Here is a 72089-nt window from a genome sequence, read left to right as displayed (position 1 = left end):
TAATCCGGATTATTGTCTGATCTTTGTAAGGCAATGAGCCTTCCCTTAAGGTTGTAGCCTTTTTGGGTTTCTTGTTTTGAGCAGTGATATCTAGGCAGTGTGCCTGAATGCATGCGCATTCCCCATTGTAATATTTTCACATACTATTGTATAGTATCATCTTATTGTGGGTAGGTTCCCACCGTAGTTTTTCCCTTAACCAAGTTTTCCATGTCAAAATCTTGGTGTTATGTGTGTTGTTATTATTATGCTTATCTGTGTTCTTGCTCCAATTTATCAGATATGAAGTTATGTTTAAATTGTTAGATCCGGTGAAAACTAATTCAACCCCCTCTTAGTTTTCCTTCATTGCTGTTGCAAACAATTGGTATCAGAGCTAGATCATGCGGAAGAAGCTTGACCGCTTGAGGTGATCTAGGATGGCAACCCATGTTTTCAAGAAAGAGAGTTTGAGATTTGATGGAAGCAATTACACTGTATGGAAGGACCAGATGGAGTGTCATTTGAAGTGTCTTGGAGATGACTATTGGAAGATTACAAAGAATACCTACAATGTTCCTCAGAATGGTCCAGTTACTGCAAATGAGATCAAGGATGTTGAATATAACATAAGAGCTAAAGAAGCATTGATGAGTTCCTTGAACGATTCAAAGATGACTAATGTGATCGGATTGCAAACTGCACATGATATCTGGGAAATGTTAGAGACCTTGTATGAAGGTGATAAACATGCCAAAGTTGTTAAAATGCAGAGTTTGAAAGGAAAGTATGAGATGTTGAAGATGGGAGAAGATGAGAACATATCATCATTTATGGCTAAAGTGAATGAACTTGTCACGAACATAAGATGTGCTGGTGGAACTCTTGAAGAAGATGAGATTGTTGTTAAAGTGTTGAGATCTTTGCCTCCTACTTACAAATATAATTTTTTTTTTATTGATGAGATCCGGATTGTGACCACTGTGACAAGAGACATGCTAGTTGGTAAAGTTGTTGCTTTTGAGTTGAGTGAATTTGGACAATCTCATGATAAATCTGAGACTGCATTTAAAGCCTCTATATCCGGGAAGCAGAAATATAATCCTGGAGAAAGTTCATATAGGGTTTCCAGATATGAAAGAGAAATGAGAGAGATGGAAGAAAAAGAAAGAGAATTGGAAGAGATCGAAGCACTTTATTTCTTGGAGATTGCTTAAGGGAGCCAATAATTATGATGGGAAGTTACCTTTGAAATGTTATTATGTTGTTAATGTAAGCATGATAAATTTGATAAGGATGATAGATATGAGAGGCATGACAAGTATGATAAGTCCTATAAGCCTAACCGGAAGTATAAATATCAAAATAAAAGTTATTATGTTATTAATGAAGGTGTGACAAATGAAGAGTCTGAGAATGGGAATTCAAAAGATGAATTTGTATTTATTGCTATCAAGGAAGATAATCTGGTACTGGTGGATTCTACAAGTTGCATTGTTGAGGAGAAAGATTTGGTTGCTAAAATTAAAGAGAAAGATGAATGGGTAATTGACAGTGGTTGTTCACATCATATGGCAGATAATAAAAGTAAATTTGTGAATATGGAGAAGTGTGATGGCGGTATAGTAAGAATTGGAGATGATAAAGCTTGTGTAATTCATGATAGAGGTTCTATTTATTTTTATGGTAAGCATAATACTGATGATGTCTTATATGTTGAGGGTTTGAAGCATAATATTTTGAGTGTTGGATAGATGGTTGATAAGGGATATGATTTGCAATTCAAGAATGGTAAATGCAATATTTTGAATGCCTCTGGTATAGAAATTGCATCAGGAACTAAGACTAAAGGTAATATTTATCATTTGAATGCTGGTGAGAAAAATTATTTGATTTCGCAAATAGATAAAAGTTGGTTGTGGCATAGAAGGATGAGTCGTGTTAATTTTGACTACATGATTAAGATAAGTTCTACTCAAGTTGTAAGAGATTTGCCTAAGATTGCGAAAAAAAATTATCCGGTATGTAAAGAATGTCAGTTGGGAAAGAAAACAAGAATTTTATTCAAGAGTAAGTAGTATGCATCTAATGGATTATTAGATCTTGTGCATACTCATTTGTGTGGTCCTACAAGAGTGAGAAGCTTGCAGGGTGACAAATATTTCATGTTGCTGATTGATGACTATTCTAGAATGATGTGGGTTACCTTTCCAAGGGATAAATTAGAAGCACTAGAGAAATTCAAGCTATTCAAAGCTAAGGTGGAGACAAAGATAGGATTGAAGCTTAAATGCCTGATATCTGATAGAGGAGGAGAATTCACATCCAGTGATTTTGATTCATTTTGTGAAAATCATGGAATTAGAAGACAATTATCTGCTCCTAGAACCCCTCAGCAGAATGGAGTTGTTGAAAGAAACAATAGAACTATTTTGGATGTTGCTAGGACTATGTTGATTGAAGGAGATGTTCTGAAGACCTTTTGGAGAGAAGCTATTAGCACTGTTGTATACACATTCAATCAGGTGCATATAAAAGGTGATTCTGGAAGACTCCTTATGAGTTATGGTTTGGTCATGTTCCTACAGTTAAATATCTTAGAATTTTTGGAAACAAATGTTATATTAAAAGAGATGAGGATATAGGAAAGTTTGATGAAAGATGTGATGAAGGAATCTTCTTGGGTTATTCTACTAAGAGCAAGGCTTACTGGTGTTACAATAAGAGGTTGATAAATATAGTGGAAAGTGCAAATGTGAAGGTTGATGAATGTCATGGAAAGCAGATCAGAGCACACAGATATGAGTTTGATGATTAGGATGCTATTTCAAAGCAAGTGCATACCGAGAACCTAAAACAGGATGATCTAGTAGAGACAATTAATCCAGATATTGTTGTTGTCGGTAAAGAAGTTCTAGAACCTGAGAATCAGAATACTCATAAGACTCTAAGGTATGTAAGATTAAATCATTCAAAAAATCAGATTATTGGTGATAAAAATAAAGGTATGGTGAAAGCTTCTAGATTTGAATATGTGTGCTTATTTGTTATCACCATAAGCACACACAATCAAATCTAGAAGTTTTCACCATATAAATATGGATTGTGGAAACTTAATGTCTAGAAAAATAAAGGTGTGATGACTGGGAGAAGGATTGCTGCTGAAGAGATATGTTTAATTTCCAAGATTGAACCTCAAGACATTGCTAAAGATTGTAAAGATGAGAGTTGGATAAAAGCTATGGAAGAAGAGTTGGATCAAATTGAGAATAACAATACATAAGAACTTGTTCTGAGACCTAAAGACAAGAATGTGATTGGTACAAAATGGGTATTGAGAAACAAATTGAATGAAGCCAGTGAAGTGGTTAGAAACAAAGCAAGACTAGTATGTAAGGGATATTCATAGATGGAAGGTATTGATTATGAGGAGGCTTTTTTTCCAGTAGCTAGAATTGAAGTTATTAGATTACTTCTTGCATATGCTTCTTATAACAATTTCAAGGTATATCAAATGGATGTGAAGTCAACCTTTTTGAATGGTGATTTGGAAGAGGAAGTCTACATTGAGAAACCAAATGGATCTTCATTATCAGATGAAGTAGACATGGTATGCAGATTGAAGAAAGCATTGTATGGACTTAAACAAGCCCCTAGAGCTTGGTATGCTAGATTGGACAGGTACTTGGTGAATGATGCAGGAGCACGTAGGAGGCTCATGAAGGTCAATCTCTTTTTCTTTTGTATTTTTTTCATGTTTTTATGATGTAATAAGGTCATGTGGACCATCTCATAATGTTTGATCATGATGTAAGGCCTTGATGCCTTTTTTGTGCATTATAACCTATCAGGACCTAGTTGGTCAATTATGGTCAAACGTCATCCAAATGTGGAAATGGGGTGAAACCTTTAGAAATCATGTTTTGAGGCATATATGGCCTAGATGTAATGGTTGTAGGATGTTTTGGAAGGTTTTGTGTACCCATGTAAAAGTTGTAAACAATTGCATGAGCAACTTTGCAACTTTTGTTATCAAGTTGCAAACATTTTGTGCAAATTTGTAAACCAACGCCTATTTGGTTCAAAAGGTGGTTATAGCCAGTTGGTCAGTTGTATATGGGCCTATATAAGCCCCTTCCAAACTAAGGCAATGTTTTTGAAGCATTTTTTAAGAATTGGCAATACAAACATCTCTGTTTTCCTTGGATTTTGTTGCAAACATGTGTAACAGTCCTTTGATTCTCTTTTGTACGGATTGATGCAGGCACAATATGAACTTGGACTGTTAGAGTATTGAGTTAAATTCCTTCTACAAGTGATTTGAACTTTTTTTTTTGCATTTTGGAGGGAGATTCATTCATTTCTCTCCTACTGGGTCAACAAACCCTCTTAAACCTGGGGTTTTGGACAAATGTGGCTATAACTTGACATTCCCTAAACTAAAAATCAAATATATTGGGGAAATGTCAAGTATACAAGTGTATTATAGGATTTTGGAGGTTTCAAAGATGTTTGTGAAGAATGGAGGAAGAACCAGGCAATTTTAACCTGGCATCCTCATGCGACAAGTTATGTAATTGACTGAGTTTTGTGATTTGGGCAGAATTTTAAGTGTTTGGACCCCAAATGTTGGTGGATTTGGTGGTTTGGAAATTTTTTTAAGGTGTTACAATTGGTGTCTTGGTTGTTTGATCAATCTAAAGGGTAGTTGCTTTGTAAAAGTGACTTAATTAGGGCTCTAGGGCTAGTAGGGCAACATTACTCCTTATAGGAAGTCCAAGACATCAAGGGTTGAATTTGTGATATGTTTTTAAACTTGTTAAATGATGTCATTTCATGTAAAAAATTTGTATTCACTCCTTTTTTTATTGGGTGTATTGGGACTGCCTACCGTGGAAGGGTTATTATGCTTAATTGATGCCTAAGTTGTGGTAAACCTTATCAAGAAGGTTGTGGTCAAATCAAAACTTATTTGGGGTCTGCAAAGGTTATACTAAGAATATTCAAAGGTCTCCTAATCAATTCCTGTTATTCCTCATACTATGTCCAAGTATGACTAATGGGTGTGTGTTGAAGCCTTGGAGGGTTAAGGCTTAGAATTGTATGATGAGTTGTCCATCATACCTTGAATGTTTCCACTGATGTTCAGAGTCCTGTGTAGGGTCTGAGATTGTTGTGAGTCTGATTTAAAATTAGCCCTATTAGTTTGGGGTTGTGTTCAAGAAGTTGCCTTGTCAAACTCAATCCTTCATAGGGCTCTGAATCAGTGAAGTTGGGATTTTGTAAAGGTACTGTTGATAGTAATTTATGCTTTAGGGTTGAAAATGATAACATTTTTATTTTTGAATTTTTTGTTGATGACATTATTTTTGAAGGAGATGATGATTTGAGTATGAGGTTTGTTGATGATATGCAAAAAGAGTTTGAGATGTCTATGATAGATGATATGAAATTATTTTTAGGATTGCAGATTACATAAACCAATAAAGGCATTTTCATATGTCAATATAAGTATGTGAAGGAATTTTTAAAGAAGTTTTGGCTAGATGACTCCAAACCTGTTGGAACTCCTTGTTGGCAATTGACACTCAATTGGTTGGTTTCACTATGTTGTCATTGATGGCAACATGATATTTTGTTTTGGCTTCATGTTTTGGTTTAGTTGTGTACCGACAAGCACTTCATAGACACTACACTGACAACATTGGTGGATAGAAGGATTTATTTGGTTACCGACAATGCAGGCCAACATGGTTTAGAAAAAGGTTATTGATATTGGAGGCCGACACCTCTTGGATCTGACATCGACAATTGTTTTTGATATTCATGTATTTATGTTATCTAGCCGACATGTAATTTGATATTGTAATAATATTTGTAAGCCGACATAAGGCATGATAAGTTGTATAGGGTATATAGGTCAGTTTGATTAGATCATTTTGATATCATCATGGTAATGAAAATATAATGGAGATATGGATGTGATATGATGTGAAATATATCAGAGAGATCATGTATGTGAGGATATTTTGGTAAGGGTTATTTTGGTAAAGGGTTTAAGGTTTCAGACTGGAACATACAGAGCTTAACCCAAACTGTATTTTGGCATAGAAGATGCTATCTGTTGCAGTTCAACACTTCTCCAGATTGTAGTCTGATGTTATATGTAGTCAGTGAGGCTCCTTTTGTGATTGAGCAGTGTGCTCTAGGTTGTAAGCTTTCTTGCAAGTGTATGACCCTTATATTTTGTAATATATCTTCATATGGCTAGAGGATTGATATTGTGGGTCACAAATCTCACCGTGGTTTTTCTTCTTTGAGGTTTTCCACGTATAATTATGTGTGTTATGGTTCTCATTTTTGTGATTGGCTTATTGGTTTCTTTACTTCTTTCAATTATGTATGTATCAGTATACCGGTCGGTGTATGCATGTTTTAATAAGGTTAAAATTGCACTTTTCATTATAACACTGATTCACCCCCCCCTCTTAGTGTTATTGGATTCCAACAATTGGTATCAGAGCCTTGTACCTCAGAGGAAGTTTAACAGCTTGAGGGAGATCCTGAATTTGGAATCCATGGACATGGGTTTGGAGAAGCAACTTGAGATGACACTTGAAGATTATGATGTTGAAAGATTGAAGAACTTAAAGCTACAAGATGAATTGAATTCTGCAAAGGAATTCATTCTTGTCCTATAGGAGAGGCTATCATCTGTTCAAGCTAGGAGGAAGGAACTTTTACAAAATCAGGATGATGAAGAGAAAGATGCACTTAAGGAACAATGTCAAAAATTGAGTCAAGAGAACATAGTTATAAGAAATGAAATGCAAGTTATAACTATGAGAATGTCTAAAGAAATTGAGGACCGAAAGAAAAAAGAAGAAAATCTTGCTATATCCCTAAAGAACAAATTTGAAGAATGTGGTAGGTTGGTTCATGAGAATGATATGTTGAGAGATGATTTAGTACAATCCTAGAGTAATGAACAAAAGCTTGAGAGATAAATGATAATTTTGAGAGAAGATCTAACTACTACAAGTGAGTATAAAGAAAAAATTCAAGATTAGTTCAGCACAACTAGATGAGTTGCTAAAGAGACAAAGGCAGATTGGAGATCCCAGTGGACTTGGATTTGAGCAAGGACAGAATTCCGGTATTGCTAATGAAGATCAAAACCATAAGGCACCGACAAGCCAATTTAATGCTTATAAATTTAATGGTAGATGTTTTGTTTGTAATAGATTTGGTCACATGGCTAGGCAATGCAGAAACAGAGCAGATAACAACCCTGATTTTGCTCCCGGTAAATGTTCTAAATGCAATAAGTATGGTCATAAGACAGAAGATTGCAGAATGAATGTTAAATGCTATGCATATGGAAAAATTGGACATATGGCTAATCAATGCAGGTCAAGCAATTATATCGGTTTTAGTAAAGCAATTCAAAAGAATAATGTTACATGTTATGCATGTAATGAGGTTGGACATATTGCTAAATTCTGTAGAAGTAGAAATCCATTGGTTCGTAATGAAGGATCAAATGAGAAAGGGAAAAAAAAGTTCAATGAAATCCGGCAAGATCATATTCAGAGATGGGTTAGGAAGACTGAAGAACAATCAGGAGATGGAAATGCACTAGTTACTTATCTGGCAAAGGAGGTTGCTCCTGCACCGGTAGGTAGATCAATCGATAACTAAGGCAGATGCCTTAGGGGTAGGCAAAATTCATGAAGATACTGCATATACCCCGAGAAGAGGTTCTAGAAGATGTTCCAGACATTGGAGATGCTTATCCAACATGGAGGTGTTATGTTTGAGATCCGGTATCTTTCAGCGGCAATCATTGATGTCAATGGAAGATTAGCATTTTTCTTGGAGGTTAAAAGGTCGAATTCACTTCATTATTGATCACCTTGCATTTAGAGAAATTTAGTGTGATTAAGAGCGACTAAGAGTGATCAAAGGCATTTCAAAGCAATCAGATTTCTTCTTGAGAGATTTCACCAACAACTGGAAGAGTTTGTTAAGGGTTTTCACCGGAAGCGATCAAAAGGTATTTATCTTTAAACATGGAAGTGGGATCATCATCTATTCCTATCTTTGTTGTAAATACGACTGTAATAGAAGTCAAGGACCGACCTAGGCCAATTTTCAAGCTATATCCACATGTGCCTACCCTGGAAGATTCAGTTGGAGCATTTTCTCGTGTTCCAGAGGGAGTTGTCTATGTCGAAGATGTTAGGGCATACATACATTGTCACATTGAGGATTTGGGGACATCTGATATAAACAGCATGTACATGAATGATCTTATGGGAGATTCTGGAAAGGTCAAACCAACATATAAGCACATTGAAGACTTAGGGTTTATCGACATTTTGGACATTCCAAAATTCAAAGATTAAATCATAAGGTATGTTTTAAGTAGAGTACATGGTGAGTTTATCTGGTTAGATAGACCTTACAAGATTACCAAGGAAGCCATCAGGGCAATCACTGGTTTACCACAGATTGGGCAACATCCATATAAGAAGGTTTCAAATGATTATGTCAACAAAATCACCGACGCGACATCTGATAGAAGATCTATGAGAATAAGCACTAATACCAACACAAACATTAGATTCGGTAGCATGATCATCGGTTATAAGGTAAATCAGTCAAACCGACTGAATTTTGTTTCCAGTTCCTACATTTTCACAACTTCAAAATGATGAGAGAAAATGAGAAATTGGATCTATGCGGTTGGATGTTAGATGAATTGTTAATAAACCTAGGAAAGATTAAAGGTGAAAAGAATGGGACTTTCCGGTATGGCAACTTAATTGTCTGCTTAATGTTATTTTTCATGAATGACACTCCCGGTTTTGGGAAGAGGCAATGGGCATTTCATATCCTGGTAGGGAGACAATTGAAATAGTCAATTGCTAATTTATGCAGTCAAATAGATGATAAAGTATGGGGATATTTTAAGGGATTCCAGAATATGAAATCTAGGGAAGGGGTTCCTAAGCATATTTTAAAAAAATATTCAACTGACATATGCGTCATGGTGAAGAAGGATGAAACACTTATGGAAGAGGTTAATCCCTAGAAGATTTGGATTGAGGAAATGGGCTATGAAGTTGATGCACTGATCCTTGAGGCTTATGCAAAAATGTTGATTGATGCACCTATTGATGAGGCACAGAAGCCCTGTGGTACTACAAAACATAAAACACAAGAGGTTGAGATAGAGCTCAACCAGAAGAAGAGAGAGAATCAGGAAGGAAAGGCTAGCAAATTTGTTGAGAAGGTGTCACAAGACATCAAAGCATTAATTGATGTTGTCCCAGAGAAAGGAAGGAAGAGGAAGGATCCAAAAGTACACATCGAGCCTGTTATAACATAGTCTGAATTTGAGGATGCCACACCCCTAACATTCAAAAGGGTTGTAAGGAAGAAAATAGAGGAAACAAAGGTAGAGGATAAAAGCAACCGGTTAGGAAGGTTACATTCAAGTTACCGACACAGAAGCAAGCACCAAAAGTAACCACTTCAGTTCCATCTGGTACTGCAAGAAGGAAGAAGGAAAATGACATTGACATGGCTATTCAAACCAGTAATGTAACCATCATTCTACCAAAAACTTGTGCAAAGTTAGTAGATGAAATCACTAAGGATGGCATGTTAAAGAATGTATCATTTTAGTATGTTCGTTTAGATAATATTGAACAAAGAGAGATAGAGGAGGCAGTTTTGTTATATTTAGATATTTATAAGAAAGCCTTGATAGAAATTGAAAACCAAATACCGACAGAACTGTATGATATGTTAGATGCTAGGAGGCTATCAGCAATATAGGAAGACAAACACATAAAAATTCAAGAATTGTTATCTATTTGTGTTTCTATTACTCCAGAGGAAATGGATAAGACACTTAAGGTTCCAGATAGAAAAGTCTTTAACAACAAACATAGAATAACTAGTCCTATGCTAGGCAGGGTAAATGAGATAATAAAGGAGACCCAAAAGGAATGGGTTAAGTTCTTAGGAGAGAACAGAGGTTTCTTTACATCATCAGAATCAAAGATAGACACTACAAACACCCCAGTTAAAGGGAAAGGAAAGGGTATTATGGTTACTTCACCCTCAAATTTGAATAACATTAAGATAGTGGAAATTAAGCCCCCAATAGATAAAAGTGTATAGTCAAATATTGAGACACTGGCTAATACAGAGAGTGAAAAGGTTGATAATGTACAGGATACTAATGTTGAGGATAACAATCCTTCATATGCAAATGCCAGGTTGAGGTTACAATTCCTACAAGGGAACCGACAGTTACAGAGACTGCACCAAGTGGCGAAGCCACCAGTACAGGTGAAGAAGCTATAAAGGATAAATCATCAGAGGAGAAGAAAGGAGAATCTGACAGGGAACTGGTAGTGGGTCCATCATTGTTGTCAATTGACACCTCATGGGTTGTAAAGAAAAACATAACCGAGACGAGTCCTACTAAACTCATGATGATGGTTGCACAAAAAATGTTGAAGGAGGGATCTACGGATAAAGGGATTATTGATCAGTCTATCACTGTTTTACATAGACTAGTCCCAGATTGCAAGTTTGATAGTGAAGCAAGACCATCTGGCAAGCTTAAGACAATTACTGAGTATATTTCAAAGGATTTTCAATCCTTGCAACAAACTTCAAATAGGCAAGCACTAGAGAGATTCACTCAGGCTAAAAGAGCTGCATTTGATCAGGTGATTGAATCTAAGAAGAAGAAGATTGATGAAAAATTCAAACTGATAGATAATTATTTGAAGCAGTGTACAAATATTTATAGAGTATGTTGTAACACAAATATACTTACATTTAATGTGGATAAGAAGATCAAGGAATTTCAGGAGAAAATTGCAAGTATCGCTAATTCTTTTGATGGATTGACTTCATTGACTACATCCATTGATGGTCAAATTTTGGTTTTGGAAGCCCAAATTTGTATTCTTGAGAAATAAAAAGACAAAATCATAAGAAGAGCCAGAAGTCTTAGAGGCTTGGTGAGTCCCCAGTTGGATTTACTCATTGTACATAAGAAGGAATGTATGGATATGGTTGGAAAGCCCACACTAGCAGAGATAAGTGAGAAAGAGTCATTTGCACATATACTAAATGGACTTGTATCTATTTCCGGCACTTTCAAATCTGGTTGGGATACTTATCTTGAGCTATTGGAGAAGGCATATCCATAAATTTTCAAATTTGTTAAGCTTTGGTAAGATATTTTTGGGATATTCACTATACAGTTTTGGATCTTTGACATTCTTTTGAAATTTTGATGGCATTGATGTCAAAGGGGGAGTGACATAGATGTGAAAAAGAAAAGAGGAGTTGTATACATTTGTAAAGTTCTGATGCCAATAGCTAACAAGATGAGAGGGGGGGGGGGGGGTGAATCATGCAAACTTAATCTTCCATAAAATCAACAGATTCAACCTCGGTAACTTATACTTTCAGCAATATAACCAAAAACTGCTAAACATGCTAACTCATAAACACATAATCATCATAACACATATAACACCAGATTTAACATGGAAACCCAAATAGGGAAAAACCACTGTGGGATTTTGGACCCACTAAGAAATATACTCTTCTAGAGTATGCTCGGTTAAAAGCAAATCTTGTTAAAGATTACAAACACATTGCTAGATGTGACCCGGTTAAGGGATTTCCCTCAGATCTGTTAGGATCTTCACTTTGTTAGAAGTGACCTTGTCAAAGGATTTCAAACACTCATTTAGAATGTTACCTTGCTAGAGGGTTTACAAATAAGACTGTTAAGTCCACTCGATTAAGAGATTTTCTGTCACTTACAAAATAACAGTAATAAAAATATATCTGCAACTTCACATCTAAAATGCTAAAGCAGATTCTATTTGCTCAAAACAATCTTGTCATAGGACTTATCTTGTCCCTCTGCTGGCCTCCCTACTCCGTTATTCAAACAGGTCTTCAAGCTTCTGTGCTCGGTAATCACTATGTAGCATCCCTGTGCTTACACTTGCCCACATGCATTGTTCATCAATAATTCCTTATTTATAAACAATTCGCTAACCACTTAATCTCCTTGATCACTTTTCCCATGATCAATGTTAGCCATTAGATCTTCAATCTTGACTAGATTCAATGTATGCTTCGATCTGAAAAATGTTTTACCTCACCTTGGAACTTGCATACCATTCTTGGAACTTGTGCTAGGTTATTGCAGTTCGAAATGTGCTGTAGATCTTCCCCCTGATTTTCCATTGCCGTAGATCCTTAACAAACTTCATGCGCAACATATCAATCATTTATTTATCTCCAGCTCATTAGCATCCTTCATTAAATAATGCTTTTATCCATCCAATGCGATCTGCCATAACTCGGTTGCAACTCGGTAAATACTAAACTTTACTCGGTAGACATTCTGCCTTCATTAACTGATATCGATAACCTTAGGGTTTACCGACTAGGTTCTTTGCTCGGTGACAAAGTATAGTATTAACCTTACAATCAAACAACATATGTAGGATATCAAAACAATCTAAACATCATGATTTCATCATTGTCTAACTTGGTAATAGTTGCCCATTGAATAACTTATTTCTCCCCTTATTCGTCACATTCTTTATGTGTCTTTTACCCACATCTTAATTCTCTTCAATTCATACTTCTCAAGATATGGCAACATCATACTGAATCAGGAAATAAATTTCTTGACATCGATGATAAAATAATGTTATAAAGATAGTTATCATCCTTTTTCAGTTATATCACTAATCTCCAACAACCTTCTCAATATCCTTATTGAATATCAACAATCTCCTTCTATTGAAATGCCAACAATTATGGGGAGACATGGAGTATTTTGCATTGATGAATATTTAGCTCAAGGGGAGAAGGTAGGATGAAACCGACAGATGAAACCTTGACCATTTTTCACATAAGTGTTGCCATCAATACCAAAGGGGGAGATTGTTGGCAATTGACACTCAATTGGTTGGTTTCACTATGTTTTCATTGATGGCAACATGATATTTTGTTCCGACTTCATGTTTTAGTTCAGTTGTGTACTAGCAAGCACTTCACAGACACTACACTGGCACCAGCACCGACAGATAGAAGGATTTCTTTGGTTACTGGCAATGCAGGCCGACATGGTTTAGAAAAAGGTTATCGGTATTGGAGGCTGACATCTCTTGGATTTGACATCGACAGTTGTTTTTGATATGCATGTATTTATGTTATCTAGCCGAGATGTAATTTGATATTGTAATAATCTTTGTAAGCCGACATAAGGCATGATAAGTTGTACAGGGTATATAGGTTAGTTTGATTAGATCATTTTGATATCATCATGGTAATTAAAATATAATGGAGATGTGGATGTGATATGATGCGAAATATATCAGAGACTATGTATGTGAGGATATTTTTGTAAGGGTTATTTTGGTAAAGGGTTTAGGGTTTCAGACCAGAATAGATAGAGTTTAACCCGAACTATATTTTGGCATAGAAGATGCTATCTATTGCAGTTCAACACTTCTCCAAATTGTTGTTTGGATTTATATGTAGTCAGTGATGCTCCTTTTGTGATTGAGCAGTGTGCTCTAGGCTGTAAGCCTTCTTGCAAGCGTAGGCCCCTTATATTTTGTAATATCTCTTCATATGGCCAGTTGATTGATATTGTGGGTCACAAATCCCACCGTGGTTTTTCCTCTTTGAGGTTTTCCACGTATAATTTTGTGTGTTATGGTTCTCATTTTTGTGATTGGCTTATTGGTTTCTTTACTTCTTTCAATTATGTATGTATCAGTATACCGATTGGTGTATGCATGTTTTAATAAGGTTAAAATTGGAATTCCTAGTATGTATCAATGTTGGAGTGTTATTGGATTCCAACACTCCTATGGTGATTGGATGCAAGTTGTCTAATAATGATGAATCTCTAAAAGTTAATCGGACTTTGTATAGATCTATGGTTGGTGGACTGCTATACTTAACTTACACTAGACCAAATATTATGCATGTTGTTTCTCTTTGTGCAAGATTTCAAGTTGATCCTAAAGAAAGTCATGTTAGTGTTGTGAAGAGGATTTTTAGACACTTGAAGGGGATAGTTGACTATGGTTTGTGATATTCGAAGAATGATGATTTCATGTTATGTTCTTATACTGATTTTGATTGGGCATGTGATGTTGATGACCGAAAGAGCACTACTGGTGGAACATTCTTTTTGGGAAAGAAGGTTTCTTTGGCAAGTAAGAAGCAAGATGTTATTTTTGTATCTACTGCAGAATTTGAATACATTGGTGCTGCTAGCAATTGTACTCGGGTAGTTTGGATGAAGCAGATGTTGAAGGACATCAAAGTTGTTTATGATGAGCCTACTGTTATGTATTGTGATAACTGAAGTATTATTAATATTTCCAAGAATACAATACTACATTCTAAAACAAAGCATATGTCAATCAAGTATCATTTCTTGAGGGAGAAAGTTAGTGAGGAAGAAATCAAATTGGAGTATGTATCTACAAAGGATCATATTGCATATATTTTTACCAAGCCTTTGCCTGTAGATACATTTGTATATCAGAGAGATAAGTTAGGGGTCTTTGCCCCTACTAATGAGAACTAGATGCATTGAGATGCATCAATCCAGTGGACTTCATAGTCTTATCTTCTTATCCAGATTGATGAGTAGGTGCTGCTACTCAAAAGGAGTAGTTAGTGTATGGTTCAGATGTTCAGATTTGTGAGTTTATAATAAGGGGAGAGATTGTCCTTCTTATAGGGAGAGATGCATGATCTTTGGCATTGTTGTCAAAAGGGGAGAGAAGCATGTGAAAGACTACCTTATCTTGGAATCTTTGTGTGCATGATCTCAGGGGGAGATTGCTAGTGTTGAATTCTTTCTTTACATTGATTGTTTTTCACATCCATATGTTGCCATCAATGCCAAAGGGGGATATTTTTGGATATTGCTACTGCTAGGATATGTTGTTGTCATTGATGTCAACATATTCATGTGTTCCGATATTGCAGAGAATTGGTTTGGTTGTTTCAGTTGGTATGTTGCAGATGTACTTGTGCGGATTTGTGATTTCGGTAATGAAGTATATCTAGTTGATTCAATGTTGGTTTCATAATGCTATGTTGTGATTTGATCAAGTTATGGATTTCAGTATGAGGACTGGTTTTTCAGTGTTCAGTGTTCAGTGTTGCAATGTTTTGTTATTTGATTCGTTGTGCTCCAAAATAATTATATCTTGAGTTGTGGATTTGAGAGAGTGTTTGGGATGTTCATGTGTATCTTCAATTTAGATGGTTCGTGATTTGGTGCTCCACAAGTTATCTTTCTAGTCCCAGTTGCTATTATTGGAATGTTCTTGAATCTTGGTGTGTTGATCGATGAAGATTTGACTAAGTGGTGTTGGTGCAACTATTGCAGATGGTTTTAATGTGCTTGTTGGTGTTTCCTAATCATTTCCTATTTGTTTTGCTGGTCCGCATTGATCATTGTGTGCGTTATTGAGGATCTTATGGGTCTGGTGATTTTCTTCGTGTTATGCAACATTTTTGGTGGTGTAGTGTGTTGCGGATGATCTTGGCGAGATTTATGGTGATGTTGCATGTTTGGGGATTTTATTTGGGTCCATGCTATGCTTTCATGGCATTGTATTGGTTTGGTGGTTGATCTATGTATTGTGTGATATAATTTTGTGATTAGGTCTTAAGGGTTGAGTCAACCTTGTAGTCAAGGTTGATGATTTGTATAAATAGGTGTCATATTCATGTAATTTGGTGATCAGTGTCATGTCTATATTATCAGAGAGTGGTGTATGTACGAACAAGCAAATTAATCTCTTAGTGTGAAGTGTAGAGAAGAGAGTGTTGCAGGATAGATAAATGTGCTTAACTGGAACTGCCATCGGGCATTTGGAGATGTTATTCTTTCAATTCATGTAATCTGGATTGTTGTCTGATCTTTGTAAGGCAGTGAGCCTTCCCTTAAGGTTGTAGCCTTTCTAGGTTTCTTATTTTGAGTGGTGAGCTCTAGGAAGTGTGCCTAAATGCATGTGCATTCTCCATTGTAATATTTTCACATACTACACTAGAGTATCATCTTATTGTGGGTAGGTTCCCACCATGGTTTTTTCCTTAACTAGGTTTTCCACATCAAAATCTTGGTATTATTTGTGTTGTTGTTATTATGCTTATATTTGTTCTTGCTGCAATTGAGCAGATATGAAGTTGTGTTTAAATTCTTAGGATCCGATGAAAATTGATTCATCACCCCCCCCTCTCAGTTCCTTCATTGTTGTTGCCAACTCTCTCTCTCTCTCTCTCTCTCTCTCTCTCTCTCCATATCTCTCTCTCTCTCACTCATACACACACACTCCATGTTTCTCCATTTTTGTCTCTATATCTATCTCTCATCCTATCTATACCTCTTTCTCTATTTTATTTGTCTCTTTCATCTTCTTTGTTTCTCAATATTTACCCCTCTATCTCTATCTCCCTATCTCTCCCTCCCCCTCTCTTATTCACTCCATTCCTTCTCTATAACTATATCTCCCAATTTTCCTCTTTATCTCCCTCCCTCTCTTCTCTCTTTCTATCCATATCTCCCTACTTTTCCTCTCTCTCTCTCTCTCTCTCTCTCTCTCTCTCTCTCTCTCTCTCCCTCTCTCTCCCCATATCTATTAGTCTCTCTCTACTTTTATTTGTTTGTTTGTTCCTCTATTTCTCTGTCTCTTCCCCCCCTTTCTCTACCTCTCCCTATTCTTAGGCCTCTATATATAATTATCTTAGTCTCTATTTATATCTTTCCATATTTCTTCTTCCATCTCTCCCTCTATATCTATCTCTTTATCTCTCAATCTCTATCTTCCTCTCTATATATATCTCTCTTTCTCTCTACATCTCTCTATATAACATATACATATACATATACATATATACATATATGTGTGTGTGTGTCTGTGTGTACACATATATGTATGTATATGTACATATGTATATACATACATATGCATACATATATATACATATACATACATATATATGTATATATATACATATGTATACATATACATATACATATACATATACATATACATATACATATACATATATACATATATACATATACATATATACATAAGTATATATATACACACACACATATATATACACATATACATATACATACATACATACATACATATATATACATACATATACATACATATACAAATATATATATACATACACACACACATCCATATCTTCCATCTCTATCTATCCCTCTCTCCTCTCTCTTTATCTCTCTCATCTCCATCTCCATCTCCATCTCCATCTCTATCCCCTATCTCTATCTCTGAAGTTCCACCTCTCTCTATTCCCACTTCTATCTCTCCATCTGTATATCCTTATCTCTTCCTCTCTCTCCCTATTACAAACATAAAATGGCCCTAGTGGTGTGTGCAGGAAAAGTGGGTCAATGAAACTTAAAATGTGAAAAATATGTTCAAAGGGACTTGTCCACACACCCACATGACTTCTTGGTGCAAGTTATAGAGTCGTGAAGAATGACTCAACTTCCCAAGGTAGGTTCCATGGTTCTCTATCTCACAAGGTCCCTCAAGACAATGCCTTTGCTCTCAGATCACTGAGCAAAGTGACTTAGGGATGATGAATGCGAGAACGAGGGATGCTTTAGATTGATTTTAACATGAAATGCATCCTATCTATGCATGATTTTACAAATGAATTAAACTAGATTATAAGATGACAAGGTTAGTAGCAATACTATCCTAACATGATATACTAGTTAATGATTTAAGCTAATGATAAAGGAAATACTCTAAAATGTTTATTAGATTAATTCCTATTACAAAGAGAAGCTAGATGTATTGATAAATTTGAGCATAAATGAGATACTAAAAGCCTGGATGATCTTTGAAATGGAGAAATGAGAGCTCTATTTATAGGGAAAATAGGGCAATGGAAGGTCAAGATTGAAGGAGTTAATCAAGGGTCAGGATTGAAAGTTATCAATCCATGTTTACAATTTTCGCCAATAAAATGGTGACAATTGTCAACATAAGACTGCTTGAGATGAGATGTAAGAAGCATTAAATGCTTGAGAAGACCTCATTGTTACCTTAGAAGGTAAGGGTTAAGGTTAGGTTAGGTTTATCCAATGGAAAAAGTTTTTACCCAAGGGGTAAACTCTTGTGCAAAGGTTAAAGGTGATAACCATGGTTAAAGCAATGAATGCTTGATGAGACCCCTGGGTTAGATGAGCGTTAAGTTAGGCAAAAAGTCTCTAACCATGCCACTAAGGGTTAGTTAACCATTAATGGTTTGAAGACTTTGGGGACAAATTTGTAAGAGTCCTTCCAAATTTGGGGGTATTCAACAAGTTAGCTTGTTGAAGGTATAAAGGCTTTAATGCCTTTTGAAGTACTCCAAATTTGAGAAGTGACCTCCTCAAATTTAGGGAAAGGGGATAATTGATGGGTTTGGGTTAATTGATTAGGATTAGATGGATTCTAGAAGAGTTTAGGAAGGGGATTAGGATGCAAGTGGGAGATGTAGGAAAATGCAAGTGGATGAGGGATAATAGGATTAATTAAAATAAATTGCTTTATTTCAATTTGGTTGCAAGTTGGGAAATTAAATAAATTAGATTTATTTAATTGGGGTAAACTATTTAATTAAATGTAAATTTAATTAAAAAGTAGGGAGAAGGGATTTAATTAAATAAAATGATTTATTCAATTAAATGACATAAAGGACTTAAGTGAATTTAAATAAATAAATTGAATAATTTATTTAATTAAATAGAAGAATGTGGGTGATTTAATTAAATTAGATTTAACTAAATAGATGAATGAGAATAAAATGAACATTAAATATTCATTTAGGAATATGGTCATTTTTATATGCCTACAAGTGGTAATGAAGTCTGATTATCTTCTTGATTCAAAGGTTTTATTTCAATTATTTTTGGGATGTATAGTTGATTTGAATAATTTACTTATCCATTGAGACCATTTCTGCACAAACAACATTATTTGCTAAATGGCCTACCAATTGACATTATGTATTCTACAAATGTATGCAAAAAATAGACCAAATTTTTTCCTATTTGACATTCCACACCTCTTTGGCATACCCATTGCACACCAAGGTGCATTTGCTAGTTTTAAGATATAATTCAACTAAGTTTATTTCTATAAAATATTTCCATTAGTATTATTTTATAATTTAAAAGTTTTTTTTTTTTGATAAAAGTGGCAAAGGTACTAAATAATTATATTATCAATAATACAGATTTAAATAAATAACTAACAAAATTAGTTATTCGTATGATTTTGAGAAATTTGATTTTAGTTTATCAATTTAATATAATCTACAACTATTATATTATTTTTATTTCATAATATTTGATATAAATTAACTTTATTATATGACTAGATAATTATATTATGTTTTAATTTAGTGATATTTGATATAAATTATATAAATGTTTATTAAAAAATTGTTTTTAAAATTAATTATAAATTATAAAACTAAAATATCTATATATTCTTTAAAATATATTTAAAAATTATAATAAAAATGATATTTAATAAAATAAAAAATACAATTAATTATTTAACATATGGATAGGATGCAAAATATCGGTCAATAAAACTACAATAAAAATGATATTTATATGGATAAGATGCAAAATATCAATCAATAAAATTACAATAAAAATGATATTTATATGGATAGGATGCAAAATATTAGTGAATAAAAATTTACAAATATAATTTTTAAGGTATGATTACTTTAAATTCATTTGAAGGGTTTGCTTGATACTTGTTTGTAAGGTACAAAATGCATATTATATTAAGGCTTAGTAATTTTTTTTGGTGATGCTTATCCTTTATTTTAAGAAAAAATATATATAAATATTATTTTAGATTAAGTTGACTTTATACATTTATTTGATGTTAATGGTCGTAAATGAGAGTCACACTTTTTTATTGACTTATTGTATTTGACTTGTGAATGTTTAGATTAAGTTGACTTTATACATTTATTTGACATTACTAGTTGTAAATGAGAGTCGCGCTTTTTTATTGACTTATTGTATTTGACTTGTGAAAGTTTTAAGATGAAAGACACATGAATGTCTTTAATAAAAAAGAGCATTGAAATAAAATTTATATTGATATTATAAAGTCATGGCAAGCTATTTTTATCATTTGTGTAAGTAAAGCGAATTGTGAAAGAAGATTTTTAAAGTGGGACACTTAAAGGTAGAAATGAATACATTATAAGAAAGATATCTCTCAATAATTCTAACGAATATGATCTATATAGAGATAGACAAAGTCAAGAAGAGTTCTTGACTTTTAATATTTTTATGTTTATTATTAAACACTATATATTTTTTATTTAAGTAACAAATGATAACTTATTGAAAATTTTATTACTTATTACAAGATTTATGAGTCATTTAAAGAGGTAATTAAACTAAGTTTATTTTCATAAAAATATTCTTAGCATTTTTGTATAAATGTTATCATACAACTTGCAAATGTTTGTCATGTTATTTATTTATTTAGTACACATTTAAATAAGTAAATAAATTATTCACATTTTTACGACAAATTACATTAAGTTTGTATGACTATATGATCATATTATATTTTTAATAATAACTAATATAAATAATTTTAATGTATGATTACAATAATATATGTTAATCTACATTTTCAAGATCTCCTTTGACTTCTTACCTTGTTTTTATTATTGAGCCTCTCTGGATGCCTAACCCCTAGAGGTTGTGACTATTGTGGCTAATTTCTCCCTCTTGAGTTTCTCTAGTTCTTATTCTTATTAGGCCTAAGGTTCTTACTTCTATTCCACTGTGAACCACAACTTTTGACATGCTAGCTCATATTACTTCATCTCAAATATTCATCTTTAGTATTCTCCTACTCATTTGATGATCCACTCTTGGACAACAGATGTAGGATTACCTCCTATTTCTACCTATGCTTTGATTGAAGGTGATTGTGTTTCTTGGACCATTATACACAAGAGGAAGAAATATCTTAATATGTTTCAAAATCCCACACCTAGATCAAGGAGGTGAGCTCAACATCTCTCTCCCTACTCTAAGGTTAAGGGTGATCATGTTTCTTGGACCACTATACAAAGAAGAAAGAAAGGTTTCCTAAATTTATTTTAGAATTTCGAACTCGAGTCAAGGGTGCATGGATTGCATAGACTTTTTATTCCTTTATTTTATGAAGCTATAAGTTTGTTGTGCTACCACAACTTCTATTTCATTTTGTCTTCTAATAAGTTGTTTCTTGTTGAATTTTATGATTTTTACTTTCTTATCTTTACAAGAATTTATACTTTTTTTTTTTTAAAACCACCTTTATTAATGATTAAATATTATATTTTACTATTATTTAATAATATTTTATATAAACAATATAATTTTTTTTATTATTATTTTTTTAAACTAATTATAAATTATAAATAAAATATTATGTATATTCTTTAAAATATAATAAAAAACATAATTTTAAAATATCTTCATAAAATTTTAATATTAATTTATAATAAAAATGCATAAGCCATCAAATTCAACCCTATTTTGTAAGCTAGAAAATGAGTGGAGTACAAGAGTTGAGGGAATTAAATTAGATTTTTGTTTTGGTACAATTCACGAGAGAAACAAATCCTTCACTAGATTTTTGCTTAATCAAAATATAACTAAATAATAATAATAAGAAACATAGAGATGCTTTTTTCAGCATGTCTTCTTTCAAATAAGAAAATGATTTGGAAGCATTTTAATATTTTTTCACTCTCTCAAATCAAATAATAAATATCTCTCTAAAGGCAATGTCTTAGTCTTATTGTTGAAGGACAATAAAAAGTCATAGGTAAAGTCAAGCTTGTCTTTTTCAATTTAATACGGACTTTCCCTCTAAAATGGGATGCCACTATTATGTGGTAGGTACTTTGAACATGAATATCCTCTAGGTATGCTGAAGGACACCCTCTTTTCTAGGATTAGGAAACATACAAGTCTTTATCATTCAATTAAAATATTTATTATAAAAATATTTGTCATTTTGTCTGTATGGTAGGTTAGTATATCTAAATCGGAAGTTGTTGGATTTTAAACATTTTAATCTTGTTAAGCTGTGTAACCAAGGAACGTTTCATCCCTTCTTTGATATCTTGATTGTAATTACTTTTTAGCTCTTTTATAAATTAAATTATATATTAAAATTGAGAGATATAAAAATATAGTCGCCCTTTATGATTTTGAAACATATACTTGCAAGTGTAGTTTGATCAAGTGATAGTCACATATACATTTCACAAAAATATTAGGTTGTGGCTCTCGTGAAAAATATTTGTTTTTTATATTAATAAGCAACAAAACTAGGGTGTAGACCATGAAAAATATTTGCTATTAGAGTTCTAAGATGAATGTTATTTAAGTTCAATCATTTAAGAATTAACATTGTCATTACATCTCATGCATTGCTTTACAACTTTATTAATGATTGTGCTTATTGGTTATGTAGTTGTTTGTAACATTCACTTTATTGCTCATAAGCAACAATACCAATAATTACTCTTAAAAATAACAACATGAAATCACACCAGAAAACTAATTTGAAAAAATGGAACATATATATAAAATTTAAAGATCATATAAAAAATTTATGATTTGAAACCCACACTTGTAAGTGTAGTTTGATAAAGGGATAGTCACATATACAATTCACAAAAGATATTATTTTAGGGTGTTAATTGAGTTATAACATGAATAATGTAGCCATGCATTGTTGGATAGCATGCAATGTAAGAGGATTTGAAATCCCACTACCACCAAATGATGTGCGCTAAATCTTATTGACTCTCCTTTGAACTGTAGACATTATTTTCATTCTTGTTTCAAATTTAATGTTAAAAGTTCCAACAAGGATCATACATACATCTCGAGCTTAAGCAAGTAGATGACAACTTAGCACGCATGATCGAATGAAAAATGATTAAAAACATATTATTATTATTTACTTAAGCCTTTTTATATATTTATATAATGTGTGTGATATAGTTATTTAATGAGGCTCACTCTCTAGCATCGCAGTTAGCCTTTATTAATTTGATTGCTATAAATGTAAAATTAAATTATTTAAGAATGTTTATAAAAAATAATTGGTATGTTGAGTTCTATATGTTTTTAAATAAATAGTCAGTCTGTTCTATATGCTGGATTATGAGGGCCTCCCCTTCCGCTGTTGAAAATGCTTCTCAACAGGACAACTTGCTTCAGACTGTTCTCTTCCTCATCATAGGGGTGTTGCTACTTGGTGGAAAGAAGCCACTATTGACGATTTGACTGTCAATGCGTTGGATTCTACTAGTTCCTCTCATGAGGATGATGTTTCCTCCCATGATGAAGAGCCTCTCACTGCTGCTGAACTTTCTATTGATTCTCTCACTGATGTTCAACAACCTTGTTCTACTTCTATTGAGCCTGCTTCTGGTGTTGCTCTACCTTGACAACCTATTTCTGCATCTTCTCCTGATATTGATACCTCTATTGTCTCTTCTCTTGTTGTTGTTCCCCTGCAGCAATCTGTCGTTGTTTCACAACATCCTGTTGCAGTTCTACAACAACACTATGCAACTACTTCTTATCACAACCCTGCAAAATCACTTCCACTTGATCTCTCTCTTGGTCCTAATGATTGTATCGCTTGGACTGTGGTTCATCGCAGGCAAAAGGGGAGGTCCTTCGTCCTTGTCCAAACCTCTCCCTCTCAAGGCATGGGTGTCGCTTCCCCTCCTTGAGTTGGGTCTGGTTAGTTTTTTGGTCTGACAAGCTTCCCTATTTTCTTGTTTGACCTTGTTGTTGGGGGGCTTGCTCCCTTGGTTATTTTTTTTCCTTTTTGATAGTCTCTGACTATGTTAAGGGTTGACACTCTAGTTAACAATGCTTTTTTAATAAAAAACATGCCAATTATTCAATTTCATCCATTTAAGAATTAACATTACATTACATCTTATATACTTTTGTAGCCTTTTTAATGAATGCACTTATTGGCTATATTTGTCTCCAACATTCAAGTTATTGTTCATATGAAACAATAAAAATTATTGATACTCATGAGATAGTAGAATTGATAACAGACTAGTTTATTAAAGTATTGGAGTTGATGTATTGCTATTAGGAATCATTTTCTCATGTTGTAATCATTGAAATCTTGTTATAGTAGTAACTTCTTTATATAATGAGTTGATGAAATGTAAAATCATAAAGCAATATAATAAAATACCAACATCTCATCGGATACATTTCTATATCATTGTAATGGTGATATTTGTATACTCATATTGATTCCCATTTTATTCTTGGCTTGTTTTTTAGATGGTGACTCAATACACTTATATTTGTTGACAAATGGTGTAATCTAGTTGAAAGTTGGGCATATTTACCCATGTTATTACTCAGCCTTATTTAAAAATTCTTCCACACTTATTTCCACATTATTCATATATGCACATTTTCACATATTTGACATTTATTGTGCCCATCATTGAACCCTTATGTCTAAAAATTTATTCATTGCCTATTCTTTTTAATTTCTTATGTCAATCTCGTGGGTGTGGTAAACTATCATCTATTCCTTTTATGACCTAAGCCAACTTAATACATATTTTACATGATATATTGCTATGAAATTGTTTGCTTCGAAATCAACTCATAGGATTATTTATATTGATTAAAGATGATTCAATAAGTTTACTATTTCTCTTGTGGCAAAGGTTGGTGTAATAATGGTGAGTTAGGTATAGTATCCTCTTCACATAGAAACAATATGTGGAGAATGCGGTTAATGCCAAACTATTGTTCATATAGGGAATGCAATTGAAAGTATCATTTTCTCAGTGAAGACAAAATTCAATGATTTGAGGATGAGGCTCTCTTAGTGGAGGCATAATGGTTTATGGTAAAACAACCAATGCTATGAACATACCATATAGTGCTCATTCAAGAACAACCTTGGTTATTTAATTTTAACTAGTGTTTAAGCACGTAGTATCCTAGCCTATGGCTTTAAGGGGGTTTGCTAAATCTTCCAAATAGAAATTTTATAGTTGGATTTCTTCAAGTACAATCTCTCTTTTTGGATAATGACATTCGCTAAAGTGGGAAGGATTTCTCCTAGTTTTCTCAAAGTTTCTTCTATTAAATGTGACCTCAACATGGGACACATAAGCATGATATGCTAAATATGAGCCAAAAGTGGGAAATTTGAAGCCCTTTTGGTGTGTTTAAATTATTGTTTTGATTTGTGCTTGATTATTCAAGTTGAATGTATAGATTTAAGTGAAAAGTATTGATTACTTGCAAATACTAAATGTGTTTGAAGGTAATATTTTTTATTTTTTCATATGTTTCAATTTTTTTAATAGTTATATGTTGTATGAATGTAAGATAAAAATAAATTAATTACATAAACGAATCTATTTTTTTTTTTGTTTCTTTTATTTTTTATGGACTAAACTAGTCAATCTATAATTAATTAGTAATAATCAAATAGTTGCTAAACTAAGTTAAAAGATTACTCTATTAAACTTGAATAAATTAACGAATCAATTAAACCTAATTAAGAAATACAATACTAATTTAATCTAAGGGGAAGAAAAAAAAATTATTTCATTTTTTTGAATGAAAATGTATATTAACTAGTTTCAATCTAAATTTTAAATTTGAAAATATTTTGAAAAAATGAATCAAATTAAAAGAAAATAAATAGATGGATATATTAATTATTTCTTTATTAAGTGTGTATTCTAAAATAGAAAAAATTAAATATTTAGATCAAACAAATAGCCTGATTCACAACCAACCAAACTACACTAGAACCAGAAATGACAACAAAACTAGAGGCAACACCTAGAAATAGTTAACATAAGAGTTGGGATAAGCATTGAATAAGAGCCTAAAAATAATAGAAATATAAGACATAAATGCACCTACAATGAAATAGAGACTAAAAGGTTTGATTTTGGAGGTTATTGAAGACAAGGACATTTACTCTCCAACTAATTCTAAAAGTGGTGTTGGTAAGTGTCTAGTGATCAAATTGGCTTCAAATTTCTAGGAAAATTTTGTATGGTTCCCAAAATCTTTCTCTATATCATCATTTGTGAGGAAGAATAGTAAAGAAGTTTTTGACACTACCGGATGCTAAGAGGGGGGTGAGTCACCATATAAAAAAACTTAAACAATGTTAACCTTTTTACTTATCATTCATTCCATATACTCTATATGCATGAAAATAAACAACTAAAACCACAAAAGCAACCACACAATAATACCAACATTTTTATGTGGAAAACCCACACAGGGAAAAATCACAGTGAGAACTATCTCACTATATGAATAATTGGGTTACAATGTTTAGGCCAGAGGCCATGGAGCTCACTACCCTTGAGATGACTTGTAAAGCTAAGGTGCACAACCTTAGGACAAGATACAAAAGATACTTGCAAACACTGAAGATCGCTTCTTCAGGGAAAAGTACAATACTCCAAATGCAAAGACATCAATAAATTTGAACTGTAGAGAACCCCATCCATTGAAATGTTGATCACAGTTCACAATTCAAAACAAGTCTAAAACTGTCTTCATCACAATATTGTAACACTTCCAAAACATTATATTTCTTCAAATATAATTTGCACAACACATTAAAAAATTCTACGTCTCTCCATAATGATTTCATCCATTATATATCAACCACAACCTCAAGAAAAACAATTAGGTTGGCCTAATTAGGTGTAATGTGTACATACCAAACAGTCGGCCAAAAATAAACTCCAATGCAAATTTGGAAGGGAAAGTAGGATGTGTGAGGTTTCACACCAAGTCGTCACACCTTCCAGTCCATCCTAGATCATTGCCCATAGGTCCACACACAACTGCACAAACCAAAACATTATAGTTCAGGTGCAAAAGATAATATCGTCTAAGCACATTGCCACAACTTTACACAATCTTCAATGTAGATCATCACTTATATCCACTAGTTGCGGATCCTATAAACTTCAAGATACATCATTAAAAAACTTTTGGAGAAGCCAAAAGTAGACTCCACACATCCGCATGACCAGACTGAAATCCCATTGTAACTGCATTGTACCGAAGCACATCCAAACCGCAAACTGTTACCAAAACGCTCATCTAGAACAAGTTTGACATTAATGACAACAAGAGCACATATTTACAATAATATTACCCTTTGTCATTGATGGAAACACTTGTGCCAACTCCAAAATGACCCCCCCTTTGAAATTCAATACAAAGGGTGCCTTCTTACAACAAAAACTAAACAGTCTAATATAAGACTCTCCCTATCTACAAAACTTCCTCAAACTAGAATCTAAAATTGTATAAACATGTTCGCATATATACACAATCAAACTTTTCTTACCAAAAAAAATATCTAACTACTTTGTTGAGCTGGGGCATGATACCCTAATGAACAAACTTGAGTTGAGCCCAAGCAGTAGTCTAATCAGCTCTTGCAAATACCAAAAGATTACATTGATTCTCCATCTTCAATAGAAGATCCTTTGCCTCTTCACAAGTTCCCAATACCTTTACTATCTTGCTAAATTCATGAGTCTTTAAGAATCTTCACCATAGTGCTAAGATGCATATCTAGGATATCTCTCAACTGAAAAAATTCCTTCTTAATTTATTCTTTCTGACTTATTAACAATTTGAGCATTATACATAGGTTCTCTGATTGAACTCTCCCATGTCCATCTCCATCTTCCTTGAATTTTATTGATTTAGATACTTCCACAATCTAGCTCTCAAAAATATTTATCTGATTTCATATTCCCTTAGTAGACTCGGGCCACTTATGAACAAAATTGCATTACCTCTACCACAATATATACACTCTTCTAAAAAGAAAAAAATGCTCTTTTGTAGTCGGATATGTGCATCTGTAGACACTTAAATTAATTATTTTAATTTATTTATTTAAATTCCTCGCATAATTAATTTATTAATTATGCCAATTCTTTTTTTTTAATCAGCAAGTGCTATCAAGATGGGGATAGCGCCCTATATTAATCCAAAAGAGACATACATAGTGACATTTACTAATAACCATCACATCCTTTAAAACAATTTATAATGCTAATTACATAAGCCTAAGGATGGTGGTCACCCGCATGCCTATGGTTGCCACCTTGTCGACTTTTCCCTCTAACAACCAGCCATCTTCCTGCATCATCATCCTTCTAAAAGGTCCCATGTCTGCATTCTTGACACCCACTCTAAAAACTGCCATGAATTCCTCCTTCCTCATCCTGATTGCTTCAGCAGCAAGTTAGACTTCATCCTCGGGGTCTGAGCACTCCTTATCAGAAAGAAAAACTAGGGGGTTGAAATACAACCCAAGAATGCTTGCCCATTCCTCCTCCACATCCAACACCGCTCCTCTGACGGCCTTGATGTCTTCTTCCCTAACAAAGCCCTCTATTTTTTCCACACATGCTTCCCTTGATGGTAAAACATCCACCAACAAGCACAGGATAGTCTCATAAATAAAACCATCGCACCAGTGCCGCTCCTCACTGAATGCATCATCGAGAATTATCTGGATAGCATTATGGCCTACGATGTCTATATCAAATAGCCATTTGCATTGGGCTTCCAGTGTCTCCTTGCGATAAAGGCAGCTCAGACCAAACCTGTGAACCATCTTGCTTATGTAGAATACTTTGTTCTGGACTATCTACTCTATTTTATAATGATCGTCTGAATCTAGAACCCTCTCAGCCTTTCTATATCCTTTTTCTATTTATTCACGAGCTATCAAAAGTTGGAAGAAATGTCGAGGGTACTTCTGCCCTCCCTCGTGAAGCGCCAGATAAGAGCGTACCTTCTCTTATCCTTGGAGCCATGTCACCTTTTGATCAACCAATTCCCAACTTTGGGATGTGGGCAATGTCCTCTAGCAATCTCTGTTGGAGATCTCTGTTACCTACGTTTACAGGCGACAAGACGACTGGCAGAGAATTTTCTAACCCGCAATTAGCAAGGAGGTCCACAACTTGGTTGTCTTCATAGAATGTATGTTGCACCTAGTAATCCTCGAATTTTTTAAGATAACCACAAATTCTTGGGATCCAAGTATCCAATCGCTAGTTCATAAAGCGTTTATTGGTGATGCCATTGAGAACCACTTTTGAGTCTCCTTCAATCACCACCTTTGTTAATCCGTTAGTAATTGCCCATTTTAGTCCTTCCTTTAGAGCTGTGATTTATGCTATGTTGTTAGAGACAATGCACGCTTGACCACATACCGCCCCTATAAAGTTGCTCTTCTCGTCTCTAATAACCGCTCCATAGCCTGATAATCCTGGATTTCCTTTGCTAGCCCCATCGAAGTTCATTTTTTTCCATCCACTAGGGGGGCTTCCATTTAACCTTTTTTCGTTCTATTGACTTGACACCTTGGGTGTGATTACTACTCTGTTTAAACTTCCACACCTGCTCCATTTCCATATCCCACTTTGAGTAATATTTATATTTACTGCCGAAGATCTTGCCATCAATTGTTTCTTCAATGGCCCCTTGAATTTTATTGATTAGTATATTGACCTCCAACTCTTCTTCCCTAAAAATCCTCCTGTTTCTCTCCTTCCACACATGCCACACCATCAAAGAAGGAGATGTAATCCACAAGCTTCCCCATTTTGAAGATCTGCTCCCTGTCGACCAAGCATGAATGAATTCTTTGAAGGAATCGTTATAAACCATATAGTTTTGAAGCTGCATCTGCAACCAATCCCAACACTTCCTAGAGAAAGGACAATTGTACAATAAATGATTTCCTATTTCTTCCTCATTTTTGCAAAGACAACATCTGCTAGGCCCTTGGATACCTATTAACTTCAATCTGTCACTAGTGATGATTTTTCTGTGCAGAGAAATCCAAAGGAAAGCCCCCACCTTAGGTAACATCCATCTGTCCCAACATAAGGCAGCCGGCCAAACCCCATCTTTTTGCAGCCTTCTTTGTAATTCATATCCCAAGTTAACCTTATAACTCCCTAATTTAGATGCATTCCAGACAAGAGTGTCTTTTTCGGTTGACAAATGAATGATTCTGCTTCAGAGATTATTATTCACCTTTGTACTATTTGCAATCTAAACATTTTCGAACACCTTCCATCTTATTGGGGAATTTGGACGACTCTCTGCTTGAACATAGTCTACCACCCTTTCACCCATAGAAGCTTCCATCTCATTTATCCAATCCAGGTCATCAATTTCATACACTAGTGCTTTGTCACCGTTCCATGAATCCCTCCAGAATTTAGCCTTGCGACCATCGCCTATTCTCCATGTTAGATGATCGGTTATGATCCTCCTACTCTCCCATATGAATTTTGAAAGTGGGGACCCTCCAATTGAGTTCACCATGGTGAAAATTCTTTCTGGCTCATTCGAATCCAAATATTTATGCGACATAATCTTGCACCAGCCTTTGTTAGGGCTATTGTACATCTTCCAAGCTAACTTTGCATCCAACGCCAAATTCTACAAGTTCATCTTTCTTAGACCTTCTCCTCCTTCCGTTTTGAGCATGCAAACTATTTCCCAATTGGTCAATGGGATATTTTTTCCTTCCTTCAATCCCTCCCAGATGAACCTTTTTAATAGGCCATCCATTGTCGTCAATGCCTTATGTGGGGCCCTGTAGCATGACATGTAATAAATAGGGATGGCAGATAGCATTGATTTGATCATCTGAATCCACCCCGCTTGAGAAAGCCACTTGTTCTTCCAGAGGGCTGATTTGGCTTTGCATTTATTGATGACCACTTCTCATAGCGTATTGTCTACTTTGCCTCCAAACAGGGGGACCCCAAGGTATTGAATCGGGAAGACACCTTGGCCAAATTGCAGCGCTCCAACTATTTTCTCCTGCATTTTCTTGCTGGAATTGAGAAAGTAAATTTGGGACTTTTGTTTGTTCATGCTCTGCCCGGATTCCTTTTCGTATTCTTCCAAAACGCTGCCAATGACCTGAGCTTCTCTTTCTGAGGCAACGCCAAAGAGAATGGTATCGTCTGCAAATTGGGAGTGGGACACCGGGCTCAAACTTTCATTAAATGAAAGCCCTTTCCAAAGACCTTGCTCAACCTTAGTTTTGATCTGCTTGCCTAGCACTTTTGCCATAAGAACAAACAAGAATGGCGACAAAGGATCTCCTTGTCGTAGCCCGTTAGAAGCTTTGAAGAAACCGCATGCAGAGCCATTAACAATAATTGAGAAAGAAACAGTTGAAATACATTGGACTATACATCTCAGCCATTTATCATCAAAACCAAACTTCTTGAGGACCTCTATTAAGAAACTCCACTTAACCCGATCATAAGCCTTGGAGATGTCAAGTTTAACAACCATACCTTGGAATTTTGAAGAGTGCATTGAGTGGATGGTTTCGATTGCCATGATGATGATGTCCATGATTTCACGCCCTGGAGTGAAGCCATGCTGCTCTGGCGAGATTTTGTTCTTTAGGATTGGTTTAAGTCTATTGACCATTGCCTTGGAGATGATTTTGTATAGGGAGTTACAGAGTGAAATTGGCCTGAAATCCACGATTGATGAGCAGTCTTGTTTCTTCAGAATTAGAGAAATGTTCGTGTGATTGATTTATTTGACGAATTTCCCTTGTTTTCTAAAGTCTTCCATGATTCTGAGAATATCATTCCCCATGAATCCCCAGCATCTCTGGAAAAATTCCATTGTGAACCCATCTAGACCCAAAGCTTTGTTAGGGTGTTGATCAAAGACCACCTTTCTAACTTCATCGAGCGAAAAGGGCCAACATAAAGATCATTTATCGGCCTCTAAAATCACTTTTTGGATAATATCTACTAGCAAATGGGACTGCGGATTTTGTTCCACTGCATTCCCAAGCATATTTTTGAAAAAACTTATCGCTGCCTCCTCAATGGCTTCTGGAGAAGAGTGCAACTTACCTTCCAGGTCGGTGATCCTGTCAATTTTGTTCTTGGACCTGTAAGATTTAACAGATGCGTGAAATAATTTTGTGTTTGCATCTCCCTCTTTAATCCAGAGCTCCCTGGATTTATCGTGCCAAAAGACTTCTTTGAGGTACATATCATTTGTCATCCCAAAGGAAATGGTGATCATATTAATTTGGTTAAGTTCCTCCTCAATTCTGTTTCTTTCTGCGAAGATATTCTTAAATGAATCTCTATTTCATTTTTTATCTTCTCTTTTATAAACTTTAATACGAAGCAAAAGCTCGGTGAACCCCTAAAAATGTTACTATCTACCCACCATTGCTGAAGAAGCGTTATAAACTCTGGATCTCTCCACCACATACTAAGAAATTTAAAGTTGCTACTTCCTTTGGTAGACACCTCGGTCAATTTAAGTTCAACTGAAAAATGTTCTGATAGGGAGATAGGAAGAATTAAAGCTTCTACTTGAAAGGACGACTCCAACTAGGCTTCACCAACAAGATGTCTATCCAACCTTTCCAAAATATGTGCAAATTTAGCTCTTCTGTTTGTCCAGGTGAAAGTTCCATTCTTTGGAACTACATCCATCAAATGATTTTGCATTACAAATTCTCTGAAATCTTCCATAATCTTGTTTGACATTCTCAATCCACCTTTTTTCTCATCCAAGTCGAGCAAGGCATTGAAATCACCAACCACTACTACGTTATTATTACTAATTTCCCACAATTTTTTTGTGAGAGCCTGCCATACCTCATACTTTTCTGATAATTGTGCCAATTCTTATTCCTTCTCAATATTAATTAAATATAATTAATGTTGTCACTATAGTCTGTTGATTGATTTATTTAATAAATCAATCTACCTTTATTCTTCTAAAATCCCTAAAATTAATTCTCTCCAAATTCCTCCTTTTAATTAATTAATTTCCATTAATTAATTAATCTAGGTGATTCCTACAAATCACCTTTTTCCTAATCCATCATTAACCTAATGAATTCTTCTAGAAGCCCCCTAATCTCACTTATCATTATTCTTCTAATTTTTAATTCCCTCCACTCATTCTCTCTCCTAGTCAAATCCTCCTACAAATCACATTTGCCCTAATCCCACCTAATCATTCTTCTAATCCCTCTCCTAAAGAGTTTCTATTGGCTAATCCTCATGATTAGCCACAAATTCAACTCCTTGTCCCTTCCATCCAACCACCTTCCTTAAATTCCCTTTTCCTAGGTGAATGTGAGATTTTCAAAATCTCACATTCCTCTAGACATCCCATCCTCCAAGGAATTTTTAATTCCTCCTTATTCCTCCAATCCCTATGATCATCCTTTTTGAAGAATTTTTTAATTCCTCATCCCCTTCTCTCAAGGAATATTTTATTCCTTTCTCTTCCCTAGGTACCTTGGGAAGTCTTCCCAATGAGCCTTGAGGAATGTAGAGACAAGAAATGCCTTTAAGGAATATCTCTTGGTCTCCACACTTGTCTTGTCACCTCCTCTTGGGCCATATGTGGGCTCACATGGAATCCTGACCCTTCATCTTGGATCAATCCTAGCCCTCCATTTGTTCTCCTCTTCTCCTATAAATTGAGGACTCCATCCCCTTGTTTCACATCTCCAAGTCAATTAAGTCTATGCTGCTAGTTTGAGTTCAAGAAATCATCCTCATACCCACATTATGCCAAAATTTGCACTCATCCATACTTAGTAATTTCATCCTTCCTTGTCCATCCATTCTACACAAATCTTGGAGAGCCAATCACATATCACCATTGGACCAATCCAAAAAAGCTAAGAAGGGGTGCATTATTGGCTTCAACAAGAGTCCAAATCAGAGGAACAAGAGAACTCTCTTGCAAAGGTATAAAAGGTTGTTTTCTTGTCTTTTATTTGAATGTTTTTATGTTTCTTTGGATTTGAATTAACAATCCACCCTTGCAAATATTTCCCCTTGCTTCAGCATCTGCACACTTATTCACAAGATCATTCAGCCTCTTATCTACTATCTTCTACTCATAATTTACTTCTAGGTTAGAAGCATAATCCTTTAATCTTCTCAATATAGCCTGCAATTGCTCCTCTTCACTCTAAGACTCGTCAAACTTCACTTAGATAGAAGTTTCTCATGGAGAAACTTTACTATATTATTTATTAACTTTGTACATTACATTGTAGAAATAATGTACTTCCTCATATCTATATGGTGGAGGACATCACTTAGATGTAGCATACGTAAGGGTGATAACTTGTCCAAATCTAACTTACCTTGTGTCACAAGAACCTACAACACTTTTGATGTAAGAAAAGATTCAAACTGTATTTGTAACTATAAAAGTTCTATTTCAAAATCTCTAAATAGTCTAGAAGATTCTCCAACTGAAATTCTTTTGATTATCTTCTCCTTCTCCTTCACTAGACTCGCCTTCTATAAACTAACTTTCTTCTCTTCTTTCTTCTCCTTAGTCTTTTGTGTCTTTTCTTCAATCTTCTCTCCTTTAGTCTTATCTTCTTTGTTTCTTCTTTCCTTTCTGTCTTTGGATCCACTTCCTCCTTATTTTCTCTTGAAACATCTGGAATCTCATATGCAACCTCCATCATATTCTTCTTTTAATTTAGTTGATCATCCAAAATAGTCTCTAGACCAACATTCTCCTTTCTCTTCTCTCCTCCTTTATCTTCTAGAATGGCCATACTACTTGTTTATCCTCTTTCAATGTTTGTCTTTTGCAAAGTAGAAGACAAAGTAACCTTCAGTATTTCCATGGGTTATGTTGCTTCATCCTCTATTTGTTTTGTTATTCTCTTAATATCTTTTGGATCATCTCCCATGATTAGATTGACTCTTTCCTCCATCTGAAATCTAATATTTAACACTTGATTTATCCTATCTCTCTCTTATTTTGACAATAGACTAATAACCATATGAGGTGCTTGTGCCCTTATGTTTGACTCCTTCATTATTGTGTCATTCCTTTTCTTTGTTAGTACTTCCAATAGCTTTGAAGCTAACATATCCTAAATATCATAAATAGCTTTGTTATAAATATTCATCCCAATGGTGGCTTCCAATGAGTTATATTCACATATTACATTTATTAAACCATCCAGATCCAAAGGTTGATAATTTTTATCATCTTCAATGTTCTGCTCCCTCTTCTCCTTAGGCTTCTTCTTGAATTCTTTTCTTTTCTTTGTGGCGGTCACTTCCAGAGTGACCAATGGTCTCTTTCTTCTTCAACCAGAGGCATTGTGTCCTCTTCCTCTCTTTCTTCTTCCACGTGTTTGACCTTAGTCCTCTTGGACCATGTCTGGACATAAAATTGCTCCTTTTGTACATCTTCATCTGAGCTATTGCTCTCTACTTCTTCTACCTCAGGCTCCAAATCATCCTTCTTCCTTGAAACCTTTTTTTCACTTCGATTCCTCTTGTCACTTGTAATTGACTTAGTTGGGCTTTCAAAGGAACTTATATTTATAGAAGGGGAGATGGACACAGACCTTGTCCTCCTATGTCCCTAACTAGTTGACCCCACAATAGGAGTCACATCAAATGTTTCTACTATCAGAGGCAGTCCAATGTCCTTGTACAACTTTTTCATTCTCTTGCCATGTCTGACGCAACCACGATAGGAAGGTCCTCAAAGAAAATGGTATAGACTGTGCAACAAGATTAACACAATGGAAATGACAACACCGAATAGAGAGAATACCATATCAGACCTCAATTATATCATGAATTCAAATACAACTAGCCGACAATATCCAGGCTACAAGCAAGCTAATAGGCCTGATTCCAAAACATAAAATTCAGAACCAAAGAGATGTTCAAATTTAGTCTATATCTACATGATCATCTTCTACTATCTCTAACTACTCATCTAAGATCTAATACATCAATATATAACATTCGGGAGACATCTGGGTCGACCAAAGAAGGATTTCAATCCCCAAGGTGAGAAAGTGCAACGTGTAGATAGGTTGGCCCTAAGTATGAAGAAAATCCTCCAAAAAGAGCTGAAATGAGAAGCAGACCAAAAGGAAGGTTGGCTAAGTGTAGGGGAATATCGCATGAAGTGCCAATCAGCTTCGTAAGATAAGGAAACACCATCTAGCCATCAAGGTTCAAACTGGTCCAGAAACTAAGAACTGCCAGACAATCTAGAAGCAATAACTTGCCAAAAAAAGATCCAAACGAGTTGAGATCCAAGATCAAAGTACAAGAACATTTCTACAAGCTAAATCTAGCTCTGTACCAAAAATGAGCAACTCGAAGGGGTCTAGAGAGAAACACAGAAACTGAACTAAACAAGATACAAAACAAAAAGTAAATATTTTTGGTTGATGCAAGATTCCTAATAAACCAAGGATGCTCCTGCATCAGACATCTGATAACTCAATGATGAACCAATAGTACCAAACTGGTACTGAGAGGGGGGGTGAAGCAGTACACACAAAAATACAGTCCAAAATTGGTTTGACAGTAAATACTCCAAATGATTGGCAAGCAGTGATACTAGTTGAAATAGAGTGCAACCGGTAAGACCCAGAATAACTAAAACAATCATAAACTGGTCACTCACTAAGCTTTCCTCTTAGCTCAATACTATAGTACCATTACACCCTCATGCATGAACAGGTAAACTATCATCAGATCTTTACAATAGTTAGTTCAGTATGTTTTGTAGGCAGGCATAAAACATAGAACCATTATATGCTCAACAGGTAATAACAAAGCATCACAAGACAAAAGCATCACACATGACACACATATTTTTCACGTGGAAACCCAACTGGGAAAAACCACAGTGGGGATGAATACCCACAAGCTGCTTTTTGAACTCTTTAGAAGTCCACTCTGTTAGGAGCCTTGTCAGGTTAAAGGCATTACAATAGGTTCTGCTAGGAACCGATCCTGTTAGGGATCACCCGGTTAAGGGATGGCTACAATACCTGGTTAAGGGTTAAACCCGGTTAGGGTTACCTTGTTAGAGGATTTCAAGAACTCAATAGCTAAAGGATCTCTAGAGCTCTATAGCTTCCCAGAACTCATTAACTTCGAGTTACCCTGTTAAGGGATTTGAATCAAGCTGGTTAAAGCTACCCTGTTAAGGGATTTGTATCAAGACAGTTAAGGCTACCCTATTAAGGGATTTCACAACTGTTGAAGTGGTTAAAGATCAACAAGAATTACAATGATCTGGTAACAACACTCAATGCTAATGCAGATCCGTTTTGGCTCCTTTTCACCTTCTGCATATTCACTTTGCAGGTATCTCTTCTCTCCTTTGGTCTGGCAAGAATCACGTATCACTTCCCTTGGATACACACTCACAACTTTTGCCAACAACCTTAGAAAGAAACACAACATCAACCTTATAGGAAATAGATAGGTCGGTAACAAAAACCCTAAACCCAAAACCTATTAGGCTAAGCAATTCAAGCGGTTCAATCTTGACCGTTGAATCATACTGCATTAAATGCAACAATCTTGAATCGATCTCAAGACATTCTCCATCGTCCATTATCCACCGATTTCATGGCGGCTGATAACCCATCACACGTTATCACCATTTGACAAACTTCGCACATTCCCGAGGTAGATAGGAATAGCCTTCTTCATGCAAGATCCTTCACGCGCATAGAGCTTATGTGGCAACATGACCTATTCTCCATTATACTATTAACTCATCACACAAAGATCATCGATTGAGTCACACAGGCTTGAGGTACTTCAACCAGAAATCCTGAAGTGGAAACTACCTACCAACCAGTAGTCACACAGTGCTTCCATGTGTTGGTTCATCTTGAACAAATATACCGCTTCACTTTGGCATATATACCGGTTCACACATATGCCAGTTCTCTCTTCTCACATATCACATATTGACATTAATGACAACATACAATATCATCATTTCCTTGTACCGGTTCACATAATGTCAACAACATCTGGGGTTATTTGAAAAGTGTCCCTCACTTTGATGGGGCTAGGGGAAAACCAAGATGGTCCACCTCTGCTTGAGAAATCCAAGAAGAATCTTCCATTTGTCTATCCTTCCACTTTACAAGATGTTCTCTATATTGTCTTCTTCATGTGCTCTTACTAACTCCGCTATCCAAAATTTCCTCAATTTCATCTGGTTTCTTCTTAGGAAACTGCCTCTCCAAATATGGTCCATTGTCATCATTGAATTTTGCTTCATGATACTGATAGAGATCTGCAATGTTGAATATAGGTGATATACCCAAGGAATCTGGTAACTCAACTTCATATGGATTACCTAAATCAAACTTCTTCAAGATCTTACAAGGTCCAAATTTTCTCATCTTCAACTTATTGTATGTTCCAACTAAAAATCTTCCCTTTCTCAGATACACCATCACATCATCTCCTACCTCAAACCCCTTATGTCTCCTTTTCTCATCTACCTTCTCCTTATACTTTCAGTTCACATCTTCCAATGTTGTTTAACCTGATTATGCAATGATTTCATGTGGTCTGCAAACTCCTCTTCTTCAACACTTCTTTAATCCTCATGGATAATGTCTCTCAACTCTGATATACCTTTAGGATTCATTCCGGTAACAATCTCAAATGGTTTTTTTCCAGTATTTTGGTTCACTGAATTGTTGTATGCAAATTCTTCTTGTGCAAGAATCAAATTCCAACCTCCGGGTTTATCTCCAACCAAAAATCTCAACAAATTTCCTAAACTTTGGCTCACTACCTCTATTTGTCCATCTATCTATGGGTGAAATGTAGAGCTAAACTTCAATTCAATCTTCATCTTCCTCCAAAGTGTCCTCCAAAAGTAACCAACAAACTTAGTATCCCGGTCTAAAACAATACTTCTAGGTAACCCATGCAACCTCACAACTTCCTTGAAAAATAAGTCTGCTACATGCATTGCATTTGTTGTCTTCTTACAAGGTATGAAATATGTCATCTTTGAGAATCTATCTACCACCAAAAATATAGAATCATTCCCTCTCTGTGTCTTAGGCAATCCAAGTATGAAATCCATGCTTATGTCTTCCTAAGGTTTCTTGGGTATGTCAAAGTTTTATACAATCCTATGTTCTGACTTCCACCTTTTGCAACTTGACAAATCCTACAACTCTGAATGAATTTTCATACATCCTTATGAATCTAAGGCCAAAATTAATTCTCACTTATCAAAGCCGTTATCTTGTCAATGCCAAAATATCATGCTAGTCCTCCACTATGTTTCTCATTTATCAAATTGTCTCTCCTAGAACTATGAGGTACACACAACTAATTTCCTCTAAACAACATCTCATATTGAATGAAATAATCCTACCATTTGCATCGGTCCATTACAACAGGTTCTTAACAAGCTTTCCAAGGTTCGGAAAAATCAGAGTCTTCCTCATACAATGTCTTCAACTCATCAAACCCCAACACTTCAATTCTCATTTTGGTTAACAAATTTCTTCTCCCACTCAAAGCATCAACAATTCTACTTAATTTACCACTCCCATATTTCAAAACAAAAGTATAACTCTACATGAACTCAATCCACATCATGTGTACATGGTTCAACTTACCTTGACTATTCAAATACTGCAGTTCTTGATGATCTGTATACAACACAAACTCCTTAGGAAACAAGTAAAGTCTCCACTTCTTCAAGGCTTGAATTATGGCATATAACTCATGATCATACATTGAGTATCTTCTCCTTCCATCATTCAACTTTTCACTAAAATAAGCTATTGGTCTTCCTTCCTAACTCAACACTGCTCCAATTGCATTCCCACTTGCATCACAATCTACTCGAAATACTTTACTAAAATCCAGTAGGGCTAACACAGGCTATTCAATCCTTCTACTTCAACAATTCAAAACTTATGTTTTCTCCAAATGTCCATCTAAAATCCTTTCGGTCTCCTCTCATTGTCTCAGTCATAGGGCTGAAAAATGAACTAAAATCTCTAATGAACATCCGAAAGAAACTAGCCAATCCATGAAATGATCTTACCTCTCCAATATTTTTTGGTGTAGGCCATTCAACAATTTCTCTTACTTTCTTAGGGTCCATCTTCAATTCATCTATAGATATCACAAATCCCAAGTATACTAGTTCTTCCTTCATGAAACTACACTTCTTAAGGTTTATCAACAATTTCTCTTCTCTCAATCTCTGCAAAACTTGTCTCAAATGCAACAAATGCTCCTCTTTTGTCTTATTGAAAATCAAAATGTAATCCAAATACACAATCACAAACTTACCCAAGAACTTCTTCAATACCTCATTCATCAACCTCATGAAAGTACTTGGTGCATTAGTTAGTCCAAAAGGCATCACCAACCATTCATATACTCCTTCATTTGTCTTGAATGCAGTTTTCCACTCGTCTCCTTCTTTGATTCTAATATTATGATATCCACTCTTGAAATATATATTTGTAAAATATCTAGCTCCACTCAGACAATCCATTATGTCATCCATCTTAGGCAAAGGAAACTTGTACTTCACTGTAATCTATTTTATGGTTATAGAGTGTACACATTATCTACTCTTCATCCTTCTTAGGTGCTAACACAACAAGGACCGCACAAGGGCTCAAGATTTCTCTTATCAAAGCTTTCCTCAACAACTCATGTACTTGTCTATTCCGTTCTTCATTCTTTGTTAGTGTCATCTAGTGTGAAAATTTGTTAGGCAAACTAGCTCTATGAATCAAATTCATACAATGATCAATGCTCCTCACATGTGTCAATCCATCAGGTATGTTATCTGAGATTATGTCTTCATATTTTTTCAGCAACTTCTTTATCTCCTTCGATTGTCCTTCTTCCAGTTTCAAATCAGACTTCTTAGGGATTAACGGATAGCACATATTTTCACTCCTCAAACCATCCAGAAATTTCCATCCATCAACCAAACAAATTCTCACATTTGTACAAATCTCACTCTTGCGAGTCTCCTCCAAAGGCAACAAAGTTTATTTCATCCCATTTGCAACAGTAGTATATATGTTCTTTCTCCCATCATGCAATGCCTGTATATCATACTGCCATGGTCTTCCTAATAGGATATGACACACATCCATAGGCATAATATCACATAGAAATTCATCTTGGTAGGATCCAATCTTCAATTTTGCCAAACCTTGTTCACTCACCAGTACCTTATGATCATCCTGAATCTATTCTATCTAGTAGGGTTTAGGGTTTTTTAACCTCTACAACTTCAACTTGTTCACCAACTCCTCCAAAGCTAAATTATATGAACTACCACTATCAATTATGACTTTGAAACACTTACCTTCAATCGTACACCTTATCAGAAATAAATTCTTCCTCTATAACGATTCCTGATCTATTTCATTTTGACATAGGGTTCTTCTTATCATCAAAGCTTCTCTATCTTCAGGTTTATTCAGGGATCTAGTAGACTCTTCCTTAGAAAAAGTAGTTCTTCCACTATCATTTGTCCTCCTATTCAAATTACCTTGTTTACATTCAAAAGCTTCGTGTCCTTGTTCTTTGTACTTAAAACAAGTTCCTCCAAACTTCCTATTTTCATCTCTCTTATAACCCTCATTCTGGTAGCCACTTTATCCACCATTCCGGTAAAAGTTCCTATCATATTTCTGGTGTGTATTATCATCTTTGCCTTCTTCCTTGCCTTTGTTCTGCTCCGCAAAAGATCTTCCACATTTGGTAAAGGTTCTGCCTCTTTGAAATATTCTTCCTCTTTATCTCTGCTCATGTCTTTTGTTCAACTTTTCCTCAACTTTCAAGGTATATTGATAAGCCTCTTCCACACTTCGCAACTTGAATAAACCAATCTCCTATATAGACATCTGCAATCCATTTATATACCTTGCAATATATTCAACCTCATCCTCAGCATGTCTGAATTTGGTGTTCAACTTGTAGAATTCGTCGATATACTCCCTCATGCCAGACTCCTTCTACTTCAGGTTTTGCAACTTCCAGAACAAATTCACTTGATAATTTTCAAGTAAGAACTTTGCTTTCAAATTAATCACCATCCTATCCCAAGATTTAATTTTCTCTCTACATCTTCTCTATCTATCCGTCTACAAATGTTCCCACCACAACGATGCACGTCCTTTCAACTTTGTACAAGCATACTTCACCTTCTTATCTTCACTTGTATTTTCAAAATTGAAATATTTATCCATCTTCATGATCCAATCTTTCATTTCATTTGAATCCAACTTACCACTATATTCCAGTGGATTAAAATGTGGTTTATTATTTATGTGAGTTAGGGGTCTCAACAACTGTTCATCTCCTTGCTCGAGTTCCAATTGACCTCCATCTTCCGGTTCAACATTCTGCTCTTGTTCATCATCACTATGTAGACCTCTTCTCTGGGTCGTTTCAACAACTTCCAATCGTACCGCAATTTGTCTCAACATATCCATCACCATCGAATCTGAATCTCTCCATGATCTACCTCTAACATTTCCTCTTTGTGACATTTAGAAAAGTCCTCTACAGGTATAGGTCAAATCCGCAATCCGCCACCCTACAACAAGTTTCAACAGGACACAGTCTTCCCAGTCGAAGAACTTTCGCTCTAATACCAACTGATGTAGCCATGATAGGAGGGTCCTCAAAGAGAACAATCAAGACCATGCAGAAAGATTAACAAAATGGAAACAACAACACCAAATAGAGAGAATTCTAGATCGGACCTCAATTATATAATTAATTCAAATAAAACTTATCGACAACATCCGAGCTACAAGCAGGCTAACATGCCCAATTAAAAAACATAGAATCCAGAACCAAAGAGATGTTCAAATTCGGTCTATATCTACTTGATCTTATACTATCTCTAACTACTCATCTAAGATCTAATACATCAATATATAGCATCCAGAACACATCTGGGTCGGCCAAAGAAGGATTTCAATCCCCAAGGCGAGAAAGTGCAATGTGCAAATAGGTTGGCCCTAAGTATGAAGAATCCTTTGGAAAAGAGTTGAAATGAGATGTGGACCAAAAGGAATTTTGGCCAAGCGTAGGGGAACATTGCATGAAGTGCTAATCGGCTCTGCAAGTCAAGGAAACTCTCCACAAGATAAGGAAACACCATCTAGCCGTTAAGGTTCAAACTGGTCTGGAAACTAAGAACTGCCAAATAATCCGAAAGTGATAAATTGCCGGAAAAAGATCCAAACGATCTAAGATCCAGGGTCAAAGTATAAGAACATGTCTACAAGCTAAATCCAGCTTCACACAGAAAATGAGCAAGTTGAAGGGGTCTGGAGAGAAACACAGACATTGAACTGAACAAGAAACAAAACAGAAAGCAAATATTTTTGGTTGATGCAAGATTTCTAATGAACCAAGGATGCTGCTACATTAGTGTCCTTTGTTGTGCCTTTGTCTACCTTTTCTTTCCTCAACTTAGCTTCAATTTATCCAACTGTGCCAAATCTGGACTCATTTGGATCAACCAACAACTATATGGTTGTAGCAATACATCTCTCAATTTCTTCTACAAATACCTCATAGGGTAACTCTGGAAGCCATGTTGTCCTCAGCTCAACAACCTCAATATAATATTTTTCTCTACGTACACAAAATGTAAACATGTCCCTATACTTTTGCACCACATTAGAAGAAAACCTATACCTTTCTTGCATAGTGACTTGTAGATTCTTAAACCACTCGAAATATAATGTAATGTATGCCTTATTATTTGTTCCAAAACTCCTAATATGGTTGCTATTTTTTACTACTATGGGAGTAAACTTATCCCAAATATGATCCTTAGCGCCTAGAAGATCATTCATGAACATGAATGCCAAACATATAATCAAAGACCCATATCTAAATTGGTACTTTACTTTTCTTAATTCTTTCCAGGTTCTCCAACAACTACTCCCTCATCATCTCACACAAGTCAAATCTCTCTCCAACAACAACAATCTGATGCGTAGTGTAAACGGCTATAGCGGTGGTAGAACCCTCCCATTTTTTATAGTAAATATTATATGCCAAGATCTTCACCACATGACAAAAACCTAGATCAACAATATCTTTTATTGTCATCACCCTTTCTATTCGACTTAGCACTAGTCAACTTTGTGACTGTATTAGTCTGCATAGTCTTCTTCTTCGAAACCATACTAGTGGAGCACATACTGGTCAAAGACCTAATACCATCCCTAGTTATATTGGAGGGTTTATCCAAATACATTATTTCCTCATGAATCCAACTCAAAATGATCTTTATACATTTTTCTTTGTAGCTAAAATACGGAAAATCCTTTCACACATTAAACCCCATCATCTCAATATTATTATATTGCTCCTTGAATCTAGTCATAACTGCTTCAGTTAACTTATCTCATATATCATGAAACTTTAAATGAATAACCAGTTTCACTTTGGCATGAATGTATGCCCTTCAATATTCTATGTAAACATAGTCAATCAAAATCCTTGATAACACACCTTCCTTGTCTCTCACTATCGCCACATACTGATATGGATTAAACATGGGTTGTGGCTTCAACTCAGGATCTATAACAATCAGAGTCTCCATTTCACCTCTTCACAAAAATCATAGAATCTAGGGTTTACAAGAAAAAACACTTCAAATGGACTATTCACTCAAACAAATTGTTTGCATGCAAGAGCTCTCAAGATAGCAAGATAAAAAGTGATTGAAATGATTTTGAAATTCTCATTTATTCTTTGAATTCACCTACTTAGGGTTAAGCAGTCACCAATGCATTTTATTGTTACAACATAAAGTTGATACTCTATTATATCACTTTTTACAAATAACATTAAGGACCAACAAAACTATATCTACAAACCTTCATAAACACCTTCAAAATCTCTACCATGCTAAAAACAACTCAGCATCCAAACTGCAAGGGGGTCATGGGATCTTCATTTCGCTCTCCCCCTCAGACAATGCATATTTTCTAGTTACTAGAAGAGGAATCTACACCAACAAAGGGTGTGAACTCATCCTCACTCTTTTCCTCCACCTTCTCTTCTAATTTCTTCACCCTTGTCATCTTCATCTTGTCCTTTTCTTCATAAACATCAATCTTCTTTACTGGACCAGTAGACTTCTCATTCATTACTTTGCAAAACCTAGCAATGTGTCCAATTTTATTGCATTTGTAATAAGTCGAACCTTGTTCGGGACTATTTCCATTCCTTCTGATGTTTGAACAACACTCAACAACTTTGTGCCCAGATTTGTTGTATGTATAGCAATATCGATTGAATGGCCGAACATTTCTACCATAGTTTGTATTCACATATCCATTCCATTCCATCCTACTTTTGAACTCATTTTCCTTATGTCCAAACTTATTAAAAGTATAGCATTTACCATTAAATGATTGAGATCTGATCTGACTTCTGCATTCACAAGCACTATGTCCAAATTTATTGCATGAAAAATAGTTACCATTAAATTTTGATGAATACTTGGTTTGAGCAGGGGTAGTCCTTCTGTCAATCTTATTATTCTAGACTGGAATAAAACCATATTGATCTTTGTTTGATTCTTTCAATTCATCCTTGACCTTTTCCTTTCCTTTGTCTCCTTTACTAAAACTCTTATAAATTTCACCATTTTCAAATCCAAGTCCACCTTTTTTCCTTGTTTTGCTTTTGAGCATTGAGCATCACATCAAGTACTTCATTACTACCTTCAAGCTTTAGAACTTTGTCAATTTGTTCTTTAGTCTCTTTTAGCTCTTTCCTCAGAGTATCCATTTCTTCCTCAAGTTTGATACATTCTTCGAATTTTTCATGTAGCTTTCTTTCAAGATCATCAATAGCCTTCCTTCCTTCATCAAGTAATTTTCTCAGATAGGAGATCTTCTCTTCATCTTTCTTGTACTTGTTTCTGATTTCATCCAAATATGCTAAACAACTCTCAATTCTCTATCCATGTCTACCAAACATCAATATCCCATTTATTTTATTCCATAGCATCTAAATTCGAATTAAACACAGTGTTCAGAAACCAAGATCTAATATGAAATTAATCTAATACAAGGTCTAGTATGCTAGATAGTGAGAAGAGTGTTTACACTAGAAAGATTGATTAAGAGGATTATCATTGGCACCAACACTAGAATTAAAAAGTTAGGACCCTTATCTCGAAATGACTAAATTTTTTGGAGGGATATCATCTTTACCTCTTAATCACTTTTTCCTTTTGCACTAACTAATAGAATTGTACAAAATCTTGTATTATTGACATAAGTATTTTTTATGAATAAATCCTATAAAATAGAAATACTACTTAGTCAAACCTCTTATGGATATTCCAAAAACTTTTACATACATAGAAGATATGACAATGCATGATCTTATATATAATAATAGACATGGAGAAAATGGTGGCTAAAATAGAAAAGCACTAGGAGGTGAAAAAGGACAAGTAATAATAAATGAGAAGAAAGTAAATATGAGAAGACTAAAAATGTGAATCACAAGGGTAGAAAAGGGGAGTTCCAACGGTTTGGACAATGAGAGGAATGTAGGACCAAGGTGTATGTAGAAAATACATGAGTAAGTGAAGTAAACCTAAGGGTTATGGAAGAAGTAAAATGGCTATCATTATAGTAAGAGGGGAGAGAGAAATGAGACCACAAAAAGGCTAGGGAAAAGCTTCAAAGTACTTGAAAGAAAAATTAAATCAAGACGCCATTGATCCAAATCTTCAAAACTCCAAAAGAATGAAAAAAAAAAAAAAAGAAGCAAGAAGATTTATAGTTCATGATGATGGAAGGAGGAAAGAGAGAGGCTATTTATAAATTTTATGAGAAATTCAAGCAATGGAAGGATATACATTTATTAGGCATTCATTAATTAGCATTGCATTAAATTTTGGTGGGTAAATAAAAAAGATGCTAGAGCTAGACAATTTCAAGACTGAGGAAAATTTAATGATGCTAATTTATTTTCGTTTGTGGAAGATCCAATTTTCAAGGAAATTTGTTGGGATCAAGAGGAGGTGCATGGTTATGGTTCCACGTATTTGTAATTATTAGGACTGAGATGTTAGGTAAACAATTGGATAGGTTCACTACACATGAAGGGGACACACAAACATTAAATTTATTAGGTGAGACATATGGGAAAGGTAAATAAGGCTTATACAAGAGGTGAGAACACACAATAAATGAGAGAACAAATAACATAGGAGGAATAAAGGAATAGAATATTAACTGGGTGTTAACAAGGGCTAAATAAGGGATCAAATCACATTCTAAAGGGAACACCTTGTGAGATTTCAATACTAAATTTATCACAAAATAATTAACTAGCAATTAAAAGAAAATAGTGATAGAAATCTATTATGTATCATGGATGTTCAAAGTCTATGAATGAAAGAAATGAAAACAATAAATAGGCCCCAAGATGCATGAGTCACTTAGGTGGAAAGCGTCTTAGAATAGAGTAACTTTAATTGAAAGACCAACGAGCAACTTAACTACTATTAATCATATGAGTGTAGGTGTCAAGTGAATTTATCATATAAAGAGAGAGATATGCCACTTAACTACTATTAATCAAGGATATTGGTGAGGTAGAGGTAACATACACACCTATCAATCAATATGATGGCACGTTCTCTTATTTCCTATTTTACTTGGATGAATAAATAATAATTACCTAACTAAACTTATATAAGGTGCAATAATAATCAATTACATCAACACCCCCTTAAGTACAATTCATTAGTAAAGAAAGGGGTCCAAAAAAATACAAGCCACATTAGGTACCCATATACAATCTAAAAGAACCTCAATAAATAGAGTGTACCTTTAGAAGTATAAAAGAGAGAAAAATCATAGGACAAAATTCCATCCTAATTGAGATATGGAAAGTGTGAAATCCATCATTTAGTGGCTATTTATTAGACCACTTTATGATAATTTTATGATTGTTGAGTTCATACCTTCATGGGTAGTTTATGTTATGGACATTAATAAATTATGGAGTTGTTGACTTTGTTAGTGACCTTATTTGATGTTATGTATGGACATGGTTGATTTTGATTATGAGTGATATTGTCTCTATGGTTTATGTGTGGATTAAATTATGATTTGATAGTTATGGTTAGAGGTCATATATTATGAAAATTATGACCTTGTATATTTTTTAAAATATGGTTCAATTGGGAAATAAATTGTTACTATGAAGATCAATGGAATTGTAGATCTTATAGATATTTAATTAATTTTATGTTGAATTTTAATGTATTATATTTATTGATGCTTCAGGTGTGAGTATTATTATAATAAACTAACAATTATGATTGAGTGTAAAAGTTTATTGCCAATGGGAATTAGGGGGTCGCATGGTAAACCTAATTGTGTTCAACCACTTCATTTGAGCTTAGTTCATATGGATGAACCAAGATCACATGTGATGTGGATTTTTTATTGTAATGTGAATGTGTTTCTTACAAGATGTGAAACCATTGTAATTTATTATGAGAAATTAATGTTGTATTGTTTTAGTTGTGTTAAAGGATCATGTATTGAAGATAATAGTCAATTACGTATTAATTTGAACTTTTCTTTCTTATGATTTTTAAAATGGTTTAGAGTATTTTTATTCCTTTGATCAAGTTTAAGATCCTAGGTCCTAGGATTGTAGGTTAAGGTCGTTTTGGATAGTCAACAAATAACACAATTTAACTATTTTATAACCTCCTAAAATTGTCATTTTTAAATGGTGAAGAAATTAGATGGTTAGGATGAGATTAGGTGTGGTGACACCACCCCATCTTATTTTACAGTTTTGAAGAAATATTTTTAGGTTTGGGAGAGGATTAGGAATAAGGAGGTGTCCACATTCAAAGATGAAGATTTTTATTTTTTATTTAGACCTCCCTCTAAATTAGAGGGAGGACTTTATTTTTCAATTTTGAAGAAATATTTTTAGGTTTGGGAGAGGATAAAGAGTGAAATATTTTGGATAAGGTGGAAAAGATAGGAGAAGGTAGAAGAGATCTAATGAAGCTTCACAATACATTGTTTGAAAAATATTATTAAGATAAGGTCTTCAAAAATTAGTTATAGTTAAGTGTAAATTTATGAATGAATTTATATGCTAATAGTGTTTGATTATGTTTGTGAAATTTGTGTTATGATATGTGTTAGAGTAATCTTTTATTAGCTAATAATTATTTATTTAATTATTAGTCTATTATACTCTATGCTTAAGCTAAACTTAGGAATCTTATAATTCTTTAGGGTTTTCACCTTTAGGGTTTCGAGTATCCTCTTATAAGGCTTTTGTCTTTGTATTTTAATAACAACTGTAATTATTGAATTGGATTATGTTTGTGAAATTTGTGTTATGATATGTTTTGAGTTTAGTTGTAAGTGTTTTGTTTAGGTGTTGGAAAGTATTGTTGTGTACACTCTCCAAATTGATTGAGATTACCCTATATATTGGGGTAGAGTTAGTAAATCCATCATTGGGAAATTTTTAAGGTAAGAGTACCCACATACGTATCTTTTTTATTTTGGGAGCTATTGAGGTGTTGCGGGTGGAAAAAAGGAGAAATGGGTATGTGCACAAAGATGGTGGTCAGAAAAGTGGACACCACCCAAAAAAACATGGAAAAACAAGTAGCGTGTACACGGTTCTAAAATTTGAAATGATCGCGTACGTGCTTAGGTTTGTTGTTCCCGAGCCTAGAGAAGGTAGTGCATACGCGTTGCTTTTAGGGAAAGTAGCGCGTATGCGCTACCTCTAGGAAAATGAGCGAGTACGCGCTACTTATAGGAAAAGGAGCGCATAGGTGCTAATAATCCCAAAAGAACCACGTACGCAGTGCCTATCAAAAAAAGTTTTTAAAAAAAAATTGGGTCTTATTTTCCCGTGAATAGCGCATTTTTAGTTTATTTTTCATCATTTCCTCTCCTAAACCGCGAACGGGGTGCTAGATTTCTCCTCCATACACTATGGATCAAGGTTAGTTTTTGTTTATTTTTGTCTTTCTTTCCTGTTTGTTCAATTTGTTTTACATTTTGAATTTAATTTCATTAATTTTGATTAGGTTTTTTCATTTTTTGTTTCAAAAACCAGATTCTTCTAATCCACAACAAGAACAACCAAATGCACCTCCTGAAAACCCACAAGATACACCCCCAATTCCTCCTTTTGACCGCACACCTAAAACACACGAGCAATTAATTAATCAGTTAGGACAAAATATGTCTAAAATCAATAGACTGATTGTTAAATTGAAAACATCTGAACTTGAGCATCATCAATCCCTCGCCACTAGCCTAGAAACATTATCTAGTGGTGCCATAGCTGTTTCCACACAAATTACCAAATGGGGAAGCTTTAGGGATAGGTGTCGTTAATTCTATATCGATGGGCTATCATACGAGGGAGTAAAAAACAAAAATATTAGTAAACAACAAATATGTGCCCTTTTCATTACCTCTTAATGCAAAGAGGTTTCCCATACATTGGTGTACCAATGTGCAGATGAAGAATCTTTTTTGGCAGAGGTGGTGGATGGTCTTTGATGATCCACCTTGTAATAGTTATGAGGTGCCATTATATTTATTGAGAAAAGTATACTGTGAGTTTGTGCTCAATGTGTGCCCAAACTATTTTGACAGGAGAGAGTTCCATGGTAGAGGTGGTGGCTCTTCCCAAGATAGACCTAGAGCCCGTAGGTGATTACTCACGGAGAGTTGCCACTCCCTAGCACCCAAACCCAAGGTGCATTAGGTTGTCCTAGTAGAGCTGAAAGAGTCGATAGAGCTACAGACTCTTCAGGTAGCCACAGTGTTGACTGGTGCCATCATCCAGCACGGGATGTCGTTAGCACACCCTATTGTATTGGATGATGAGCCATTAGTTGCTCCAGGTGGCGACAGAGAGCCCATCCAGCATATGTGTGTCACTTTCTTGAGGATATGCTCAGGGATAGATGATGCAGTCGATGCAGATGGATCCACATCTCATGTGTGCATGATTTTCGGGAGTAGATGTCAGGCCTGCACAACTAAGGATTTTGTGTTGACAGATGAGTTGATGGACATGGTGTTTTCCCATGAGCGACAGACACAGGTGTGTTGATTTGAATTCATAGCATTTTATTTATCAGTCACTTTAAATTTGTAATTACATAAATGAATTTTCATTTATACATCGATTTAAATTGAGACAAATAATATGCATTTCAGGATGCAGCAGCGATATCCCATACTCCTCCCCCAGTTACTACAGCTGCAACTTCGATGCCTGAGGTATAAATTTTGTAACATGTTAAAATAGAATAGTACACATTGAATTCAAAAAAATACAAGATATATTAACTATGTTTAATGCTTGGTCCATTTTTTGGTTTGTAGGTGTTGACAGAGGACCAAATGTCCTAGATTGATGACATCACACTCTCAACAATCGATTTTGACCTACAAGGCTATACGGTATCATATTTTGTACAACCCTTTTTATGTATTGTTTTGATGGAATATGCAAGTCATTTCATTTTAGATTTTTTAAATTATGTTTAGTTTATTATCTGTACTAATATCTCATGTTAATTTTGTTTTTTTAGGGTACCCCCTCCACATCTAGGGCTCATCCTAAGAAAAAGAATTCCTTGAAGACGCCAAAACGTGGGAAGAAGGTAATTGAACACATTTTTAGTTGTACAATTGTTTGAAAATGTTGAAATCAAGTATTAGTTGGGGTTTGTAGATTGATTAGTGTTTTTTTTCTATTTTACATGTACAACGGCCATCAAGTTATGTGGATTTGTTGAATGCACCTGATTCGCTATGGATCAAGAGAGGGCGGAGGTATGTATGTCTACTTTATTTTCTTGATTTCATGATTATACGCACGTGTACATGTGAACTTGTGATATATTATAATCTTATAGTTTTTTCATATAGGAAATATCCATACCTATTTCATCAATGGTGAACCCTCCTCCATGCACTGGAGAAGCATCTCAGGATCCAGTACACTTTTGTTTGATATGTAAAATTAATTATTTTAACCTACAATACTTATCATTATATTAATTGTATTTAATCTTTGAAATTTTTTGTATAGGTAATAGCAACAGTTTATCCATCAATGGTGAGCCATCCTCAGTCCATTGGAGAAGCATCTTAGGCACATGTACATCATTGTTCTCTACATTATATCTTTTAAGTGTTTTTGATATATTTATGTTAGTACATTGTATTAATTGTTCATTTAATCTACAATAGACCCCTTCGCGGTACGGCCATAACGTGGATCCATTTAAGTATGTCTTCAAGAAAACTCCTAAGAGTGACAAGGAGAGGAGAGCGAAGACATTAGCTCCTAGATTAGCCGATGAGGTAATCTACATTTCAATTGCAAAGGAATTATAGTTAAATGCATAGTTATGTTGTTAATTATGAACTATTTTCTACAAAAGAATTCTAACTTGGCTTTTGAATTATGGTTTTGTAGCCATCTATAGAGCCACATACTGCATCAAAGAGGCTTGATTTTGATGATCCACCATAAGTTTAGGATCATATAGTGTTAGTTTTGGTCATAGAATAAGCAATACATGTAGATATATTCTACATTTTTATTGTATATCGATTTGGACATGGCATAAGCCACATTTTTGTAATACTTGTATTGACTTGGCAAATAGGCCTTTTTTTATATATACAAATGTCAATATTTGATCCAATAAATGTGTACTGAGTTCATTATTTTGTATTCGTTATATTTTGTGGTTGTCCTTTTATAAATTTAATTGATCATTTGCCTATGTAATCAACAATATGAATATAAACAACAAAAATATATGGTATAAAACATTTCAATCATGGAATATGATTTGATAAAATTTATAAGATGTTGAATTGACCCTACAAAACTCCTTGTATTCAGTTCATTATTGTGTATTCGCTGTATTTGGTGGCTGCCTTTTTATAAATTTAAATGAATATTTGCATATGTAATCAACAATATGAATATAAACAACAAAAATCGACAATATAAAAATAAACAACAATATGTGTTTGGTGCAAGAGCACCCTCACGCTCGCAATGGTCAAATTTTGTTCGTCGTGTGCACAAATCAACATCGCGAGCATGTCTAGGTGGGTAGGTTTATGCTAGGCATGCCCCTGTCATGCATCCCAAAGCGTCAGAATGTTGAGAGTCATACCATACCGATGCAATCTCTCAAGTCCCCTGAGTTGAAAAAATTGTCAAAATTTGACGGACTATTTCTTCAAATTAGGACACATATGGTTGATCCGTTTGAACCTGTGGGGTCACGTGAGGCTCCTCTACAATGGCCTATCTCTGTTTTTGATGACTCGGAGCCATTTTCAATTGGTAGCATTTTTTCGCTTGCTGCAAAAATCGTCAATTACATACAATGCAAAGTTGTAGGATTGGCTATAATTGATTCGGTTCGTCATGTGCACAAACTGACATCATGAGCACATCTGGGTGGGTAGGTTTACACTAGGCATACCCCTGTCGTGCATCCCAAAGCACCGGAACGTCGAGAGTCATTCAGTACCAGTGCAATCTCTCAAGTACCTTGAGTCCAAAAAATTGTCAAAATTTGGCGGACTGTTTCTTCAAATTCAGGACACATATGGTCAATCTGTTTGAACTCGTGGGGTTGTGTGAGGCTCCTCTACAATGGCCTATCTCGGTTTTTGACGACTCGGACCCATTTTCAATTGGTAGCCTTTTTTCGCCTGCTGCAAAAACTGTCAGTTGCATGCAATGCAAAGTTGCAAGATTGGCTATAATTGGTTCGGCTCGTCGAGTGCACAAACCAACATCATGAGCATGTCCAGGTGGGAAGATTTACACTAGGCATGCCCCTGTCATTCATCTCAAAGTCTTAGAACGTTGAGAGTCATACTGTACTAGTACGATCTCTCAAGTGCCCTGAGTCCCAAAAATTATCAAAATTTGAAGGATTGTTTCTTCAAATATAGGACATATATGGTCGATCCGTTTGAACCCATGGGGTTGCGTGAGGCTCCTCTACAATGGCCTATCTTGGTTTTTGACAACTTGGATCCATTTTCAATTGGTAGCATTTTTTCGCCTGCTGCAAAAACTATCAGTTGCATGCAATGCAAAGTTGCAAGATTGGCTAGAATCGATTCGGTTCGTCATGTGTACAAACTGACGTCACGAGCACATCCATGTGGGTAGTTTTACACTAGGAATGCCACTTTTGTGTATCCCAAAGCGTTGGAACGTCAAAAGTCATATTGTATCGGGGCGATCTCTCAAGTGCCATGAGTCCAAAAAATTGTCAAAATTTGACAAACTATTTCTTCCAATCCAGGACACATATGGTTGATCCATTTGAACTCATGGGGTTGCGTGAAGCTCCTCTTTAATAGCCTATCTCAGTTTTTGACAACTTAGAGCCATTTTCAATTGGTAGCATTTTTTTACATGCTGCAAAAATTGTTAGTTGTGTGCAATGCAAAGTTGCAAGATTGGATAGAATTGATTCAGTTCATCATGTGCACAAACAGACATCACAAGCATGTCTGGGTGGGAAATTTTATGCTAGGCATGCCCCTCTCGTGCATCCCAAAGCGTCGAAACGTTGAGAGTCATATCGTATCGGGGCGATCTCTCAAGTGTCATGAGTCCAAAATATTGTCAAAATTTGATGGACTGTTTCTTCCAATCCAGGACACATATGGTCGATCCATTTGAACCTTTGGAGTCATGTGAGACTCCTCTAGAATGGCCTATCTTGTTTTTTGATGACTCAGAGCCATTTTCAATTGGTAGCCTTTTTTGCCTGCTGCAAAAACTATCAGTTGCATGCAATGTAAAGTTGCAGGATTGACTAGAATTGATTTGGTTCATCGTGTGCACAATCCGATGTCACGAGCGCATCCAGGTGGGAAGTTTTATGCTATGTATGCTCCTCTCGTGCATCCCAAAGTGTTGGAACATCGAGAGTCATATCGTACGGGGGCAATCTCTCAAGTGCCCTGAATCCAAAAAATTGTCAAAATTTGATGGACTGTTTCTTCAAATCCAGGACACATATGGTCAATCCGTTTGAACCTATGGGGTTGCGTGAGGCTCCTCTACAATTTCCTATCTCATTTTTTGATGACTCAGAGCCATTTTCAATTAGTATCATTTTTTCACCTGCTACAAAAATCTTTAGTTGCATGCAATGCAAAGTTGCAGGATTGGCTAGAATTGATTTGGTTCGTCGTGTGCACAAATCGACATCATGAGCATGTCAGGGTGGGTAGTTTTACACTAGGAATGCCTCTGTTGTGCATCCCAAATCCCCGGAGCATCGAGAGTCATACCCTATCGATGCAATGTAGAAGTTGCTTGACAACTTTTTTGATAATTTTTTTGACAACAATGACAATTTTTCCTCAAATTGTATCTAGTCTCAATCTATGACCCCTATGACTTGATAATGACTCAAATAATTCTCCATGATTATACAAGAATCAAGAATGCTCATGATTGACCAGAGACACATCACATATACTCAAAACATAGTCACAAAATATTGACACACAAAATAGTCACAAAACATTATCACATATTATTCAAAAATTTGCCTCTAAATATGGTCAAATCAGCTCTTGGCTATTTGATTATACAAAAAAATGTCTTACAAATCATCTCATGGACTTGTATACAAAATTTGGCATTGCAATATGTGCGATTCAGCTCATCATCATTTTAATATACAAAATTTGGCATGTGCATATGTACAAATCAGCTCATTGCCATTTAAATATACAAAATTATGCCCCTAAACATGTAAAAATCAGCTCATGGGCATTTATTTATACAAAAAATGAATATAGAACAATTCGTCAACTATTTATACAAAATTATCAAAATCATTCTACTCTGAACCATTGAATCAATCAAGTGAGCCTTCAGGATCGACTCTAACATGTATTGTGTCAAGTATTGCCTCATGGTCAGATTCACAAAATTTCCATAAAATCTTGTTATGAGGTCTACCACGATACTTCACCAAATGAATATTTGTTGCAACAACAAGTTTAGAGAAATGAAGAATATGTCTGTGTGTTTCAAAGTCCTCGAACAACCAATTATCAGAATTCTTGATAGGGTATATCTGAAGCCATGTTCCTATCATGACAACAGACTCTATTGGTTACTCAATACCCTCTTTGTCAATGATTGTGGTTGTCAATTTTCTTTTTGGCTCAACACAATGACACAAATAGTCATTTGTTCCTTCTTCATTGTTCTCTTCTACAACAACTGCATACACATGACCTGCATTTTATAAAATGTTAATTAATACCAAAAATAAAGTATGATGTACAACAAAATGAACCAAAAAGAATACTTGCAAAAAAATTAACTAAAAAAATCACCTGAATCCACTAGGTTGGGTACATGGTCAAAATCCACTAATGTCTCCATCGGGCTCAATTGTAGTGCTTTGGGAATTTGATATGAATCAATGGGAACCAATGGTCTACAAGATCATTTGTTAACCCACTCTTGTGATTCACATTCTTCCCACAAACAGTACATGCATGAAGAGAAAAAACATACCATCTATCTCGTATAATTTACCAGTGAACTTGAATTTGAACTCATAAATGAGTGCATGTCACTCGATCCTGCAACTGTACAACAATCTAGATAGTTTTCAATGTTAGATTCAGTGATCAACCAAAAATATCTATGAACCATTGACGTACCTAGATTACCTGGACCCATCGTAGACTTACACCATCGCACAATTGTTTCTGCATCTATCAACTCAGCACCACCTTCGTACTTCAATTCTTCTCTAGCTAGGGCTCTTTTCACACATTCTCTTGCACCATTGTGCTCTCCCTTACCATGTCCAGCCTTAGTGAAATTCCAAAAATGTTGTACATCGCTTGTCATATGCATCCTTGTTAACCAATAAAACATCCTTGAATTCTTGAATTGTGCGGTGCAATTATCTGATCATATTAAGTATCGGTTGTATCGTATGTTCCTTTCCCTTAAACTATCATAAAAAACTTTAAAGCATCTGTGTACAAACTCCGATGAATGAGTATGATCATCACTTATGTAGAAGTGATACTCTCTTACAACCTTTCTATCCTCCTTTGTGCTATCATTTGCATGCATGAATGCTATGTGTACAAAAATAGAAACTTGTGTAGAGTGATAATACATATATTGCACTTCATTTTGAGGTTATAGTGTATTATTTTCAGCAAAATCAATGATAGAGACAATGGTTCCAAGAGGAAATGTGTCCTTACATAACTTGAATTGTTCATCTAACCATCGAGCTCTATGTGTATGCATTATGTACTCATAAACTAGTTTCTCTTGAAACATTTTCATAAATTCAGCTATACATATATCATTTTTCACTAGCTCACATCTCTTCAAATCTTTTCCATCTTTAACTCCATGTGACTGTCTTGTATTTTTTGAAAGAAACTAGTTTCGTACCAATTTCATGTGTGCTCTCTAAATATATGCATCTTGGTAAACGTTGCAAACTACCACATATAGCACAAGAACCTTCCAAAAAATGCATCTTATAATAAATGCAACCATCATGTCTATTACATAGCACACTTGAAATAAATTCTCTTACCGACTTAGGAGGTGCTTGTATATTGCATTCCTGCAAAACATCGTTAGTGTGCAAAGTAGAACAAATATGACGAAAAATATCATAGTGCATGGAAAATTCAATATGCATCCTACAACAACACATGGTGCATACATGATTAATCTTAATATAAAAAAGTTTTGCCATTTCAAAAAATCTTTGAGAAATTCTTATTTGAGGAAACTTTTGAAGGAATCTTTCATAAAATTTAGTTTGAGTCATATCCAAATAGTGTTTGGCATGTGGCTTGCGATTTGTAGACCCAATTCGCCTTCTAACAACATCTCTTTGGTTGCGCGAAACTCTTGTGTTGTCATGCCAAAAAAATTCAATTAATGTTCTTAGTGCATCAACAACAACCTTTGCGTGGTAGTCTACCCGAAAATGCCCAAAGAGAATTATTGTTAGGTTCCTCTATATTTTCCCGCCTCTTCAATGCTTTACTTAATGTTGATCTACTAACATTTAATGACTTACTTGTTTTGCTTATCAAATGATCTTTAATTATTTTCTTGCTCATTATGGTTGATGTAATGACACATCGAGTAGTATTAGAATCTTTAATATGTGATTTTGAACCAATAGCTTGATATGCATCAAATAGATTTTTGACAATAGTTCTTTCACTTTACTTTCAGATGATCTTAGGCCTAGAATTTTCACTGTCTCTCTAAAATTCAAAATTTTAATCATTTGAACAATTAATTGACATCTTGCGGTTTGATTTAAGTTTTCAAAATACTTTTGCCATATTCTTTTAACCATTCTCCTACAATTTTGTTCATTCATTTTATTTGGCATTGGCTTCAATATATTCTCATCAATGTCAATTAGATACTTTGGTTTCCTACGAATGATTCTAGGAGGTGTTAACATCATTGCATTATGTACATTCAATTCATCAAATAGAAAAGGTGTATGTTCATCATTTAACTGATTATTCAATACGGTATCTTCTTCAATTGTATTAGGTTCATATGGTAAATCAAATGTCTCTTATTCAATTGCATTAGGTGCATTGTGTTTGTTTGGTAAATCGAATTGAGATGTTGAGGATGACATACCTTCTTCTCCCATTGTTCTTATGTCACGTAACTTCTTCATACGTTGCCTTTGTCTTTCCTTTTCAACCTCTCGTTGTTCCATCATTCCTCGCTTGTTCTTTCCCATGGTTGATATCGGTTGTCCTAAATAGAATCATATTACATATATATATGTAAACAAAAGTTCATTAACAAAAAAATAACCATAAATATGCATCTTATCACTATTTTTTGGAATTAAACTACTAAACAATCACAATACTATTGACAAAACTAATAAGAACAATAATTCAATTATTTGAAATCATGCAAAAATAAAAAATTCACTTACTTCTATGTATAAAACAGTGGTAGAAGTGCAGACACAGTTCTAGTGGGGCCTTCAACGACCTCAAAAACTTATTTTGAGGTCGTTGAGGCTCTTGGGCAAATAAAACTATGTCTATGTACCGCGTACGCGCTACATTAATAACCGCGTATGCACTGTTAGTCCATAAAATGTTGGCAAGCCCAACGGTATTTATTTTTTCCATTATGTATGTAGACTAAAAATAATTATTTTAATTATTCCTCACATAATTAATTAATTAATTATGTTAATTCAAATTCCTCTCAATATTAATTAAATATAATTAATATTGTCACTATAGCATATGATTGATTTATTTAATAAATCAATCCCTTTCTTTATTCTTCTAAAAAAATCAAATCCTCACAAATCTTCCTCTTAGCTAATTAATTTCAATTAATTAGTTAACCTACATGATTCCTACAAATCATCTTCTTAATTCATTCTTCTAGAAACTCCCTAAACTCACTTAACATTATTCTTCTAATTTTTTATTCCCTCCACTCATTCTCTCTCCTAGTCAAATTCTCCTACAAATATTAATCCCACCTAACATTTCCTCTAATCCCCCTCCTAATGAGTCATTAATGGTTAATCATCATGATTAGCCATAAAGTCAACTCTTTGTCCATTTCATCCAGCCACTAGCTTTAAATGCTCTTTTCCTAGGTGAATGTAAGATTTTCGAAATCACACATTCCTCTAGGCATCCCCTCTCCCAAGGAATTTTTAATTCTTTTTTATTCCTCCAATCCCCATGATATCCGTTTTTGGAAAAATTTTAATTCCTCCAATGCATCTTGTGGAGTGTGGAGATACGAAATGCCTTTAAGGCATATTTCTTGGTCTCCACACCCTCTCTTGGACCTTGTGTGAGCTCACAAGTAAATCTTAGCCCTTCATCTCGAATTCATCCTAGCCATTCATTTTCCTCTCCTCTTCCTATAAAATAGGGCTCCATCCCTTCATTCAAAACATCTTGAAATCCAGTAAGTTTATGCTGCCTTTTTGAGCCCAGGAAATGATCTTGGCAACTTGATCATCTCATCCTTGTCATTTTTCAAATCCATTCCATTTGTGCACAACATTGGAGAGCCATCCACATCCAGCAATCAAAGGAGCACATCAAGTGGAGCATTATCAAGGGGCGCCTTCACTTTATCAAGCTCAATCCGAAGGAGAAGGTGAAATGGTCTTTTAATGATATTTTAGCATTCTACATGTTTATTTCGTTATGTTTTGATCATTTGACCTTCAAATCTGTTTTCCCCTCTTCATTTTGGCATGCCCGGTGGGACCCACGTCCCTAAGAACTAATGTTTTTTTTAGGTTTTTGTGAGTTGTGAGACGCAAGTTCCAGAATATGCGACTGTAAAAAAAAAAAAATTCTTTTTTGCAGGTTCCGGAATAGCGGCTCTTTATTTCGGTGCAACAACTTCTTTTCTGTTTCTGTTGCATTTTTGTTTTTGTTTCAGTTTAAATACGATAGCTCTGCAATTAGTGAGAGCGTTTTTGTGGGAATTTGAATTCCTATTATCCAATCTGTTATTTGCTCTGTTTAATTATAATCTGTGTGAAAGTAGGAGAGTATGCTCTTGTCTATATAGACAATCAGAAATCCAAAGCTTTCACTTTTCTATTCTGTTTAGCGCGACTGTATGCTCTGACCGCAGGAAAGTGTGAAAATAGTTGAGTATGCTCTTGTCTATCTAGACAATCAGAAATCCAGACCTTTAACACTTTTCTATTTGTTTAGTCCTACTATCTGCTCTGTTAATCTGTCTAAAATTTTTAGGCGCTAACTGTAGTCTGCATTTCTTTTTTCTTTTTCATTTCCTGTTATCTGCTCTGTTTAAATATAATCTGTCTGACTGCAGGAAAGTGTGAAAGTAGGAGATTATGCTCGTCTATCTAGACAATCAGAAATCCGGACCTTTGACATTTTTTTATTCTGTTAAATTTAGGGTTTCTGCTCTGTTAAATCTAGGGTTTCTGTCTGCTCTGTTAAATCTAGGGTTTCTATATGCTCTGTTAAATCTAGGGTTTCTGTCTGCTCTGTTAAATCTAAGGTTAAAAATAAATAAAAATAAAAAAATTATGTTTTTTCACCATATCTTATTTATCTCGACTTCATTTTCCTCCAAACTTCACCAGATTCTTCGCATTGCCATTTTCCACATTTTCTTCCTTGGGGGCCTTATCCCAAAAATCCAGTTTTTGAAGCCTAAATCCCATATTTCTCTATTTTTAGGGTTTGTCATAACTTCTTCCTCTTTTATCCAATCACCTCCAAATTTTTCCCATATTATCCATCTCCAACTTTTGCTTCTTTGCCCCTCTTTGACAAATTTTCTCATTCCTTCATCTCTTCTCCAAAATCCCCATTTTTCATTTGCCTATCCCTTGGAAAGTGGCAAAAACCTAGTCAAACCCTATTTACCCATCAAATCTTTCTTCAAATCCACATTTGTCATTAGTAAAAAAGTTTTTATTCATGTTTTTCTATTCATTCCCAAAAAATTAAAAAAAAATTAATATTTTTGTCATTTTGTTGTTTTTTGCAGGATGCTTGTTGAAGACTCTATTTTTCCAAACTACTAATCAGGTTGTTTTGCAGGACACTTGTTGAAGACTCTGTTTTTCCAAACTACTAATCAAGGTGTTTTGCAGGACGCTTTTTGAAGACTCCATTTTTCAAACTACTAATCAAGTGGTTTTGCAGGTTGCCTAGCTGATTCAACCAAATCTTGTGCATTTATTTAAACTAGGCACCTAGATATTAATTAAAATGGAATGAACCATTGTCTTATGTGTCTTTAAGAAAAGCGTAAAGGTAGGAAAGTATGCTCTCGTCTTACTAGACAATCAGAAATCTAGACCCTCCAACCTTTTCTTGTTTGATTATGTGTTTACCTCTAGCGGGCCTGCCCTCCCAACTTGCTCTTTGAGAAGGTAAGAGGGGAACGACCCAAGTGAGTACACCCGGACCTGGGGTTCCCAACTCACTATAATAAATAGACCATTGACTACGAAAGGGTTAATGGTTGGGGCTATATGAGAGTTCACTCTCACATTGGGTGCTTAGTAGGATCCTAGAGATCTCAATCATGCTTGCGTGACTACTAAGTTCTTGGTGCTTCGTTGGGCTATAGGCCTCAATTGTGCTTGTGCAACTTCGAAGGATAGCTCCTAACAAGAAGACTTACTAAACACCTTGTTCATAGTGGCCAAAAACCATCTAGTCATTGGTGCAGGAGGTCAGACCTCTGAAGTGGCCCATATTCTTACGGCCCTTAGTAGAGACACAAAGTTCACCATGAGGAGTTTTCATGGGAATTGATGCTTGGCTTCCCCGAGAAGTGAGTGCCGTGGAGGGGAGCTAGTGGGGTCAAGCATCTAAGTGTCCACTCTGGGTAAGCGTAGATGGGAAACCAATTGGAATTCAATGACTATTGTCCTTGCCAGCCTTAAGAATGTTGTATATGAGCATGAGTGTCTTTGATATAATATGCATTTGATCACTGTGTTTGCTTTGTTTGGTACATACTTGCCAAGAGTAGACTAAAAACACATCACTATCTCCAAACACTTTGCAAAAACATTTGTCAAGACACAAACAATTGTCCAAGTCATTACCCAGACAAAGTCCAAAATTGCGTCAAAACTCTGTCCATCCCATTTTTCATAAGCCCAAGAGAGAAGATAAGAGTTTATCCTCTATGTCAACATTCAAGTTTTTCCTTTGAAACACCTATTATCGTCCAAATTTGGGTGGTCATATCCCTTCATACAACTTGCCATTCAAATCGATCCTCCATTAAGTCGTATTCATGTCAAAGACAACCTAGTTATCAAGTTTCTTCTAAACCAACACTACCATACCTTCTTCATCAATCATCCTCAAATTTCTTAAATACTTTCATCACAAATTTCTTAAATCCTTTCATCACAAATTTCTCAAGTCTTTTCATCCTCAAATTTCTTAAATCCTTTCATCACAAATTTCTTAAATGCTTTCATCACAAATTTCTTAAGTCCTTTCATTATATTTTTTCCTAAGTCTTTTCATCACAAATATCGTGTATGGTTACAACTCGATCCCAAAAGAAAAAGATGGCTGAACAACAATATGGCATGCCAGACATTGGTGTCCTATATGAAGATCCCACGCAAGATCATACACAAAGTGGGCAACCTAGCAATCAAGTTCAAAGTCAAAATCTTGACATGGTTAACCAAGATGAACTTTGTCCGGAAGTGCAAACTTTCCTAGTGGATTCTTATAACCAAGAGATGATGGAAAAGTTTATTAAACACAATCCTACTGCACTTCTGAAAACTCTCCTTGAACATGGAGCTCAACTTCTGCCTGAATTTAATAGATCCGCTCTCACCCAACAACCACAAGGAGACCTCACTCCCACATAAAGTGTTGCACCTACTATTCAAACTCAATCAATTGCAGCCCCATCAATCATCTAGGCTCAATCAATGCCACCCGCGGTACCTCCCACCATGATCTCCATCCCACCTTCTTCCTCCTTACCATCCATACCACTATCAAATTCGATCTCATCTATTCTCCAACAAACTTCTATACCACCTCCTTCTATTCAACCACAAATTTCTATTCCACAAACTTCCCTTCCTCCCAACAATGTCGCAAATTTTATCCGGACCGTATTCAATCTCATCACAACAGTTGGCGGACTGCAACCAACTGTCCCTCAAACCCTAGTGACATCGGTCATCGCATCCCACTTTCCCACCTCCTCATCATATCAATATATTGGTGGTGGTGCACCTTCTTTGGTTCATCCAATTCTTGGGGCAAATACAATTCATCAATATCAAAGTCCACAACAAGACCTCATGAAGGAAATTCAAGATATGAAGAATATCATCAAGGACATGAAACAAAGGACTAATAAATGAAAGGAAATTTGCAGCCAACTTTATGACAATTTCCACATAACCCAAATTCAGATTTTAACCAAATCAACACATAAGATCCACATGCAAAGAATAGACAACATACTCACAAAATGTGACACAAGATATACCCTGGGAAAACCCTCATGAGGGAAAAACCCAGCCTCCAAAAGCATCATCCACCATGTATTATCAGCAATGCGTCCATTACAATACAACTATGGAAAGCCTTCAAAACCCAAGCCATAACCAAGCACTCCATGTGATCAAGCATGAATCCACACATCCCATGCCATGCTTCCTTCTTCACAAATGCTAACCTGGCTTCATGTATCAAACAACTACCCTTGTGGTACTTTTATAGAAACAAGCAACCACAAAACCACTAAGTGGTATTACATCAAAACCATGTGCCCAAAACCATGTGACAATAAAATAATATTTTCCTTACCAACCTTTTAATGTTTTCCTTAACTACCCATGACCCACATTTAATATTGGGTACTTTATCACAATTACATTCCCCAACATAAAATAACAATACCAATGTGTCAATACAACTCATCAAGTGGTTACAAGAATATCCAAAAAGAACTCTACATGTTGCACGTCCATCTAGGTGCTCCTAGGTGCAACAATACAATGATATTACAATTTAATTCTTTGTCCACCTCACACAATAACAAAACAATACAGTAATAAACCATTATTATGCAAGGTGTACAACACCATTTCCCAACATTCTCCCACTTGTTGTATACATTGCATAAGGGCCAAGAAGTAATCTGCCACATGAACAAGAGATTGATCTCTCCATGCACATATACCATCATGGAATCCAAGTGCTCCATGTGCTCAACCAAGATACCTGCAACAAGAACAAAGTGACCACCATCTCATACATGAATGCTCCCACCCTCCATCATGCCACTGCCACTGGACATGAAAAAGGCCATCCAAAGAGAAAGCCACACAACCTGTCGCAACAAATGATAAGTCCTGCACCAACTGATATCTGAACACAAACACTAATCCAAAGGTATCCAATGCAAGAGTAGCTCTTTTACATAGCTGAAACAACACCCATATCAAGTGCTAACACATCAACTATACATGCCTCCTAGGCATACAATCAAGTGAATAACATTTCATCAACATATGCAACCTGTAACATGCAACCACAAATCCCAAGTGCAATACCTGTCACGTATGTACACCAAAGAACTCCCACTGCATAGGTAATGTCAATATCAGAAATGAATCCACTAAAAACACATCATAGAAGTGTAACCATGTAGTATCAAGAACATCCACATCATATGAACATCAAAACTGCAAGTACCACTCTCACACCATGTCTCCAACATTCTCCCATGTTCTCCACACCAACAAAAGAAAGAGATAAAGGAACCACCATGTCATCTCCCACATGACATATCATGAATACAAAGACTAATAAGCACATAGCTCCAAACAACCTCCAACCAATGTAATGTGAATACAAACAACCAAGAAGATAACCGAAACAAAGAGAGAAACACTGCAAACCAAAATTCTGTAGTATGTCCTTCTACAAACACCTCTAAATAAGTCAAGTATGATCTCCTCCATAGAACCCCAAATGAGAAGCATAACAACACCCAAAGCACCATTCAATCCCTTGGATCAAACAAACATATATATCATGTAAACAACATGGATGTAAGCCTCCCATTACCAAGAAGATCAAACTAAATATCCATTCCCAAACCATAGGAATATGCCCAATAAACCATCTCCCAAACAAATATTAATGACTGCCACCATCATAATAAAAACTCAAATGCACAAGGAGAGAACCAATGCCATACATCTCTCAAATGAATCCTCCAAAACTAACCATTAATCCATAGCTCAAGATCCATATCTATGAAAGATAGCATAAACATAATGCACTTGAAAGGAACAATGAGCTATACCTCTCAAGTAGTAAACTGCCAAGTAGACCAAGAGTGGGGAATGAGAATGCTCACCAAGTCATCATGACTCATACTAGGAACACTCTCCTCTCAAGTCCATAAACCAGGTGAATGCTCCTTGGACTTCCTGCTGAAACCATAAACCATTCCAACATATGTCTCTAATCACAAAAGACTACTAGCATCACCAACATCCTCCAAGTATCCATGAGTACCTATATCCAATCAATCCATGCCAAACTCCAAATGCAACATAGCATTACCATGAAGTAATCAAGCAAATGATCATGTACCCAATACAAAGAGAACTATCAAGATCAATGTCAAATGAAAGCATAAAACCACATCTCAACCAAGGACTCCTTGAGCCCTCAAGATGCAAACATCCTCAAATATCATGAAGATCACCATCTCCTACTAGTGAACCAGCAAATGTGAAAGACCCTTCTGCAGCAACAGGATCTAAGGCATCCTCCAAACATCTGCACACTAAGAAGATCATCCACCATCCAATGGTGAATACACGTCATTGCCACAAGCTCTCACTAAACTGTGGTATCAAGCTCTCCAAAGCATCGTGATAACCATCTCCTAAATGAAGATCATCCAGGTCTACACACATACAACTGAAAAGTCAATAACATCAAGTAAACCATGAACTCCATCTCAAGAAGATACAAAACCACCAACAAACAATCAGGATCAAATCCTACACCACCACATCACCACTGTCAAAAGCTCCCACTAAAAGTGTAATCAAGCTATCCATGACAATATGATTAAACCATCTTTTAACCATGAGAATCAACCAAGAACAACTAACAATCAAAGAACTCAAAGTGCACATCACGAGCTCCCTAAAAGCCAAATAAACCATGATCCTCAAACAAGAAGATAAACTGCCATATCAATCAGGAATCCAAATCAAAAGATCATCAATTAAAGCACCTGCAAATTCAACCATGTCATGCCAATGTCCCTAAACACAAGGAACAACCATGGCATCATGATCATCTCTATGAAAACAAGCATCTAACTTCAATGTGTCCAACCTGTCAGCATCACATAGTCAACCATGTAGGTCCCCCATCATGACTGTACCTAGTAACAACATCTCTCCTCCTCAACATGATAACAAATCAACAAACCAATGACTAAAACAAGCCACCAAATCTGAATATGCATAAACAATGAAGGATCTATGGGCATAGACAACCCATATCCAAGTCATAGGTGAAATCCTGTAAGTAAAGACAGCTCACAAAACTGCACAACTTGTAGACCAATCAATGCAACATACATACTCAAACCAAAATTGATATCCATGTCATCATAAGAGTAATCAAGATACAACATCGAGTATGCAATGACATCAAATCCAAATCTCCATTATGTAGCATGCCATAAACTCATCATGTCACCATAGTCAAAAGAACCCATAATCAACTCAAGTCAAAATATCAGCATATAAATCATTCCAAATCTGCCCCAAACCTGAGTCAAACTGTAGTGCTCTCCAAGAGCTTTCCATCGACTATTCGAAGTCCAAAATATGACTCCGTATGCTCAAGTTATGACCTCTCAAAGCCATAAAGGTACCTGTCACTTCCAGCTGACATTTCACTGTCCAAACAGAAAAATCTGGAAAAACTAATGATAAAAACATGAAGTTCATTCAACCACCTTTCCAATGACTGTAAGAAGTCCAAAAACTGACATCATATGCCCGAGTTATGCTCAGTTGAAGAAAAACAGCCAATTCAGCTATAAATGCAAGTCTGGACTCCAAAAAAAAATATTCACCAATATGCCATAATAATTTTTCACAAATTTTCTCTCCAATATGCCAAAAAATAATTTTCCAAAATAGCCCCAAGTCGGCCCCTGGCCGAACTCACCAAAATAATTCATCTCATTGCATGGCATATTAAATAATTTTACATGGCAAATTAAATTTCATATGGCATAAAATATATTACAAAGTTTTTATTTAAAAAGTTTTACGTGGGTTTATAACCCCACGGGGGTTACCCACAGGGGCCCCACGGTACCAGCAGGTACAGTGGCCGGTACCACTGCCGGCACCGACAGTGGTACCGTCACTGGTACCACTGCCAGTGCTGTCGGCAGACAGTGGGGGGGGGGGGGTCTGCGGACCCCCCAACCACTTAAAAATTAATTTTTTTCATTCAAACTTCAAATCGCTTTTTTTCATTTTTGATTTTTTAATTTTTAATTTTTCAAAAAAAGCAATTCGAAAAAATATTTTGCAGGAAAATAAAATTTCGACGGAATATGCAAGGGGTACGACCGTGTCTAAAAAATTTTTGAACCTGGGCCAACTTCACTGAAATAGGGCAAATTATATATCAAAATTCGTCTCTCAGCCAACCTGAATCCATCCATGAGGTCCATTTTGTGCCACGGGGTCTTCTATGAAATCTCACCCCCAAAACCCTCATTCGAAGCATTTTTCAATGATGCCCTGGATTGACCAAAAATCTTCCAACCCTAAATCTGCAAACAACCCATCACAACAGCAAATCCAAACAACATAGATCTACAATAACAACCTGCAAAATCATACATCTTGTCTTGTCTTTTCATTCCTTCATGCATTCATGGATTCCACATAGGGTTATAAACACCATTAAAACCATATAGCTCTAATACCACTTGAAAGGAAATTTGCAGCCAACTTTATGACAATTTCCACATAACCCAAATTCAGATTTTAACCAAATCAACACATAAGATCCACATGCAAAGAATAGACAACATACTCACAAAATGTGACACAAGATATACCCTGGGAAAACCCTCATGAGGGAAAAACCCAGCCTCCAAAAGCATCATCCACCATGTATTATCAGCAATGCATCCATTACAATACAACTATGGAAAGCCTTCAAAACCCAAGCCATAACCAAGCACTCCATGTGATCAAGCATGAATCCACACATCCCATGCCATGCTTCCTTCTTCACAAATGCTAACCTGGCTTCATGTATCAAACAACTACCCTTGTGGTACTTTTATAGAAACAAGCAACCACAAAACCACTAAGTGGTATTACATCAAAACCATGTGCCCAAAACCATGTGACAATAAAATAATATTTTCCTTACCAACCTTTTAATGTTTTCCTTAACTACCCATGACCCACATTTAATATTGGGTACTTTATCACAATTACATTCCCCAACATAAAATAACAATACCAATGTGTCAATACAACTCATCAAGTGGTTACAAGAATATCCAAAAAGAACTCTACATGTTGCACGTCCATCTAGGTGCTCCTAGGTGCAACAATACAATGATATTACAATTTAATTCTTTGTCCACCTCACACAATAACAAAACAATACAGTAATAAACCATTATTATGCAAGGTGTACAACACCATTTCCCAACAATAAAAGGAAAACCTACTCGTTTGAAGATTTTTGCCCTTGTCCTTACGACCCGTCTATATTAGTTGCACCATATCCCCCGAGATTTGAGATCCCTAAATTCACCAAGTATGAAGGCAAAGGAGATCCTTGCGACCATGTCCGAGAATTCCACATCTTATGCCAAGAAGTCTCCTATAGTGACCTTTATCTTCGCAGACTCTTTCCCAAGAGTCTCATGGGAGACACCTTGGCATGGTTCTCATCTTTACCACGAGGTTCCATTGTCTCTTTTCCAGACTTGGTAGAAAAATTTGTGGCCCACTATGCATACAACATGAGTAATGGTGTATCTATGATGGACTTATGTAATACAAAACAAAGGCCCGGAGAAACCTTCGCCAATTTCCTACAAAGATGGCGACATTTTGTCAAGAAATTCCAGTGGGACATGCCAGAACAACATCAAATTGAACTATTCCAAAAGAACTTGGTGCCTGAACTTTCAAGACCCTTAATATCCCAATGCATCAAATCCTTCCAAAAATTGACCGATAAGGGCCTCGCCCTCAAATGTGTCTTGTTGGAAGAAGGAACCTTGAAACATTACCAAGAGTCAACACAAAGTTCTTCCTCTTATCATAACGACAAGCTAAAATTCTGGTCCAAGAACAAAAACGTGGTCAATGATGGTGTAGCTGATATAAAGCGGGTCCAAACCATGGCCGCTCCCCCAAAATCCACCACCAATAATCATCAATTCAATAATCAATCCCAAAAACCTCACAACAATGTCTCAATCCAAGGACGACCACCTTGATCGAATAACAAGACTCCAAGAGATTTCACTCCTCTAGCTGACCCTATTGAAGTGGTGTTTCAAAAACTTGTCCAAGTAGGTATAGTGGTTTTTCCAATCACTCGCCCGTTTGACCCCAATCAACCTAAACCAAGATGGTATAATGAAAATGAGTATTGTGAATACCATCGTATCAAGGGACATGATACACGAAATTGTATGAAACTGAAGATCTACATATAAGATCTCATTGATAGAGGTGAGATTGAGATAGAAAATACAAAACCTGGTAATAACAATGACAAACTCAAAATGTACCAGGAACCCTTCCCGAAGCATGATAAAGGAAAAGGCTCATCATCTAACGCAATGGGCTATGACTACGCTAATCACGTAACCAGTTTTGATTTTTTGGTAGGTCACATTGAACCTGCAGACAATAATGTCAATGTCATAACCATCCAAGGAGTTAATCCTTCTTCTTCCCAAAGCAGACCAAATCCTGTTCGGATAGTCATTCAAGGCGCCACGCCTTCCACCTCCCATTTCCAGAATGACTGCAATGCAACTACACATTGAGGAAGAGTCACCATCCAAGGAGTTCCTCCCCCACCAAACTCCCCACCCATGTCTTCCACCCACCGATATGACCTCCTTGATCAACTTGGGAAGACACCCGCGTAGATCTCCATTTTGGAACTTCTCAAGACCTCCCCGGTCCATAAAGAAATTTTGGAACAAGCCCTTCTCCAATCACGCGTTCCAAATAACATCAATGCCACCCAATTCTAAGACCTCATTGGAAACCTTGCTGCCCAACAACACATTGTATTTAACTCCAAAGATGCTCCCACAGATGAAGACCATAAAAAACCTTTGCACATTGAAGCTCTTATCCACAAGCACAAGGTCAAACGTATCCTAATAGATGGTGGATCCGGGCTTAATCTGTGTACATACAAATTAATAAAACAATTGGGACTTTCTGAGTATCTGATAGACACATCAGAAAGGATCACAATAAAGGCATATGATGATGCAGAAAAAATTTCAAAGGGCGTGGTCACCTTACCTCTTCAAGTGGGCCCCATTACAATTGAAACCCCTTGCCAAGTACTAGATCTTGATCTCCCCTACAACATTCTCCTCGGGAGGCCATGGATTCATTCCTTGCAGGTCGTACCCTCCACCTATCACCAATGCATCAAATTCCCCTATAACGGAAGAGAAATCACTATCAAAGGTGATCCCCAACCTTTTCAATATTGCAAACTATTAGAGGGGAAGCATCCGTATCATTGCCCACTAAATAGACCCTCGCCAACGCCTCCATCTGACACATCAAATGTTGCCTCCACATCATCCCAACCAGATAATCAAATCAAGATCTTGGACAATGGCTGTGGAGAATACAAATTGGAGGATGTCTTATTAATAGGCAACCTCCCTCTCTCTCCTAAGTCATTTGGCAAACCAAAAAAGATAAAAAAGGACCCAAAACCAGTCATGCAATACCAAAACACCACCTTCCAACAATGGGGCCCACTTGATAACGACAGCCTCAAAGCAGATATCTCTTCATGGCTGTACCAGGAAGAAGATGAAGATCCAACAAGAATATCCAAAGAAATGTACCCAAAAGCATCTGCCATAGTTGAAAAAATGGGTTACAAAGGACACGGCTTGGGACCAGAGGAGAAAGGAAGAAAAACACCCATAAATCCTATCTCCTACAGATACAATAGAGGCTTGGGGTACACCCCAGTGCCTAAGATTACTATCGCTAGTGCTCC

Source organism: Cryptomeria japonica, chromosome 4 (assembly GCF_030272615.1).
Source record: "Cryptomeria japonica chromosome 4, Sugi_1.0, whole genome shotgun sequence".
NCBI lineage: Eukaryota > Viridiplantae > Streptophyta > Pinopsida > Cupressales > Cupressaceae > Cryptomeria > Cryptomeria japonica.
This window is presented reverse-complemented; position numbering follows the sequence as displayed.